The sequence below is a fragment of the Passer montanus genome, unplaced genomic scaffold, assembly GCF_014805655.1.
Source record: "Passer montanus isolate IOZ18808 unplaced genomic scaffold, ASM1480565v1 scaffold136, whole genome shotgun sequence".
Lineage (NCBI taxonomy): Eukaryota > Metazoa > Chordata > Aves > Passeriformes > Passeridae > Passer > Passer montanus.
Window position 1 is genome coordinate 597,628 of NW_024360497.1, and position 71,292 is coordinate 668,919.

General features: G+C 47.3%; 3 protein-coding genes across 4 annotated transcripts in view; 1 reads left to right on the forward strand and 2 right to left on the reverse strand.

Moving 5' to 3' along the window:
- Positions 1-16,513, forward strand: part of TP53INP2 (tumor protein p53 inducible nuclear protein 2) — a 20,489-nt gene extending 3,976 nt beyond the window's left edge. Inside the window, exons 2-5 of the mRNA XM_039699558.1 lie at positions 4,307-4,637; positions 7,117-7,152; positions 7,674-7,947; positions 9,314-16,513. Coding sequence (XP_039555492.1) covers positions 4,514-4,637; positions 7,117-7,152; positions 7,674-7,947; positions 9,314-9,470 — 591 coding nt within the window. The 5' untranslated portion in view covers positions 4,307-4,513 and the 3' untranslated portion in view covers positions 9,471-16,513. The remainder of the gene's footprint in view (positions 1-4,306; positions 4,638-7,116; positions 7,153-7,673; positions 7,948-9,313) is intronic.
- Positions 16,514-19,460: 2,947 nt separating this feature from the next.
- Positions 19,461-57,085, reverse strand: NCOA6 (nuclear receptor coactivator 6). Its single transcript, XM_039699516.1, is given in 16 exon segments — positions 19,461-20,059; positions 22,877-23,025; positions 25,844-25,880; positions 27,769-27,837; positions 29,350-29,430; positions 29,433-32,261; positions 33,592-33,713; positions 39,414-40,533; positions 41,464-41,610; positions 44,292-45,107; positions 45,927-46,055; positions 47,459-47,581; positions 48,140-48,295; positions 51,173-51,447; positions 51,551-51,703; positions 56,979-57,085. Coding segments are annotated over 14 exon segments (6,060 nt in total). The 5' UTR covers positions 51,408-51,447; positions 51,551-51,703; positions 56,979-57,085; the 3' UTR covers positions 19,461-20,012.
- Positions 57,086-69,263: 12,178 nt separating this feature from the next.
- Positions 69,264-71,292, reverse strand: part of GGT7 (gamma-glutamyltransferase 7) — an 18,844-nt gene continuing 16,815 nt past the window's right edge. For both annotated transcript variants that reach the window (XM_039699586.1, XM_039699587.1), the window contains one exon: positions 69,264-70,497. In XM_039699586.1, the coding sequence (XP_039555520.1) occupies positions 70,334-70,497 (164 nt within the window). In that variant the 3' untranslated portion in view covers positions 69,264-70,333. The remainder of the gene's footprint in view (positions 70,498-71,292) is intronic.

Genomic DNA, 71,292 nt, shown 5'->3' on the forward strand with positions numbered 1-71,292 from the left:
ATATTTGCTGCAGGGAAAGCAGAGGCTTTCCAAATACCTGGATAAACCTCAGGGCTTGGTCTGCTGCTGGCTGCTCCAGCCAGAGAAGTGCTTGGTGGAACCTGCAGGGCTGGAGGTGGCACGTGGCCATCTCACTGCACAGGAGCTGGCCAAGGAGTTTCATCTTGTGAAGGGCTGAGCAGGTCACCTGAGCCCTCTCTGATGAGCTCATGGAGGAGCTTGGTGGCTGCCAGGGAGGGCCTGGAGCTCCTAGGCAAGGAGCTGCTCCCTTCTAGGGGGGTGGGAGATTGCAGAATCACAGGCTGGTTGGGGTACAAAGGGACCTTACAGAGCATCTCATCCCACACCCCTGCCCTAGGGAGGGACACCTTCCACTATCCCAGGGTGCTCCAAGCCCCAGCCTGGCCTTGGACACTCCATCTGCTGAACTGACTCTCCACACAGCTCAGTGCCATCCACAAACCTGCTGAGAGTTCTGGAGATCAGAGCTTCATCCTCCTGCTTTAACCTGAGTTTTTCAGAGACAGAGTAAAGTGAGGGGGAGCACTAATGCTCATTTTGGCCCTTGCCTGCATTTTGGCCTCGCTCCTGCCTTCCCACTGCAGATTTGATCCTGAAGGCTTTGCCAGGAGCCTCCTGCAGCTCCCTGGGCACCACCATGGTGCTGGTCCTGCCACTGTAGCTTACCCGTGGCACAGACTCTCTTGCACCAGGAAAGAGGTCAGGGCCACCCCACATTCCCTGGCTTGGGGAGGGTGACAGCTGGAGACCGACTTGAATTCTTTGAGGAATGATCCTTTAAAATGATCCATTTCAAGTTTTGCTCTTCAGGGAGCTTTTAATTCTCTCCCACTTCCTCCAGAGCTATGACAGCTGCCTGTGAGCCCCTGTGCCTTAACTTAAGAAGTTACACTTGTGAGAGGGGACAATCAAAAATAATAGTGTCTATTGTGTCCTCAGAAAAGACAAATTACCTCTGGGTTGGGGTGGACACCTGAGGAATCCAGGTACCTCACTTCCCTTCCTGTGATTTTCTGGGGACTGGTCCCTAAGCAGGCAGGTACTCTGTTCCTGGCGAACAGGAGAGCAAACAGCTTTCCTGCTGCCCTGTGAAAGCTTTTATCCTGATTTAACAAAGGAAAACAAAAAGCTTTTGACCATGGCAGTGGTCATTTGACTTTGAGCTTGCTGGAGGATGAGCCCCTGGCAGGGGGCTCCCAAAGCCAAGGCTGCAGAGCATGGGAAGCACTCGCTGCAGTGAGACATTCCTGGCTGACTTGTCTTAGGCAACAGGGAAAATCCCTGCCTGCCTCAGCCCCTGCCCTGTGGTGGCTGCTTGGGTGCTTTTCTGGGTGACCTTGCCCTGGCAGGCAAACTGGGGCCACTGTGTTCCCCTGTCCCTGTGTGCCAGATCTTGTCCCCAGCTCTGCTGTTGGGTGACATCCATATCTGGGCAGGGACAAAGACTGGCAGTAGCATGAGGTAAGTCAAGAGCATTGCCAGTGTCCTCCTAGTGTGGTGGGCTTGGGGCACAGCACAGGGGACCCTGCTGTCCCCAGCCCCAGGTGTCATCCTGAGGACCTCCCTGCTGACACTGGGGTCAGCTTTGGCTCAGCACTTCTGCCAGCCTGGCAGTGCCCCAGCTCAATAAGCACAGGAACCCACTCCTGGCCTCACAGTGAGCCAGGGCCATGGTGGCCTTGGGGGACTGGCCCCTGTGACCCCTGTGCCTGCCATGAGCTGCCCCAGGCCCTCCTGCCCAGGCACCTGGGGAGCAGCAAACAGCAGGAGACTCTGGGACATCACTCACCAGCAGGAACCTGGGAGCTGTGGAGTTTCTGACACAATTAGATATTTAATAAACATCTTAAATAATTAACATTGATGTCATATTAAAAGGTATTTGCTGCCTAGGCGAGTGCTCAGGCAGGTGCCAGGTTTCCAGGCTGAGCTGGCATGCTGAGGCCACCCCCACCCTCAGGGCTGGCCAGGGTGGCTTTGGCAGCCCGGTGGGATGGAGGCACGTGGGCATCCTGCGGGAGGGAGCTCCCACTGTGCCTGCAGTGGAGCACAGCAGAGTGCATCCAGAGCCCAGCCGGGCACCAGCCCCTCTGTGTGCTGTTTCCCTGACTTACATGAACGTGCTTTAATGGTCCAGGTGAGGGGGGTCTGCCTGATTTCACTGATAGCACTGGAGGGTAGCAGCATGGCCGTGGTGGTTGTGGGCTCAAAGAAACAACTCTGTCACGTCTCTGTGCCCAAACCCTCCCTGCTCAGTGCCTCCAGGAGAGGCCAGGGACCCTCTCAGGACACAGAACAGAGAGTCCTCCCTGACCTCCTGTTCTGCCTGGTGAGAGTCTCCAGAAGCCTCAGCTGAGCCATCCCAGAGTGAGTGGGAAGCTGGGCTGGAGCCCTGAGCACTGCAGTCTGCAGCGGGGCATGCTGTGCCTAATGGTCTGCCTTGTGCCTCTGGGGCACTGCAGTCCCCAGAGACCTGCTCTAGGGGACAGGTGGTGTCACACTGCTGCCCTGACCATGCCAGGGAGGGAGAGCTGGCAGTTGCAGGGCTGCTTCATGCTCCATCACTCCCTTCTGCAGCTGGAAGTGTCTGAGATCAGAGCCCCTGAGCTGCAGGGGATCCCATCCCGGGGGAAGGCTCCTTTGGTTTCTCATTTTCTGCGTTATAGAGCAGATGTTGTTCCTCCCAAGGCACCTGAGAGACTGCAAAAGGCATTTCCATCCCACAGGGGTGAATAAAAGAGTGCCTGAGCCCCAGAACTGCAGTGCCAAGGCCAGCCACCTTTGCAGAGTGCTGGAACTGGGGAAGCCACAGGGCAGCAGGGCTGAGCTAGAACTTGTCCTGCTGAAGGACTGGGGTGGCTGTGGACACATGGTGCCCTTGTACCCTGCCCATTCCCCTCTGTCTGGAGCAGATGGAGTTCCCCTGGGTGGAGCATCACTCCAGCTCCATGGCCCCTTGGTTGACAGGGTCCTGACCTGGGGCTTTGCCGTGAAATGGGGATTCACCCTTTCCATGCACCCACATCAGTGTGCCAAGCACGGCAGCACCCAGCTGTCCCTCTCACTTCATTGAGCTCCTGCTGGCATTTTATGGCCTCTTCATGCCCTTATAATGTCTCTGGACCAAGAGGCACAAAAATAACACACAAATAGTACTCTGCACCTTTTGGCTGCCCCTCCTGTGCCTTGCCATGAGCTTGGCAGACATTAACGAAATTAATGAGTGCTGACCTCCCCCCACACTGGAGGGAATCTGCTTTCCCAGGGATAAAACAGTGGTGAGCTGAGCAGAGGTGAAGCAGAGACCCACAAAGGACTGGGATGAGAGGCTGGATGTGAACAACAGTGTGTGCTGGCAGCCCAGAGAGCCAACAGCATCCTGGAATTGTCCTCACAGGGTGGGCAGCAGGTGGGGGGATTCTGCCCCTCTGCCCACTCAGGTGAGACCCCACCTGCAGAGCTGCCTCCAGCCCTGGGGACCCAACATCAGAAGGATGTGGAGCTGCTGGAGGGAGTCCAGAAGAGGCCACAAAGATGCTCCAAGGGCTGGAGCCTGACTGGGAGCTGGGGGTGCTCACCCAGAGAAGAGGACTCAGGGAGACCTTAGAGCCCCTTCCAGTGCCTAAAGAGGCTCCAAGAGATCTGGAAAGGGACTTTGGAAAAGGGACTGGAGTGCCAGGACAAGGGGGAATGGCTTCCCACTGCCAGAGGGCAGGGTTAGATGGGATATTGGGAAGGATATTCTTGGTTGTGAGGATGGGCAGGCCCTGGCACAGGTTGCCCAGAGAAGCTGTGGCTGCCCCTGGATCCCTGGCAGTGTCCAAGGCCAGGCTGGGGCTTGGAGCACCCTGGGATAGTGGAAGGTGTCCCTGCCCAGGGCAGGGGGTGGAATGAGATCAGACTTCAAGGTCCCTCCCAGTCCAAGCCAGTCTGGGATTCTGTGGCAATGCTGTCCTTGTCCTGCCTGCTGTCAGGAGCTTGGCATGTTTGCCTGACTTGGGGACAGTGTCTGCTCTATCCCTGCCAGCTCCTGGGGATGGGTCTCCTGGACACCCCACCCATGAGGATGGGCCACAGTGAGGGGCTTGATGCAGGTGGAGGCTGCAGGGCACAGGCACCCAGTGCTGCTTCAGGTACAGCACCAGCTGGGACAGCCCATGGCACAGGTCAGTGTCAGAGGCACCTTTTTGCTGTCCCCTTGAGCCCATCTGAGCTCCTGGGATGCAGGAGGGCCACACTGCCAGCCTGTTTTAATGTGCTGTTCCTTTTTCTCTCCCTTTTCCAGGCCTTTGCACTGAAGCCGAGGGAAGCACCTCACAACTGCACTGCACACTGCTCAACTCTGACTCCCCTGGCAGCCAAACCTCTCTGTCACTGACACCTCGAGGGCTCTTTCTCCTCTCCCTGCCCATCTCTCCTGTGTCTGTGCCTGGAAGCTGGTGCCCAGCAGTAGCTCTATCTCCCTGTCCATCCTGCTGGACCTCTCCCCACCATGTTTCAGCGTCTCACCAGCCTCTTCTTCAGTGACAGCAGCACACCAGAGGGCCTGGAGGAGCCCAAACCCTTTGTCGAGGAAGAGGAGGAGGAGGATGGCTGGCTCATAATTGATCTTGCAGGTGAGCAAAGCAACAGAACTGTCTTCCCACAGCCTCTGCTGCACCTTGTCTCTCCAGAGCTGGGCAAACTCTTCTATCAGCAGATGAGCTTACACCACATAGGAGCAGCTCTGCCCTTCATTTTTTCTCCCCTGGTCCCCATGCTCTGCCCGTGGTGCCAGCCCTGTGGTCACTGCAGCAGCCTCTGACCTGCTCCTCCTTTTTCCCTTTCCTCTCCCAGTGATGGTTCTCAACTTTCTGCCAGTGTGGGAGCAGCATCAGCATCTCCAGCTGGGGTTGCTGCTGCCCAGAGGCCTCCAGGAGCCTCCATGCCAGGAGGAGAGCCTGGCAGAATTTTGGGGTGATGCTGCCCACAGGGGCAGAGGGTTGGGCACTGCCATGGCCTGGGCTGAGCTGTGCCATGGACAGCGGCACTGTTCCAGGAGCAGCCTGGCTCAGCTGCTCCCTGCTGAAAGCACACCAGGAGCCTGTTCCCCTGGGAGACCCCGGTCCTGCTGGGGGCAGGGGGCTGTTCCACGGGAGGGCAGGTGGCAGTGGTGCCTGCCTGTTCCAGCTGGGGATGTGCCACCAGGGATTTGGCCATGTTTGGGTCATTTGAGAGGAGTAAATCTCAGCTGCACGGGGGTTATCTTCCCAAATTATTCCCAGTGTTCATGCCAAGCACAAGGGACGTTTGGCACCAGGTGCCTGCACCTAGAGAGCCCACAGGGCTCCCCATTCCCAGAGCCATCCTGAGCCCTGTGTAACACCAACCAGGCAGATTGAATTCCTCCTGTGCAGATCTTCTCCAGCTCTGTTCAGACCTTGGGAGTTTCCATTGTAGATTGATGACTCAGCCAGTTGCAATGATGTTTTTATGACCTTTTCCTTGCAAGTCCAGCAGCAATCAGAGACAAACCCTCCTGCCTGTGCAGGAGCTCCTGATGGCCCTGCTCTGCTTTGGCAGCCCCTGGTTGGTTGTGAGGCCCCAGCTCAGGAGACCACAGGTGTATCCTGCAGGTTTAGGAGGAGGGGTTTGTCCTCCCTCTTGCAGGCAGCAGGACTCTGTGCAGATGTTCCCTGCCTGTTCCCCATGCTTGTTTTTGTTATTCAATTTGTTCATCAGGGTTTTTTTCCCATATGCAGTGACCTGGAGAAGGAACCAGGGCAGGGACAAGACTGGGATGGGGACAGGGCCAGCCCCATGCCTGGTGGGAGCACTGGAGAGCTGCTGGAGGTGCTGGGTGGTGTAGGCATGGGCAGCTGTGGAGGCTTCCCTGTGCTCTGGGCATTCAGGGGACTGTCTAGGGAGGGTCATGGCAGTGCCATGGCAAGGGACTGTTGCACGGAGGTCCCTGGAGCTGTGGGCACGCAGCTGCCACGTGCCAGGGCCAGCTGGCTGCAGCTGCAGCAAGCCCAGGGCATGCCAGGAGGAGCCAGGAGCTTCCCCAGGCAGGGAAACGCTACGCTGTGCCCTGATCCCTGGGCGAGGCTGCAGATGGCTCACAGGGGACCAGCGCTTGACTCTGGCACAAAACATTCCCACGTTTTCCCAGTGAAGTGCCTCGGCTCTCCAGCAGTGTCTGCCTGTGAATGGCACCCTGTGCTAATTCAGCTGCACTCTGTTCCCACAGCAGTGCCTGAACAGTGGGGGACCAGATACTTTCAGCTCTATTTCTGGGGCTTGAGTTATACCAAACACTCTGAGAACCCAGCCCGGAGCCCCATCCTTGCCCTTGGAGCTGTGGTGGCCAGCAGCTGCTCCCAGCCTGGCTCCCTCCCAGCAGCAGAGAGGCAGCCTAGGGAGCCTCTGGATTCAGCCTCTGCCAGCCTGGTCATTGCCCCCTGTGTTGCAAAAGGCACCAGAATTACTCAGACCTTCCTGGAATGTTTCTGGTGCTGCTCCTGCCCCCTTGCTTAGCCTGGGCCTGCTCAGCACCCAGGGAGAGAGCAAAGAGCATTTCCCACGATGTGGCTGCATCACTGAGGTACTTGAGGATCCCAAAATATTGCTTTGTGACATTAAAGCCCACCTTGGTAAAGGGTGGGCACAGTTCCCAGGATGCTCTCCGTGCCCTGTTGTGGGAGTGCTGCTCCAGCCAAGCTCAGAGGCTGTCCCCAGGCTGACAAACTCCAGCCGGGCATGTCAACAGCTATTAATAGGCTGATATCTTCTGACCTGGAGAAAGACATTTTCGTGTTTGGAAGGCCAGCTGTGGCCTGTCCTGGACTCTGGGCTGGGGCATCAGCTGCAGGAGGAGCTGGGGATGCACCGAGCTGGGAATACCCAACCCCGTGCTCTGTTTCTCCACACAAGAACAGTTTCATCTGTGCTTCCTCCTGCTCCCTCATCCAGCTGCAGGGTCCCTGTAGATACTGCACTGCCTCTCCCCTCACCAGTTCCCTCAAATCCCCCTGATGAGTCTGGGAATGGGTGAGGGCATCCCCACATTGGGTGCATGCCCCCTGCCCTTTACAGCACCAGTAATTCCAAGCACAGGCAGCCGAGAAAAGCCCGGCCCAGGTGCTGCTGCCGGGTGGAGGTGAGGAAGGGAAGGCGTGGGAGGCTTGGGGGGTGTCAGCTTCTGGATCAGCCACTCAACATTTGGCCTCTAACAGGCTGGAGTTGAAGGCACAGTGAAACCTTTGCTGAAGATTTTTTTCCCATGATTTCTTCCAGAGAAAAGGTGTGGACTGTTTTTCTGCTGTGTGTGCTTGGTTTCCGTGTTTGCGGAATGCTGGGTGGTGTTTGTGAGCCCTGGCCCGGCCCGGCCCGGCCTGGCCCGCCTCAGGCGCCATCAGAGCGGGGAAAGCAGCGTTTATCACTGCCCGGACTTCTCTCCTTTTGAGAAGGAGAAGCCCCTTGCTGCAGTAAACCCTGCTGTGTCCCACCTCTGTGGCCCGGCCTGTCCGAGCAGAGCCGTGTGCCCGAGCGGGGCTCGGGCCGGGGCGCGGGCCCGCTGTCGCGGCCTGCCGGCGGTGGGTGTCTCTCGCACTAACGATGCCCCTTTCTCTCCCCCTCCCTCCCTCCCTCCCCACTGTACATGGTATGTGTGTGTGCTGGCGGTACCGGGCGCTCGGCGCGGCCCCGCCCGGCGCCCCCCGGTCCGCCACCGCCACCGGCTGCTTCCCCGGTTCCGGCCGGTCCCTGCTTGATGGACGAGAGTTGGTTTGTCACCCCTCCCCCCTGTTTTACTGCAGAGGAGCCCGGCCCCGACGGCGTGGGGAGCAGCCCCATGGAGGACCTGCTCATCGAGCACCCCAGCATGTCCGTCTACGTCACCAGCACCCTCGAGGTGGACGGGGAGAGCCCCGAGGACGATGCTGCAGAGTGAGTGCACTGCCAGCGTGCTGGGGGCCAGCAGCCCCAGCACCCACTGAGGGCCCCGGCGTGGACAGTGGGTCCTGCCACCCCAAACCCCCGCCTGCACCCAGGAATGTTTCACCCATGGACGTAGTGTGGCAGTGGGGGACATGGGTGTCCCCACACCCACCCCAAAGGAACACTGCAAATGTGGCAGGGTGGCACCATGCATGGCTGGCAGCCCCCATGTCCCAAACTGCTCTGCCATGGGGTCTCAGTTAGCATATTCCTGTGGCCATGGCTGCAGGACACGAGCTTGGCACTGGGCTGTGCTGGGAAATGTGCTCATTTCCCCTGCCCTTAGCAGGGTCTCCTGGGCAGGCCACCTCTGCCAAGGCCACCTCTGCCAGTGCCAGTGCCACCTGTCACTCCATCATCCCGGGGTTTTGCCAGGCAGGGCTTACACCAGGGGTTTGCATAGGCAAAACCCTATGCGATGCTAATTTTTAATGCAAATCCCTTCTCTCTTCCTGATGGACTCCTTCTGCCTTCGGAAGAACATGGCCCAAGCAAAGCAAGCCCAGTGGGACAGGGTGGCCTTTGGGCACAGTGGCCTCCTGAAGACCCGTTGGTCCCTCAGGCAGGAGGGTGCTGCAGCCCCCCTCAATCCCCCACCTGTCCCCAGACTGGCCCAGCATGGGGGTGGGTATCTCACAGCTGTGGGGAGTGGAACACTTCTTGCCTCAAATCTCAGTTCAGCAGTGAAATGAAACAGAAATGCCCCAAATAGCCCCTTTGTCCCTCCAGGCCTGTGGGCTGGAGCCCTCCACACCCATTTCTCCAAGGGCCACATCCTGGAGCTCTGCCCTCCCCCTAGGGCTCTTCTCCCCTGCCCTGCCGCCCCCAGGGAAAACCTGGAGTGTGCCCACACTCAGCCCGACTGCTGCCAGGCAAACCCTGGCTGCCACTGTGCCATGGGGTCCCTATGGGGTCCCTGCTCTCCCCCCGGCTCCCAGCCCTCCAACACCTCCGCTGCAGCCCCTCAGTGGGGCAGGGGAGGAGTAAGAATTTGGGGTGAGCTTTGCTCCAGGCCAGGAGACACTGTTCCTGGTTAGGGGACAGCATTCCTAGTTGGGGGTGGGCTATTCTTGGCTGGAGAACACCATTCCTGGTTAGGTTACACTGGTCCGACCTAGTGGACACCATTCCTGTCTAGATGACACCATTCCTTCAGGACTTGTCTCTTTCCAAAGTCTTCCTGAGGGCCAGAGCTTGATGTCCAGAGTGGGCAGAGTGTTCTGGAGCGCCTCAGTGCTGGAGGGGGGCAGAGAAGGGCTGAAGGGAACCTGAGACTAGCCGAGGCTCCAAATGGGTCACAGTGGGATGGAGACAGACCAGGCTCAAGGGACTCAGACACTGCCGAGCGGCACCGCCTGGCCCAGAAGGCGCTGCAGCGGCAGAACCGGGCCCGGCAGCGCCCGCCCCGCCGCGCCAAGCAGCTCCCGGGGGCCTTCGTCCACCAGCCCTGCCAGCGCCACTGCAACTACTGACCTCGCTCCGCCGCCCAGGGGCTCCCCCCGGCCGGCCCCGGCCCCGGGAGCGGCCCCACGGACACCGGGGACACGGCGGCGGCTTCACTCCGCACCCCGCGCCCGCACGCCTGACCCGCACTCCTCATCTTCCTCCCGTGCCCTCGCCGCGCCCCTCGCCCTCGATGCCGCCGGCATGGAGGGCCACGCTACCCCTGCCCGCTGCCTCGGCAGCCTTCACCCGGGAAACCGGAATTCCCAGTGAAATCACCTGTTCCCGAAATCACCTGTTCCCGGTGAAACCTGTTTGTCCTGATAAGCCTGTGACATCAGTGCCTTTCCTCACATCATGACTCCATGTACAGCCTGGCTGGGATGTCACAGAGACATCGAGCAGGAGTGACAAGAGCAATGAAGCCACAAGATTAGGGATTTTTAGGAAAATCTCATCAATGACACTAAATAATGCTTCCGCCCTGCAAAACCAGCAAATACTCCTCTCCCTCCTTGATTTTTTAGCTATGTTTTACCATGACAGATTATGCCCCACTGCCAGTCCTGAAGGGGCTTGTGGTTGAAAGCGCTGGTGGAATCGCCACAGCTGGCTCAGCCAGGCAGCTCCTGGTGCCTCACGGTGCTGTTTTTTTTAACAACGTTAAAGGAAATCTCAGGAATCAAAGCACCGTCCCAGCGCCGCGCCGGAGCGCTTGGCTGCCGTGCCAGGAGGGGTGGCCAGCCTGGGGTGGCATCACCGTGGCTGGTGGTCCCATCCGAGCGAGCCCTTTGGTCCTGGAGCCAGTCACCTGCCCCAGCTGCATCCCCGGGGTACGCCTGTGTCTGTGTGTGTATGGATTTCTGTGTGCCTGGACACTCACAAGAGGCACTGCTAAGCCGAGGGTTGCTGCCTGCTGGTGTTAGTCCCCAGGAGGGGAGAGGAGGCAGGATCTGCACAGCTTCCCTCAGGTGGCCAAAGCACGTCCGTGGTGGTGGTGAAGAGATGCTGAAGAGGCCGGAGGGAAGAGGCTGAAGTAAGGACAAAGATGGGTCTGGGAGCCATGCACTGGGTCAGGATGGGGCAGGTCTGAGTGAGAGGATCGCTGTAACAGGAGCTGTGACAGAGGCATCTTCTTTCCCCACTGAAAATGGCATCCTTTCCCATGAAGGGCCAAATTCACTGCTAGGCGATGCTAATTTTTAATGCAAATCCCTTCTCTCTTCCTGATGGACTCCTTCTGCCTTCGGAAGAACATGGTCCAGGCTTTTCATTGGCTCAAGCACCAGCTGAGACAGCTTCAAATCCAGCAGAAATTTGCTGATCTGCCCCCAGTTCTCTCCTTTTGGGAACTGATTTTTGTACCCTGTGCCCTGGGAAAGCACCCTGCTCATGACCACAGCCTGGATTCCCACCCTCTGAGACAAGAAATATCCCCACAACACTCCAGAAAATTCTGATTTCACCAGAGGTTCTTCCACTCACCATGTTGCATCCCTTAATATCAGCTGGGCTGAAGGAATTGTGGTGAGCCCAAACTGAGACAGCTGATAGATATTCTTTTAATGAGATTAAAGCCAAAATGAACCTTCTTAGTAGCAACAGCCCCTAGCTCTGGGCCAGGGAGCCTGGACCGTGGTAGCCAGCTGCTGCTGCTCCCCTGCAGCATTTCCCCTTCCCTCCACTGCCTCGGCTTTCCCAAAGGCACCGGGCTGGGCAGCTCTGGAGTGGTGCATCCCAAGAGGGGGAAGCCCGTGCCCTGGGCATTGCCCTGCCCTCCTCGGGCCTCACACAGCCTCTGTCCCTCGCCACGCCTGAGACCACACCGAGATCACCCTGTTGGTGAAGAGGCCGACATCTCCTGACTCCGGGGGAGTGTTTACATCCTTTGACTTCCTGGGCTTCACACTCAATGCCTTTTTTTGCCCCTGCAGCGGTGCCTGGGATGGGCTGGGAGCAGGGCAGGGACAGTGGCCCCGGCGCTGTGGCAGCAGGCAGGGGCTGAGCCCGGCTGTGATGGGTGCTGCCCTCCCATCCCCGCTGGACGCGCCGCTCCGTGGCCGCTGGGCAGCAGCCTTGGAGGAACCCCAGCACACATCAAGAAGGGCAGAAGCCAAGCACTGTCCAGCCTTCCAGCTTGGTCTTCGCTGCACATTCTCCTGCTGCCAGTCCCTCTGGAGCACTCCAGAAATCAGAGGCTGGCTGTGAGGCCACTGCGCCCTCGGCAGCTCCCAGAGGAACAGGCTGGGGGAGCAGTGGCCCCGAGGCAGATCCTGCCATGTCTCACCTGCCAGGCTCTCCTGTGCCTGCCCAGCTGCTGGAGATGGCACCCCAGGAGAAATCCCATATGGGAATCCTCCCGTGCACCCTTCTCATCTGCTGTGAGCCCGATGGCCATTCCTGGGGGACTTGTCTCAGCCTGGCACTGCCACCAGCACCCAGTGCCCATTTCAAACAGGTGATCTTCTTTGTCTGTCCTGGTTTTCAGAAGCAAATTCAAACTCTTTCTGTGCCAGTCTGAGATGTCTTTCATCACTCTGTGCCCAGCCAGCACAGGAGATGAAGCAGAACTATTACCACACTTTATACCCAGAGTATGTTTATAAAGGATTAATAAATTATTAATAATGTTTTCATGAAGAGGTTAGTCCAGACCCTGAGCTTCTTGTGGGTCATCGGAGTGCACAAACCACAGCAAATGAGCTCCTGCAAGTCCCCTCTGTTGTTTGCACTCTTGCTGTGTATTAACACCTAACACTCACCTGCCAACCCTTGCCAGGCACCTGTCACCCCCAGTGTGACCCCCCCTCCCCGTGCTCTGGTCAACCTGTGCTTTGCAGAAGACCTGCAGTGTTCTGCTCCTGCCCAGCAGCAAGACCTGACCTAGTCCCAGGCCTCCTGCCCAGTGCTGCCAGAGCAAGAAAACCCCTTTTCACTGAGGTTTTTTGTGTCCTCAAATCTTAAAACAAATGAAAGGTGCTTAAAAACGGAAAACTTCCTGTGTGTGCACCCATTTGCATGTGTAGATATTTCACAGCCCAGTGTAGGTGTTCAGTAGCTTGTTTTGGGGTTGATTTTTTAGGGGTTTGTTGGGGGTTATTTTTGCACCCAGTATTTGTGATGCACTGTGTGGTACTTCCAATGGGAAGGTTCTGGTTTGCAGGGGGCTCTTGAGCTGGTCCTGCTGGGACAGGTGGGGTGAATTTTGATTTGTTTTCTGTACTTGTGTAGGGGGAAACTACAGCATGGACTCAGGGACAAACCTATCTGCTGGGGTCTTTAAAAATGTCTTTTTCCCAGGCTTCTTTATTAGAATGTGGGATTTGGTTCTGGGATGATGCAGGGATGTGGCCTGTGGCAGCACGTGGTGGTGACAGGAGCTGCAGGGTGCTCTGACACTCCTGTGTGAAAAAGAAATTGTGGCCATTTGTAGTGGGATCATTCCTGGGCTGCAGCCCCTCTTCATTTGTTCATGACCTGAAAATTCTCCTTTACAGTCAAATGGCTTGTGAACAACCAGGTATGGATTTTCAGCACTGGGCCTCCTGGGGTTTGGGAGGTGCAGCAGGACTGTGTGTTACAGCCTGTCCCACATCACTGGGATCAGGGCACAACCAGGATGGGGAAGCCATTGAAATGATCACCTGGGGAAATGGTGATGCAGGCAACTGAAAGAAATTGTTGTATTTCTTGCAATGTAAGCATAAAAAAGGTGAGAATTCTCAGTGGAGAGGCCTGGGCAAATCCCTGTTCAGTAAGTGCCAGTTTTGCTGGGCCGTGTGTCAGTGCTGGGCCCAGACACTGAGCTGGCTCCAGCCCCAGCTCAGGTGGGCAGCAGGGCACCTGGGGCAGGCTGGGACAGTGCTCCCAGCAATGCTGGAGCTTGTGAGAGCCCCTGTGGAGGGAGGAATCTTCCCACCATGAAGCCCCCGTGGTGCAGGGATCTTCTCCAAGTGAGATTTGCCTCTGCTTGCCTGGTTCTGCCCTGGCTGCCACGTCCCAGTGCGAGGGATGAACCCTCAAAGCCTGATGGGCCAGGAGGGACCAGGAGGGACAGCCCTGCTGGAGAAGTGCCACTCTTGGGCTGCAGCAGGGCCCCAGTGCCCCCAAGGCTGTGCTTGCTGCCCGGGGCAAGCTGTGGCCATGGCACACTCAGGACCCCTCACCAGCAGCCACAACAAAGTTCTCACAGCAAATTCTGGCTCTTGCTTGGCATCGCAAGGCTGGAGGGATGCCAGGGGAGTAGGGGCAAGAGTCCTCCTCAGCTGTTGCTCTGAAACTTGCACTCACAAATGCTGCTTCTAAGAAACTCTGCTGCAAAAGCTTGGTCTGGAAGGAAAACAATTCTTTCCATGGGAGTCCATGTTTTCTTCTCATTGTGCAGAACATAAATGCATGGTTCATCCCAAAGATCACTGCTGTGGCAATCTTCTCTCTTTAGGTGTGTTCTAATCAATAATTTTTCATTTACATCATACTAGTACTTTTTCTTCTCTTCAGCCCTAATGGGGAGCAAAATACCCACTTAAATGTCTTACCAGACCAGTAAAGAAGAAAAAAGATAAAAAAATACTCCAGTGAGGTTTTAGGCTTGAGCCCCACAGCTTTGCAGTTGCCCCTCTGGATCAGTATCAATTCCATTGCCCTGCATAAAATGGAAATTAAACTTCATGTGAATTTAGTGAAAAACAAGTGAGTCCCCAAAAATCAAACATCTAATAGTTAGGAAGTAGTAAGAAGACATAAGTCACCTCAAGTCAAGAGAAATGGTTCTCAGCATATCTCAGAAGGCAGCACTGGGCCCCACTGCCCTGGGAATGGCTGCTGGCAGTCCTTGAGTCTTCCCTGAGTCTCTGGGTTAGAACAGGAGGCCATCCATGTCCAGCTGGTGCCACAGGGACTCTAGAGCCACCAGGCATTGTCAGCTGCCACCACTCCTGCTCATCTGCCTCCCCTTTGCTGCTCCTCCTTTGCTGCATGCATTCAGCAATAGCTGCTGGTGGCAGGAGGGAAGCATCAGCACCCCAGCGTCCCCCCAGCTTCTCAGACTTCCCCCCAGCCCTTCTCCATCACTGGACTGTGGTGACCTCCTCTGGCAGGGACCAGAGCCTGAGGGGGGACGTGGATGGCACTGGCAGTGCCCCTCTCCCAGGGGACTGCCACAGGCAGACCTGCCAGGGACAGGAATGGGCCTTAAAAGGGGCTGATCCCCTCAGGGCTTGTCTTCTTCAAGGTGGAGCTTCCCACCTCTCAGATCTGCTCCATTCAAAGTCAGTAACCTCTTCTTGTCCTCATGGGCTCCATCCCCATCCCATTCCCATCACTGGAGTGGCTGCCACAAGTTGCCTGAACGTGGCTGTAGGAGCTGGATGCAGCAGTGGGAAGGGCTCTGCAGGATCCCTTCTTTGCTGAGTGTCCTCAGCCCCACTGGAGATGGCACCTTCTCCTTGCTCACCTCCAGGATCTCAGAGCACTCCCCAGCTGTGGGCTCTGGACAGCTGGACAAGGTTGGGCAGGAGATCTCCCTACTCCATCAGCCTTTCTTTTTGCTTCCTGAAAGCATTTGTCATTAACACATAACCCTCCCCTTAGAGGAATGAGGATGATGAGGATGAGCAGCTCCATTTAATAGCAAAAGAGACTTTTATGTGTGATCATTTTTTCAGTTCTTTGCAGAGTGGTGACACCCAAGTGTGTCCCCTGTCACTCATTCTGAGCTGACACCTCCCAGGCTGGCGAGGGGGTTGCTTTTCCATCCCCATATTTTGTACAGGGATGCTGCCCCACACTCCAGAGCACAAAAAGAGCTGCAAAGCTTTGACTGTTGCAGCTAAACCTGAAAATCCTTCTGCCTTCCACTCTGACCCTATTTCATTGCATGGCAGGGAGGAAAATTTTATTCTCTGCAAATGAAGGAGAAAACAGCACAGTAAATTCTAAGTGTATGTTAAAAATGGGTTGCACAGGGGAGCCCAAAGCTCCTCTGCTCTTTCACATTCACCTCAAGTACCCTTGCTGGGGAGCCATGAGCAGCTGTGCCCACGTCTCACTGAATTCTTATCTTCAGCTCTGTGCTTTGGCAAGTCTGGGGATGAGGGAGCAGCACAAGGTGTAGCAGTAAACCAGTGAAATTTCCTCTCGTGTCAGAACTGCACTTGCACAGAGCCACCGAGCACTGCAATATTCTCTCTGTGTGTATCCACCCCTGGTACCTGCTTGTAAAACTCTTGCCCACACATTACCCTCCCCCATGCGGGACTGACTGACCGTACATGTGCCTTCACCCTTTTTCATGGTTTGGCATCTTTTTTTAACACAATTACAGAACTTGAAAAAAAAAATCACTGAACTGCAGTTACAAGTCCTATGCAAGAGGTGACCAGGGAGTCAGTTTTCAGTATTTCTGTGTTTCTGTGTCATTTTCAAAGTCAATGTGGGGTTTTTCAGAGAACCCCAACAGAATGAATGCCCCAAAATCTTTTTTTCTTTTTTTTTTTTTTGCTAAAAAGCATTTAGCATTTTGGATATACTAAATCTCTTAGGCAGCTTTGAAAAGCTCTAAATCCCAGTTGTTCACTGGGCCGTGTTTGGAGAGCGAGCAGGAGCAGGATGCCAGGACAGATGGCTGTTCCGTGGTTGGAAAAGGTTGCCTTAAGCCTTCCCTGCAATGTTCCTGTGCTCGGGGCAGCCCGGGCAGAGCAGCTCCCACCCCGGGCTCTGCCTTACACTGGGGGTCTGGGAGAAGAGGGAGGAACCAGCCCCACGCTGTCCACATCACCTGTGCTGTAGGACTGAGACCTCGTCTGGAACTCGAAGTAACGAAATCCGTCCTTCTTGTGTGTTCTGTGTTCAGTTGGTGTAAGCAGGGTTCGTAGGGAAGGGGTGTCTCCTCCTGTTAGGACATTGTGTAAACATTTGCTGTGTGTCGACTGCCTGGGACACATTGTGTAGTGTGCCTGTGTGTGTGTAACCTGGTTTTGGTTGTTAGGTTGTAATGCTGTCTCTTGAATGAAAAAAATATCTAATATAAAGAAAAATCACAAGAAATAAAACAATATATATTTAAAATCTATTTTGTGTGTATTCTTCTAAAGCCTGCAAAATGCTTTGGTTTTTTAAAAATGCTTTTAAAAGTCAATGGTTTTAGAGACAAATAACAGAAAAACATCCCCGTTGAAGAAAAGGACACACAGGAGAGAGGATGGCACAGGCTGAGGGGTTGGAAGGGATTTTTTCCCCCTCCTCATTACCAAACCTTACAACTTAGCAGATAATGACAGAGCTAAAGCAGATGTCGATTGCCCTGAGAAAATCCCAGATCAGCCAATCTCTGCAGCATCAGCTGTTTCTCCAAGCAGAGCGAGATGTTCTCAGCAGCCACGAGAGGCAGAGATGCCTCCAAGGTAATTAAGGGCTTGGAGACAGGAGAGGCTGAGAGCTGGGGCTGCCCAGCCTGGAGGAGGTTCAGGGAGCTCCCGCCCTGTGTGCAGATTACTGATGGGGGAACTGCAGAAAACAGAACTGGAACATCCTCAGTGCAGGGACAGGCTGAGAGGCACAAATTGAAGTAAAAAGAAATATCACTTAAACATAAGAAAATGCTTTTTCACTGCTAGGGGGGTTGGCCACAGGAGCAGGTTGAGAGGCTGAGGAGTCTTCATCCTTGGAGATACTCAAGATGAGAGGAGACATGGCCACGAGCAGCTTTGGGCAGGGGTGGGATGGGGCTTGCCCAGCCCAGTGGCTGTGCCAGCTCCTCCTGCAGAGCCAAGCCGAGCAGACACCTGTGACCCCTCAGCTGCTGGGAAAAGCACTTCAGAGAAATGTTAGATTAGAAACTGGGAAGGAAAAAAATAGCTGGGAGTGAGCTTTCGTAGCTTTGATAAACTTCTTATGGGAAAACTAAATTGGGCAGCTGGAGACAAAGCCTAGGGTTATCGGGATGGATGGAGCTCAGGAGGTGCAGTCCAACATCCTTCTCACAGTGGAGTAAATACTGAATTCAGACCACAGGGCTTTGTTCAGCCAATGCTTGAAATTCTCCAGAGAGAGAGATCCTGCCACTGCATCCCAAGGGGAATAGTTTCTGCTGCTCAGTCAGAAGCTGCTCTCTTTCCATTTGTTCTGGTGGTGTCCATTCCTGTCTCCCAGCCTACATCTCTGTAAAATCCTGGCTTCTGCAGAGCCAGTGGAGCCCATCTCCCTCAATGGCTCCTTCTGGTCAGGTGTTCCAGCCCCAGGCCATTCTGGTGGCCCTGTCTTGTGTCTCCTCTACATTATCAACATCTTGTGGTTGGGTGGGAGGTGGGAACCAGGTGATATCATTCCAGATCCCCAAATGCCAGGGGATCACTTCCCTGCCCACAGTCTGGCTCAGCTCTCCTTCAGGACTGTGAGCTGCTCCAAAGTCCAGCACTGCTCAGGGGACCAGTACAGGGGCCCTTTGCTCCTTCCAAGGCTCCTTGCCAGTGCTCAGATCTTGCAGTTCTTCTTTCCCAAGGTCCATGTCCCTGTAAATGGTGATCCTGACCTCAAGCCTCTCTGCTTCCCACAGGGTGGTATTTCCCACAAACAGGAGCACATCCCCTCTCTTCCCCTGGTTTATTGGGAGGTGGACCCTTTTCTCTGAAGACTTTCCAGTTTTGTGGCCTTTGTCCTCATTTTCTAAAGCTTCCCACCCAACCTGAGCAGCAAGAGGAGCAGCGAGGCCAAGCACGGAGCAGGGTGAGCCCCAATGGAGAGTGGGGCCCCAGCAAAGACAGGGGGGCTCCTGTACCCACATCAGCTGTGCCTGTGCAGGGACAGGAGCAGCCACACGCTGGCAGGGAGGATGGAGACCCTGAAGGGTGCCTGGAGGCTGCCTGCTGGGAAAGGCCTTGGGAGCATTGGTGACAGCAGCTGAACATGAGCCTGGTGTGGGCAAGAGGCCAATGACACCTGGCCTCTACCAGCCATGGTGTGGCAGCAGGACCAGGGCAGTGACTGTCCCCTGTGCTGGGCACTGCTGAGGCACCTCCAACCCTGGGGACAGTTTCGGGCCCCTCATGGCAAGAAAAGCATTGAGGGGCTGGAGTGTATCCAGAGAAGGGAACAGGGCTGGGAAAGGGGCTGGAGCACCAGGAGCAGCTGAGAGAGCTGCGAGGGCTCAGCCTGGAGAAAAGGAGACTGGGGAAACGTTCACTCTCCACAACTTCCTGACAGGAGGGTGGAGCTGGATGGGGTTGGGCTGTGCTCCAGGGAACAAGGATGACAGGAAATGGCCTCAAGTTGCACCAGGGGAGGTTCACGTTGGATATTGGGGAAAATTTCTTCATGGAAAAGTGCTGTCAAGTCCTGGCATGGCTGCTCAGAACAATGGTGGGGTCCCCATCCCTAGAGGGATTTTAAAAACGTGTGGATGCTGCACTTGGGGACATGGGTTAGTGGTGGCCTTGGCTGTGCTAGGGGAATGGACTTGATGGTTTTACAGGGCTTTTCCAACCCCAATGATCCTATAACATTGGCCTCACTCAGTGCCTGCCACCTTGTGCACAAATAACTAATTTCTGTGATTATAGAAGCTGGCAACTTCTATTTAATAACAATTTATATTTAATCAGCATTTTGAGATACATATTTTTAAATTTCAGCAAGAAAGAGAAGAGGTGCAGTGTGTGTGCACAGAGCTCGGGCTCCGGGCTCTCAGCAGCTCCAGCCAGCCTGACCTGCTTTCCAGGCAGCACGTGCCAGGTGCCAGGGCTGCTGCCAGGCTGCTGCCCTTGCCCCCTGCAGCTGCGCCTTGGCCCTGCCTGCCCTGCTGGGCAGCCTCTGAGGGCAGCCAGGCTGGGAGGCTGCTCTGCTCACAGGGTGCCCTTCCTCGCTTTGCAGGAGCAGCTGCATCAGTTAATTTGTTTGTGGTTAAACAAATTCCTTGCTGAAGCTACATATAAGGAGCTTGCAGGCCCAGAGCTCTAAATAATCCCTCCAATCCTCCTGTTTGGAATGATGCTGCTGTTGTTGCTAATAATAATCCAATGCAATTTATAGGACAATAACATTTATTTGGAGCATGAATGGAACATTATACAAACCCTTAAATTTATTTTTTGTTTCACTGGTCCATTTCTACAACAAATACATCAGGTCTACTATATAATAAAATTATTTACATTTCCAAACAACATGGGATTTGTTTATAAACCCCTTGACTGCTATTCACATACAGTACTTAAACAACAGCACATTACATTATTTTAATACCTAAAAATGACAACCCTGTATTCTAAATTGTTTATGAAAAGTGGAAACAAATAAATTTACAATTGTCTTCCCCTCCCCTTCCATTTCATACAAACACATTACCCTAATGTGCTAACCCTGACTTCACTTTGCAAATCCAGGGGGTTTTAGAAGAACCCAGTTTTTATATCTATTTATCTGTTTTTTAGAAAAAAAAAATCATTTATTGGGAACAGTATAATATTAAAATTACTTACTGTACAGAATTTTATTAAAAAAAGAAAAATCACAGCTCAAAATTGCTATTGGTAAATTCACACTCATTTACAAGTCTCATGTTTCCATGCAGTAATTTACTTGGATTTTCTTCTTTTTGACTGCATTGCACTGGCACTCGTTTCTGAAATCAAGAGAAGAAAACAAGCATGGATACGCAGTCGGTAAGCCATTCCCCAGAGGGGCAGATTGCCCTGCCATTTCTCCAACCTCGCAGCAGAGTGTGTGCTCTGGAGAGCAGGATTTCCCCACACAGGACAGACTCCTGAGCACTGAGGCACCCCGGGCCCGACACGCACGAGGTGCAAAGGGCACAGGGCAGCCTTGGGAAGAAGAGCCACATTTTGTAACCGTCCCCTAGTGCCACAGGGGAGCTGTGTCCCAGGAGGAGATGGTGCTACACAACCACTCTGCCCATGCCAGTCACACCCCAGCTGTCTGAGCTCTCAGAAAGTCATTCAAAACAAGTCTCTGCAGGGTACACTGAGTCACAGGAACACAGCTGATGCAAAAAGACACAGATGTTAACACCTGCAGGGCCATGGTGACAGCAGATGACATGTCCAGTGCACTTACCAAGGCACTAAGTTTCCATTTCAAAACAAAAAAGAGTAAGGACCAAAGGCATTTGCATCTTTAGATCTTTTTAAAAATGTGATTTTAAATGTTGGCAATGTCTCTTTGGCTCTTCATAATGTTTTCCAAAAACTATTGTAGCTGTGTGTATTTTAAGAGTCAAAAGGGAAAAAAATTTCCAAGCCCATCTAAAATTAGAATAGCAGCAGTACAACTCCACAGCTGTTACAATGTGGAATTAGAAAAAACAATCAACATTTCAAAATTTAACAAACTCAAAGGTACAGTAAATGCTAAAAGCAGCCCTTGCTGGAAAAGCACTCCAAAAAGGAAAAACACCAGTACAGTACCAGTTTTCAGAAGTGAAACATCTCCACAGGCTGGACTCCAGCCTGGAGCTCTCCAAGCACCAGGACTGACTCTGAAGTAGCTTCAGCAGCAGCTGCTGCCACCCCTGTTGCTGCCCAAGGCTCCGTGTTTGAGAGGGGGAGTGGGCCAGCAGCACCCAGCCCTTGTCTCAGTCCCCTGGGAGCATGAGCAGCACCTCCCAAACCCTGCACCTGGAGTGTGCTGGACACAGCTGGACAGGGCTGACCCTCCCTGTGTGCTCTCCTCTTCCTCACAGTGACTCCTCTGCCCCCTCCTTCCCCAGGCTTAGCAACCAAGTTCCTACTCCAGCTGGTCTCTCCCTGCTGATTTATTTTTCCTAATGATGACTTTAAACAGCCTCTATCTCAAGAGATAACTCCTCTCAGCCCCATATTCCTTTTACCATGGATTAGGGGGTTTCTCAGGACACAGATAACATGAGGACAGGAGCAACCAAACCAGAATAATTAAGCTCTGATTCCCTAACAAAAATACACAACAGAGCAGACACAGGTGACAAACCAGGTGACACACCTGTGGCCACCCCACTAAGGTGCAGCGTGTCCAGAGCAGCTGGTTTGGCTCATTCTCCACAGCTCAGGAGCAGCTGTGTGCTCACAGTAAGGCAGCACAGCCAGATGTCCCCTGCAGACTGCACCCAAGTGTCCAGCAAAGCCCCTGGACACTGGCAGCTTCACACGCGTGACTTAAAACCACAGGTTCTATTTACAGAGGTAAATGAATTACACAGTCAGCAAACCCCTGTGAGAGTTTTGGTATCATTTAAACTTCAAGCACTTTCCCGTTCCCACATTTTCAGAACTTGAAGTGGCACTGGTTGTCATCTTTAGGTTTACCCAGTACAGCATGTGGGGCAGGACACACGCTCCAGGTCCCCTCAAACGCAGGCAGGGATTTTACACTGGCTTCACATTTTTCAAACTTGTTTTCACAATCATGAAAGAGAATTTATTTTTACAACACAGACTCAGATTCTTCTGCACAGTCCTGCCACAAGAAGTAACTATAATTAAATTCAGCAGTCACAAAAGTGCAGAACATATAGGTCCCCTGTGTAATCTTTGGGAGTCATTGCACAATGCCATAAAGCTGGAATGCTTCTCTGAAACTCTGACAACACACAATTCTTAGCACCACGCCTCAGTACCTCCAGTATAGAAATGGTGGCTGAATTCAACTTGACTTCCTTTTATAATCACTTTATATTAGTACCTCTTTGTTCTGTATATTATCTTTAAAATAGTGGTTGGAAGTTGCCTCTTGACGGTCTCTCTCTACTCTCTTGTACAACTTTGGTCCATCAGCATTTTTCTGACCCTTAAACACAAGAAGCTGACAGAATTAGCTTCAGCCTGGCACTAGGCCGTGCATATCACACAAATGCTGCATAACTGTTAAAGACTGTAACCTGGGTAGGAGTAAGGTACGTCAGCACCTGCTAATGCCATGGGTTAATAACTCCAGGAGTTCAGATGTTGTTGTGGAGCAGAGCTGAGGCTCTGTGCTAGCACACAGCACTCCCTGGGGCTCCTGGCTGCCACCTCAGCAACCTCTGGAGTATGCCTGAACCATGGCATCTGACTTGGCAAGAACTGACCGTGCACTTGGGAAGACTTTCAGGCTTCAGGAAAAGGAAAATGTCACTTTTTGATCTCAGCATGGTCCTTCCAACAGCAACACATTTCTGCAAAGAGAATTCAACTAGGCAAGGTGCTGAACACTATGGTGGTGAGTGCTGCAGAAAACAAGTTCCACAGATGTACCAAAGAGGAATTCATACAGCATTTACTGCCAGTGCAGACGTTGGGAAACGCTTCAACACCAACCTGTGGCCAAATGCTTGAAACTAGAGATAAAGTACCCAAGGTGTGTGAACTGCAAACCAGCGTTACAAGGCAGCTACTGCCAGGGCAAACACGTGGGGAAGCAGGTTAGGAGCTGCCCTCTCCCCAGGAAGGGTGGCTGTGCATGTTACCTTTAGCCGTGCCGGACGCGGACGCGGGTCGCGAGGATCTCTTGCGCTGCCCGTTCTCTACAGTTTCCTGTGAAGCGGCAGAATCCTCTGTTCTTGAATTTCTTCTACTTGGAGTTTTAGACTTTTCACAATTCTCTTTTGTCTCATTACTAATAAAGTGGGACAAAACATTTCTGATGAAGTGTGAGAAGAATTATGTTTTTCTACGCAAGTCAGACAAGCTGGAGGATGGCCCGACACAGGTGCCAGTTCCGGACTATTAGCACTGAAGATATGAAACGCTAGAGATACCAGAAGGTCTATCAGATGAAGAATGACCTGAGTAAGCCAGAGTATAGTCCATTTCTATCAAAAATTATCAGAGGATACAGAATTGAGAAGTCCTCAAAGAGAATATTTTCAACATAAGAAGACCAAGAAATTAGATGCATTATAAATTGTCTGCTCTGTTTTCCACAGGTGCCACCATTACTGAAGTCTAGGAAAAGCAAACAGGTTACATTAGAGACTGCTGCAGTATGGGGGTGCAGAGTTGAAATTGCAGATGAACATCAGGAGGAATTAAGAACTCTCCAGGGAGTATGCCAACTTTTGGGTTTTGCTAAAAAGACTTACTCCATTGATCCAAGTGATTTGTTCACATATTTAAAAAAAAAAAAGTTTTTTTAAAAAAATTTATTTAGGTTTTAAAGCTTGAAGTCAAAATCTGTTTAGGTTTTTTGGGTTTTTTTTGTGGTTTGGTTTTTGTTTTTTGGTTTGTTTTTTGGGTTTTTTTTTGGTAACAAAAAGGTTTTTCTGCTATAAAATGATTTTAGGTACTATGGGAATCTGTTTTGTGCTACTGACACACTAAAGGGAGCGCTACATTTTGTAATTAAATTCTTCTTTTATTTTGTCTCTCTTAGCCCTGTAAACTCTTCTTGAGTTTTGGGTGTTTTCTCCTTAATGCGTTCAGGCCAGACAATTTCTGGTGACTAAGCAGTTTCAGAAGTTTAAACTAAACTTCTCTCATGTGAATTCAAAGGTAAGTAATTAACTAAATAAATTATTCTGATGATAATGAAAAAGAAGAAAGCTCATTTCAGGCCCTTTGGGTGACAACTTGCAGGATTTCAGGAAAGGGCTCCTGAATCAGAAACTGAAGACACAGCACAGGGTGACCTGTGTGTGACAGAGGTCCCACTGCAGTGTCACCCTTCAGACACGTCCTGCTTTGAGGGGAAGGACTAAAACCACACAAACTTTACAGTTAAGTAACAGAAATCTGAAATGAAAGTTTCTCAATGGAAGGAGAGACAAACATTCTCAAGAGAAGACACACAGCAGAGGAGACTATAGATTGTAGATAATCTCAGGTACAAAATACTGAAACCTATTTCCCTATAAGGGAGTATTATGGGCCATCTACAAACTGGATCCCCCAAACAGGTGGGTGCTTCCCTGAGAGAAGCAAAAAGGCATCAGCACCCAAAGTTCAGTTAGTACAGGTCATTTTTACAGATTCTAGTGACTAAATCCAGAGCTGGGATTGTCTCATAGGAACCAGCACATCACTTCCCTCCTTTTATAGGAGGCAATCAAATTACTCCAAGTGAAAATATTTCTAGTGGTTCATAGGTTGCAAGGTTCCCCTAAGGTTTTAAAGGTTTTTAATGGCTTTAAATGAGAATAGGTTTAGATTAGCTGTTAGGGAGAAATTGGCACAGGCTGCCCAGAGAAGCTGTGTCTGCCCCATCCCTGCATGTGTCCAAGGCCAGACTGGACTGAGCTTGGAGCAACCTGGGATACTGGAAGGTGACCCTGCCCATGTCATGAAGGTAAGTTTTAAGGTCCCTTGCCACCCAGACCATCTGTGATTCTATCAAGGTTTGTCCTGTATGGTTCCACTGTATCAGCCATCACCAGACCCAGTTTGCCTGCAAACTTTCCTTCTTTTCCAGTCTTCCTCAGAAGAACATCAATCAGAAAAACCCTGAAAATGCCCTTGTGGTAATCTGATGTGCTGGGTGAATTTGGATATGGTCACACAAGGACACTTCATGTGGAGAATCTGCTCAACTGCCAAGCTGCCAATGTCCCACTTTCAGAAAAATTCTACCCTGAAGAAAACTCACTGTGAAATTTCAGCTTTTCTTTGCCAGTCCAAATGAAGATAAATGGGGTTAAATATTCCATTCAGAGCCATTCCTGAGCTGAGGAAATGTACTGCATTCCCTCCCTTACAAAGGAAGGCACTGCCTCATCTCCTGAGGAACCCCACAAGGGGTTGCCCCACTTGGCCCAGCCTAGGGGGTCACTCCACCCATGAGGGCAGTGTCCAAAACCTGGCCAGCTGTGCCAGCACCATTAGCCAAAAACCTCCCCAGGGGCTCTCCTGTCAACTGAGCGAGAGTCTGGGGTGTTTAGAGTCTTACAAGTAGGTCTTGGAAACTGTATTTTCTTCTGACAGAACACAACCATTTGAAATAATATCTTTTAATTACTGAATGTCTTAACCAGGACAACATGAAGCTTCTACCTGACTTTCTTATCAAGTTTTGGCAGAGTGTTAACAAGCAAATAGAGGAAAACTGTTGAAAGCAATCCTCAAGGCAGAAGAACAAACTTTTGAAAGACTTCCTTTCAGAAAACAAAAATTCACCCAACAGCTAAGCTGCAGGCTTTGGGGGGGGTTAGTTTTGATTTGTTGTGCAACCATCAAGACCCGTCCAGGACATGAAACATCCAGGCCTGAAAGGATGAGAGGAAATGTTGCACAAAGCACAGACTAAGGAGAAGGTTACCTTATACTCACTGCATTTCAGCAATGGTTTGGAATATTCAACTGGCCTGACGTCTTAGCAGGAAAGAAAGGACATGGCCAAGAAAATGAAAAGCAGTAGCAGAGGTTGAGCAATTAAGCAAAGAGAAAGGGACTTCCTCCCACGAAAACTACATCTACTCTGAATCTACAAACTATCTCCTTACCTTTGACCAGCAACTACTGCAGCATTTGTCTCAAGTTCTACAAAAGAAAAAGATAATTTTAATGTCTGCTGTAGAGATACATACCTGCTGACAACGCATGACTAGCTCACATTTTTCTATCATATATTAGATCTCAAGGATAAGCTTCTCTCAAAGCAAAGCAAGCCAAAATACCACGCTGGCCAAGTGCTTGGTCTGATTACAGCCTTCAGGACACTGCAGTCAGCTAAGACAGGGAAAAATTAAAGCCCTGCAGAAGAAAACGATAGAGAACCTCCCTGGCTACACTCTTATCCCTTTTTAAACTTCCATTTTAGACAGCTTATTTCTACTAAACCTTCTAGGTTTCATTAATTTTTAAACCTTAAAAGTACACATCTGGCTCTATTCTGCATGTAAAAATTTGCCTTAACCCAAGTGCCTCTCACAGCAATATCCTCTAATGACAAATTTCTGAAGCCCAATTGCACTTGTACAGAATTGGAAAATATCTCAGTAGAGATGATGCAAAAGAAGTCTGACCTGTTTTTTCTCTCTCTCTCAGTGATTTTGTACATACAGGTCAGGTTTCCTTTGGAGTCTTCACCTCAGCAAACAGCTCTCCTTTTCAGCACATAAAATATCATAAAATATCAATATTTTTACTGTCTGTCTTTTAATTGTCTCCATACCCACTGTATCCTTTGTTGAAAGGGAAAACCTATACCTAAACACAGACCCTCATGAGGAACTGCCAGAGATTTAGGGATTAACATAGCAATGTCAAGGATGAACCCCCTGGGCTTTGTCTCACTGCTCAGCTCAACTGTCCCATCAAACTCAGGGCCAGTGGTACACAAACTGGGGCTTTGCCTTTGACAGCAATTTAGCCCCCAGTTTGCTGGAGTGTGCACAATGAATAGAGGCAGTTTAAAAAGTAAGAGAATGGGCAATGTCTGTCCTTCTAGGATGAATTTGCAGTGCTGGAACATCACCCTCTTCAGTGTAAAGGGATATAGCACTGTCTGAGAAAAACAGATGTCTTGGGGACTAAAGAAGAAGAGACTGAGCAATGAAAGGAATTAACTTTCTTCCCACCCAAAATTTAAACTGGGAGATTATGCAACAGCAAAAAATGGATAGCATCAGTGCTTCCCCCAGCAGGAACCCCCAGTACAGTCACAGCAGCACAGGGCAATAAGTCAGGTGTGAAAAAACAAGGGGTATGACCACCTTTGTCTCAGGGGAAATTGAAAGAAAACAATTTAGTACAATTTTGACTTCCTAAAAACTCTATTTCCAATCAGATTAGAGATGGCAAATAGATGGAGAGTGGCACTTCACATAACTAAGCCCACATCTATTTGTTTTCCCTGCTCAACCTGGGAATTGCTTTTTTAACAGAACCCAGAACTGATGGTGAAACACCATGATGATAAATGGCAACAGCACAAAGTCATCTGCCAGGGCTCCATCCTGAAACACTGCTGGGAGGGCATTAAAAGTTGAACACACACACAATAAAAAGTATTACCATTCTAAAACACAATCCCAGCATGGCATGAACACATTTCTATATTCAGAAGGGTACAATGAAAGAAACACCTTTCTTACTAGCTCGGCACAGAACTTCCAAATTCAAACACAATGTACTGTTACAAATCTAGTCCCTCCAATTTAACACTGAATATCTAAAACCTTTCTTGGGGATTTTTTCATCTTTTACTTGACCCCATCCTGAATCTCCCACAAGGCTTTGGAGACTTCCAAAGCACAACGTAACTAGCAAAGTAAAACAATCCCAAAAGCACAAATAATAATAAAAAACCCTACCCAACCCCCAAAATACCCAGTGTGTTAGTAACCACTGAATATGCATTCAAAAAAATACATTTTCATAAAGGATTTAGTTCACCTCTATTCTGCTTTTCCAAAGGAAGATTTACCTGTTCTTTGAACAGTACTTTCTGATGTTGCAACTGAACTTTTTTTCTGTGTTAAATGTTGAGAGGATGCTAGAATAAAAGTGGAGGGAAAAAACATTATTGTCGAAGGGAGGAAAGGAGTTGCTGTTGTGTGATCAGGCTGGTACAAAATGCTCTCTCTCCCAGCTGACTGCACTTTGCCATTTACAGATGCAATATTTTTAATCTACCCTCCACTTCCCTCCCACCATACACACCTCCCCTCTTTAAAATAAACTTCAGCAAAACTATCCTAAGCAAGTTTTCTCAAACTAGAATGAATAATGAAATGAAGTATCATAAACAACATTTTTAAAGGTAACAGTTTTTCAGCAGACTGTGACAGTGAAGGAAATCCTAAAATTTTAACAGTATTAACAGTTAATGTTAATTTCAACAGAGATTCTGGAGGAAAATAGTATATTTTCAACGAATCAGTGCCCTCACTCTTTAAATTAAAGTGCACAATATGCTGCAGAGTTGCCCTTGAAGGCCTTTGGCAATAAGATGATGACTTAACCTTTCTTAGGTTGCCAAGTAAAAAAATCAGGCGGAAAACCAATTTTTGCTGGGCTAATGCTTTCTAGTCTTCAATGTGATAGTGAACTTACAGAGAACAGGAAGAAAAAAAGTGTAACATTCCTGCTTAAATAAAGGCTATCACTTCCTAGAAAGCCAGAATTCTTTCTGTGAAGCTCCAAGGAAGCTTCCATCTTCCAGTGGCAGCTATGACATCCAACAGCCGTGGGGAAAATCACAGAGGCTGAAGTTTTCAGTTCCCCTGACTTCTGTGGATTTTATCATCCACAGTTTTATCTTCTGTGTCCAATTCATGCTGTAAAGCACAACACTCACTCAGCTCACTTCAAGAGTGATAGGTTCATATCCACACCAGAGTCAATAAATTAAAAATAGCATCAAGAAATAGCATCAATGTAATGTATAAAGTCTGCCAAATACACAAATTAAAATAGCAAAGCTCAGATGTAAAGTTATTTTATGTTTTCAAACTGAATGCAGCTAACTTTTTCATTAATTTCTCCAAAATGAGCATTTAAGTTTTTCCCTAGACAAACAGGGATTTGGTGTGGGTTGTTTTTTTCTTCTGTTCTGGAGGTTATTCAGAAATTTCCCTAGAGGATGAAGGTTATTCAGAGAAGAAAATAGTATTATTAGGATTAATTAATCATAATTAATTCAATAAATTGAAATAATTTACAAAATCAAAAGTCTGTGACAAGACTAAAGCAGAATACCAGTGTATCTACCAGGATAAAAAGGACCCTAAGTATTTGTCATTACTGATACACCCACTTTTCCTCCTTGCTTCCAACAGCTACATGAAGATACAGAATCATATGTTCATGACAAGTACCCCACTGAAGCAGTACACGGAAAGTGAAATAAAACATCTGGAAGTGGAATCTCGGCGAATACAGCCTGTGTATCACTCAGCTGTCAGAAACAAAGAGAGCCGTCAGCCCTGGCTGCAGAGCCGGGAGAGCAGCCCCGGGATGCCCCGCAGCCCCGGCTCCCTGCGTGCCCCGGCAGCCCCGCACTCACCTGCGCTCTGCAGCAGCTCCGGGGGTGCCGCGGGCTCCTCCTGCGCCGCGCCGCTGCCGCTGGGCTCCGGGCCCGCGCCGGCGGGAACGCGCCGGGGCCGGGAGCGCTCGGGGCCGCGCCCGGGGACGCGCAGGAGGCAGCGCCCGCCGCGGGGCTGAGGCTCGAGCTGCTGGGCCCAGAAGTGCTCTGTTTCGTGACACCGGGTGCTGGAGGGGTCCCGCTTTTGTTATCGAGTTCTGCCGGGGGTTGCTCTGTTCCCAAACTATTTGGGACCGACGTTTCTAGTCCCTGACCTTCTGTTTCTCCATCCAAAGCGTACTGCTCCTCCCCTTTATCCAGGGAGCCTGTGACCTTCTTGCACGCTTTAGTCAGCAGGAGCTGGCCAATCTTGTCTACCTTTCCCTTTCCCTTGCTGGATGAAACAGGACTGCGCCTATTCCCAGAGCCCGGGCTGCTTGTAAGCAGAGAGGAAACGACAGGTCCCGACTGTGCTGCTGGCACAGGGCACTGCTCACCCGAGCCTGCCCCTTGGCAAGTCTCCTCTGGGCTGAAGTCCTTGGCTTGCTGAGCAGGGAGCTGTGAAGGAACACTGGAAGGAGCTGGAGTGGAAGGCAGCTGGACAGGAGATGCCAAGGGATTCAGAACGAGTGACCTGCTGGTGGGAATACTGGACACAGGACTGGTGGATGAGGTGCTGGGAGGAGTGGGCCCAGAGGAAAACTTGATATTCTGTGGGATATGCAAAGGACCAACAACCGCAACCGACTGAGGCATCAGACTTGAGTTAGAAGTCATGGGGGCTGCTGGAATCGTGCTGGACTGAGAGCCCTTCATCACTTGGATGATGGAGGATGAGTTTATAAACACAGGTGTGATGAACTGCGGCCGGGTGTTGGACTGGGCCCCTGACTGTCCCTCGGACACCATCACTTTGCTCCCCACGTTGGGCATGGTGACAACAGTGGACACTAATGCAGATTGCAAGTGGGATGGCAACGGAGCTGATGTATTAGCAGCAGATGTAATAGGGTTGGAAGTCACAAAAACTGTTATCTGGTTGGGAGGTAAAGGACCTGAAATAGAAGAGCTAACAGGCCTCTGCATTACCGGAGCAACACTCTGTGCCACACTTGCATTTACTTCTCCCAGTTCCTGGTGCCCTGGATTTGGACAGGGCTCGTTATTTTGAATCAGGCTAAGTGAATTCGAGGGCTCCTTGTTCAAGGATGAATCCTGCAGTGGAGGAATGACAGCTATCTTCTTTAGCTCCTCACCACTGGAGACTATTGGTGCCATTTCAAGACCACTCAGCCCAGGGGGCTTAATGGTCACATTAGGAGCTCCAGAATTGTCAAGAAGTTGACTTAGAGAAGTTGGTGCCTCCCTCATGGCTGGAGATACCATGGCTTTACTTTCCTCCATGGCTGGGAGCTTACTGCTGTCTGGTGCTTGCCCATCTTTTTTTGCCTGCTCCTCAGGAACCAGCACTTTCATTTCTGGAGTAGGGACACTTTTCAGTTCCATACTGGGCTGGTCCTTGCTACCTAGGGCACCTTGTGCACTTTGACTCTCAGTATCTTGAGGCACACTAAGGCTCTCCTTATTGTCTTCAGGAATGCCAGTCACAGCAGGTACAGAAACTGCAGGATTCTGGTTACTTAGCATGGAGTTATTTTGAAAACTTGTGGTCACAGGTGTCGGCAAAGAAGAGGGACTAGCCACCATATTTCTCTGTAATTCCATGTTCTGCAAGAGAGATGGATTCTGCTGAGTTGTCAATGATAATTTAGCTGCTTTTGAATTCTGTCTGCCAGGGCTTGGTGTAGTTTTCCTACTGGATCCAGGACTGGACCTTCGACTATTGCTTGGGCTTGCTCTCTTTGTTCCTCCAGCATTGGTTTGTTTGCCTGAATTAATGACCACACCTTCCAACTTGTGTGACTGTGAGGCAGTAAAACTGGACTGATTGTTAATTGTGAGATTCGATGGGGCTTGTCCAATGGCCTTTAAAGTGGTGGGATTCAGACCCTGCTGATCAAATCCTCTATTGAGGTTAGGCCTGGGAGGTAAAGGAATATTGATCTGAGGAGGGAACAGCCCAGCAATAGAGGCATTAAGCCTCTCTGGAGACAGGCTGATTTCTGAGGGTTCTGTGCTGGGTGGACGGTTGTTAGGAGTCTGAGGGTAATATGGCCTTGGGCTAGCTCTGTTTGGGGTTTTAGGCCTTGATGTTTGTGATGGGGCAGCAACATTTGGAAAATGGTGTGTAAGAGCACTAGACAGAGAACTAGACTGCTGCTGGGGACTTGCACCTTGGGCAGCCGAAAGTGGGGATGGTCCAGGCTTGGGCCCTGTCATCATTAACTGGTTCTGTGAAACTACTAAATGAGATGTCACGTTATTCTGAGCTGCTGATGTTGGAGGGCCCTCAGCTCCACCTCCTTCTGGAAGAGAGGCTACTGATGACACCTCTGTGAGGGGCGAGCTGGAAGGATTCTGTACGTTATCTGGATAAACCATTTTTCTTGCATTATTTCCCAGAGGAAGGTTGCCTGGTAGGGCCATCCTCTGCTTGTCAGGAGAGGGAGGCACGGGTCCAGGCCCCTGGAGGTTCACCATCACTGGCATGTTCCCGCTCTGCTGCATTGGCATCCGCTGGGCATCTGGGTTCAGGGGGCCCCTGGGGGTGTGAACCCCCTGCGGCACAGGCAGCCTGACTGACTTGGGATCCTGCTGCATCATCAGCATCATCATCATCTGCTGCTGCTGCGGTGTCTGGGGGGGTGCCTGGCCTTGCTGCGGGGCTGCCTGGGGCTGCTGCTGCTGCTGGGGCTGGGGCTGCTGCGCGTGTGGCATGAGCTGAGGCGGCATCTGCTGAAGGGGCCTTTGCTCCACGGGCTGAGATGGATAACCTAAGGCAGCAGATGACACAGGGTTAAAGCCAACCAAAGATCAGAGGAAGCAGAATTTCTGTAACAAACAGGATTGGACTGAATGTACAGCCTGGAGCCTGCTTATCTTGGATGAGAGCCACATTAAAAAAAACAGGCTTTACAAACAAAGCCAAAGATTTTATTCAATTCACAAAAATAGTTTTACTTAATGTAAGACTTGCATGAGATTTAACTGGAGATCTTTTAGTGTGTTGTATCAGATACTAACCCAAGTTCACACCACCTGACAAGTCTCTGTAACTGCCCATGGGCTTTCTTTCACTGGCAAATGCAGAGTTGGGCCTTCACTAATTATTACTCCTTAAAACTAACTTTAGATTTTGACAGCCCCCAAGTGATATATGAGTCTCCTCAAGTCAGGTCTTAAAAGCTCTTGGAGATTTATATCACACCCGAGATAGCTCGGCCACCTCAGATGCCATAAAATCAGCAGGATGACTTCTGTGGCAGTGTTGGAAACAGAAAAGTTTTAATAAAAGGCAAAATTACAAAGCTCTTTACAAAGAAAAAACCGAGCCAGGGCAAGAGGTTCTTGTTCCTGCTAAAACACCTCACAAAAGCCATTAGTTCCTTTGTTCTCTTCTTTTTCTAATGAATTGCTTAGGCAGGACTTTTTGACTTCTGTCCAATTATTCTTAAGTTTGAGGTGAAGTCCCCAAGGTCCTGTGAGGTGTCTTTTTGCCTAACTGAGGAGAGGCTTTTTTTCTTTTTAAGGAGGCAAAGGATAATTTTGTCACTCGGTCAACAGGGGGCATTCCTACACCCAGGAGTCATGGACCAGCACACCTGCCACAGACCTGACACTTTCTTGAGTATAAAATAGAATCTGCCACATGTTACTTGGCCAAAAACGTGCTAAGAATTCCCTGTGTGGTTTATAATATAAATCCTATTGCAGACTTTAGATATAATCCTCTTTACACACAAAGAATTATTCCAACTACAACCACTGCTTCTTCTCAAAAATCAGTTATTGGTCAATGCTAAATTTTTAAGACATCAGTCTGTGCTACAGCTAGAAATACATTTTTTTATCAGTTATGTTACTGCTGAATAACGCTGTAGTACTCAGTATGACACCTGCAGGATGATAAATGAGAATGGGGCCACCTCTTAATTTTGAGCTAAGCCAAAGAAAACACTTAAACAATGGTACCAATTACTTACTAGGAAAAAAAAAGTTTGAACTTGAATTTCTGATAGCATAAATAAAAACAACTGTTGCAAAGATCATTAAAACTTTCCTATAGTTATTACATTCAGATAATCACAGAAAAATCCTACTAACCTGGTGGCCTACTTGCAAAATCAGAGAGTTTAGGGCCGGACTTCTCTAAACCCATTCCTTGGTCTCCAGACATTGATGACTGATCACTCTCCTCCAGGCCAGCTGGACGTGATTCTGAAGAACTGAAAGAAAAATAATCACAATTAAGAGCCAGCCTTGGTGTTTGACTTCTGCTTCTATAACTAAGTACTCAAGTAATTAATTCCCAGCACTCTCCACAGACCTGGAATAACCCACTGAAATGCCTCTGCTGTAACTTGCCAGCCTGGAACACACACACCAGGTCTGTGTGTAGTCACTGCCTTAGGTACTACTGAAAAGGAAACAAGTTGCCTGGTGCTCTGTTGATCTTAAACATTTATTTCTGCTGTGAATCTGAGCTTTAGAACTAAGAGAATGCCAATGGTGATTTCAAATGATAAAGCTACATATATTTCAACTAAACTAAACATGCTTTTCTATGACATCTGTATGGATAAGCAAGTGCCACGGGTAGATCCATTTTTAATTTATTTTAATGGTAGCACCTTTTCTTCTAGTGCTACACCCAGAAGTGACTTACTGAGGGTATCCAAGCCCTTTGATAACATCACAGCACGAGTGCACTGACATGTCAGGCATTGCAGCCACCCTCCAGAGCCCAGACCTGTGTGATACTGGGGCTTTGTAAGTGATCACATGCTGGTCTGGGTTGGAAAGGACCTTAAAGCCCATCTCATTCCACCCCCTTCCACTATCCCAGGGTGCTTCAAGCCCCAGTGTCTAACCTGGCCTTGGACACTGCCAGGGATCCAGGGGCAGCCACAGCTGCTCTGGGCACCCTGTGCCAGGGCCTGCCCACCCTCACAGGGAAGAATTCCCTCCCACTATCCCTCCCATCCATCCCTGCCCCCTCGCAGTGGGAGCCATTCCCTGTGCTCTGTCCCTCCATCCCTTGTTCCCAGTCCCTCTCCAGCTTTCTTGGAACCCCTTTAAGTACGGGAAGGGGCTCTGAGCTCTCCTGGGAGCCTTGTCCAGGTGAGCACCCTCAACTCTGCCAGCCTGGCTCCAGAGCAGAGGGACTCCAGCCCTCAGAGCACCTCTGTGATCTCCTCTGGACTCTCTCCAAAGGAGTGTCCTCCCTGTGCCCCAGGGCTGGAGGCAGCTCTGCAGGTGGGGCAGAGGGGCAGAGTCCCCCCAGCCCTGCTGCCCACACTGGGGATCAGCCCAGGACTCAGAGGGGTTCTGGGCTGCGAGTGCACATTGCTAGGTCACATTCAGTTTCTCATCCATCAGCACCTGATGGTCCTCCTGAGGAATCTGATGCTCCAGGAGACTCTCCAGGACGATTTTAAATTGTCCAGACTCACTGCCCAATACTTGGACTAAATCAAGACAGCTTTTGCAGACTTAGAAAAACCCCAAGTTTCTACAGTGAACAATATATATGGCCAGAGGATGTAAAACAAAGAGGGATGAGAGCAGAAGAACTGAACTGCTTATGACCTTCATGAATATATGAAGGTTACAGGAAGTTCTGTGTAGGAAAAGTTCTAAGACGAAGTTAAAGACATCCCAAAAAGTACAATGCCAATAGAGGCAGAATAATGCAGAAATACCATGGGCAGAAGTAACACTTTCAGCAAAATATGAATTTGAAATACATAATGGTGGGGAGATATATCCTACTCCAATTTACTTGACAATAAGTTTCTGGCATCTTGTGCAGCTGACACTAAGCTGTAGACATCCATGGAGACACCCTGGCCTGTCCTAATGTTCTATCAGCTACTTAATCAACATTCAAAAAGCAGCATGTGACTGGAAATCCCTGAATTGTTGTAGGTCAAAACTGGAAATAACATACACCAAGAGAGAAGAAAGGTGAAAATAGGGCAAACAGAACTCTTCCAGCCACTGCTGCTGAGAGCAAGGACTGCAAAGGAAAGCACCTGGAGTGCAGGGCTGTGTCTTATCCAGTACACCACCAATTTTGGTGATACAGGGTGTGTAGCCTTACATGCTTCCACCAATAAATGTGATGAAAACTGGCAAAATGGAGATATACCTAGAGCATTATATTAACAGCCACAAGTGAACAAAAATTCTGGCAGCAAAATCATCCAGAAGAGCTGCAGCCTTTAGTGCAGGTGCCAGCCATGTGAACTGAAATAATACCTAAAATTGTGAATGTAATCTCAAATTCATCAATTTTGCTATTTATTTACAATGGTGGGAAATTAAAAATGCTACAATTAAAGTTCAGCTCAAAGCTGATAGATAGCATCACTGCACAGAAAGGTTTAACCCAGAAAACAAAACTAGTGCACAGTGGATCCTTAGCAAACACCTCCTGCCAGGCAGATCTGTGCAAATCTGGCAGAACAGACCTGAGCTTGGTTTGCCAGCAAAGAGCATCTATGGTAAGAAAGTCTGCTTCTGGCATTGCTGGAAAATTTAAACATCAACTGAATCTCAAATGAGGCTGAAATTCACTGGGAATGTTTAGCAACAACCACTCGTGGAAAGAAAAGTAAACAACCCAGGATATGAATAGCAAGATGCTTGTGTGAGGGACAAAATATTCCATATTTATTCATCTTTTCAATTCTCTAGATGTGAAAAAATAAATGAGTAACTGCACACCTGGTACAGTCTGGACTGTCATTAGCAGTACCTCTGCTCTACCAGCTGCACTCTGAAGTACAACCTTCAGATACAAATCCCTCATCAGAGCAGAGAGAACTGCAGGAAAACCCAAACCAGCCAAACCACAGAAGGTGGCAGCTGGTTTCTAAGGAGAGCAAAGCTAAAATGACAGGTGTGGCAGCCCCAGCCGTGCCCAGGAGCAGCAGCTCTGGGGGTAGAGAGGCTCCTCCCCTGCTGCTGGGCATTTCCCAGCTCTGACAGGGGCTTGGCATCCCCAGAGCTGCAGTGAAACCCTCTGAGTCTGCCTGGGAAAAGCCTCTTTGTCCTGCAGTGCTGTCACCACCTGCACTGGACACTGCACAATGCCACAGTGGATTACTCCTGTTCCACCAGTGCACAGGATGCTCATGGTCTGTACACAGGGGAACATGAAACAGCTGCTGCTTTGTGCATGGATTTAATAGAATTAACCAACCTGCTTTATCCACAATCCCACTGCATCTAGCATCTTGTTCCTCAGGTTATATCCCATTACCCACAGTCTCCAGGTTCAGCACACAGGTGCAAACACTTTTAAACAACCAACTGTCCTGGGTTTCATTCCAATGCAAAGCTGCTCAATTAAGCAAACCCTTGAAACTATTTTAGACTCAGCTGAATAAACTCTTTCAATAGCTCGCTTATCCTATTTACATTCCAACATGACTGCAATCCATATTCCTAATTGTACTTTTGTTACTATGTTATTATTCTCAGAAATTATTTATTTTTAGTGTCATTATCAAATTAGCTGCACTTCCACAAAAGGTTTGTTGTTCTGAATTCTAAAATTTCTGAGGAAGAATGACAGAGAGGAAGCTGAGATGAAAAGCATCCTATTTGCTTCTGATGCAAGAGAAAATGATCCAAAGCAGATTTCATTCCTGCCAATTCCAAGGCAAGAAAATGCTGAGCTTGCCCAACGATGTGAGGGAAGCTGAGAGTGAGGGAGGCAGGAAGGTGTTACAGCCAGCTTTCACTGCACTCTCCCTCTTTTTGTTGGAGAATAAACTCAGGAACTTTTGTAAGAACAGCCCCCTTCTTAGTGCTTCTGCAAGGATCAAGTATTGATTTAGTCCACGTAGAACCAAAATGCTCATCCATATCAGAACATTCTGGTTCCTTTGTTAATTACACCAAAATCTGATTCAAAACCTTATTTAGGAGCTGGAATTGAGCTGTCATAGCTCATTAGAAAAGCTGTAATTGAAACTTCTTCTATTGTGAAAACTTTTTAATAAGCAAATAGTCTTGTGAGGCTTTGCAAGCTCAGAGGAAGAGCTTTGTAGACACTTTTATTGATATTCCCAGGCCACACTGAGGCTGGGTGCTCATCAGAATGACCAATGAAAACAAAATCATAAGAAGAGTTTAATTATTAACGGATTTTTTTTCAGAAGGTGGTGCCAACTCATCTGCTCCCTTCTGAATGCTCTGTCACTTCCACAGCAAGGCACTTGCTACAGCAGTGGTTACCATTGTTTTATTGTAAACTGTTTGGAGTGGAGAAGGTGGTGTCTGTGTTAGGTTTCTAAGCCACCCCAAAGCTGCAGACTGGCCACACACTTGGTGCTGGCCAAGTTACTTTACCCAGGTTTCCACATCTGGCCACAGAGTGTGTCCTCCTCCAGCTGTAACCTGAGATCACCCAGCAGCACTGGGGATCTGACAAGCCATACCACGACTGTATACAGCTATACAGGAGAGGCTTGAAAACCTTTGTTCCCAGGCCTATTCAATTAGCATGGTTTGCTTTACCTTACAGAATTTCTTCATTCTCTTTTTGTATTAGTTAAGCCAATTAATGATTGCCACAAAAGATCACTTGCTATATATGATGTGAGTTTTTCAGTCCACAATTAAAATGTCCATGAGATTATTAATTCCATCTTCACAAAGGAATCTTGACACTGCAGAAAATGCAGGCTGGAGCTGTTATAAATGAGCACAGGCTACACACTGAATAACCAAGGGAAAAGTTAAAATATTGAACAGTTGCTTAGTACTTGATGACAGCTTCTCTTTGCACTGAACTGAACACGTGTCCCTAAGAAAGGCAGCATAAACTTCAGGTGAAAAACACGATTTTTCAAAGGGGCTAGACTGGTGGAACCAGAGCCACACCAGGATCTTCACGTGCTATTGCCACCCTTTTGTTTGGTTCTAAGAATTTGATTTTGATATTTGAATATTTCTGTGTTACAATTTTCTGTGCAAATTTTTTTTTCATTTTTTCCCTGATTGAAAACGATCCCCCCAAGTACCATCAGGTGGATTGCTGTTAATGTCCCATGGGCTCACCAGGTTAAATGAGCATCACTGCAGCATCAGGACAATTAAGTAAAGCACATCTGCCTTCACCATTTGAGCTGAATAATGCCACAGCAGCAGCAGCTACCACTCTTTGCTGGGTGACAGTGAACTGTCAATGGCAAATGTTTACAGGACAGCTGGCCAAGAAAGAATATGCTGGCCAAAGAAGGAAGAGATTCTGCAATCTTGTATTTTCACTAAAAAGACACATTCATTCATGATCTTTCAATCTTTTCCATTGGCCTCCTCCCTCTCAAGAGCTGTAGGGTCTTTTTTTTTACTTCCTAATATTTGCTAGGCCAGAAAGACCAGCACTGCTTGGATTTGTTAATCTCATACCCAGAAAGTACCACATTCTTCCCTCTAAATTCTAGCTGCAGCTTCAACTAAGAGAGAAGTCCAGCTCAATTCCAGGCAAAAATGTGTCAGGATATGCAGATGATTCAGGAAACAACCCCCCAAAATCTGTCCTGCACATGTTTTATAGAGGCTTCTAGTTCTTGTGAACATACTTCCCACCCTTTGATCGTGGCTGTCAGACTGCTTTCAAAAGGCAGCCTCCTCTTCCAAGGACTGTGGCACCATGGGCCACATGCTAAACTTCCTTCACCCAGTAAAGGTAAGGAACAGCGCTGGTAGAATTGGGTTTATAACTGAATTTGGATATTTGCACGTTATTTTTAATCTTGAACATTCCAGTGACTGACTCTTGAGAGAAACTGCTACAATATGAATAAAATACAAGTCCTTTCTCACCCATTACTTGCTGATAAAACATTGACAAGATGCCTGTGGCAGTTTCTTCATGCCCCTTATAAAAAACACTGTAATATTAAACCTACGTTGTTTGTTCTAGCTGCTGATTATTTTTCTTCTTCCTTGGAGGCTTCTTCTTCTTTGGCTTGTTGGCATTCTGGTTATTCTGTTTGTTGTTCACACCGAAGTGCCCTGCTGAGATATCGCTCTGGAGGAGGTTAACCAAGAGCGGACTTGTGAGCGTCACATCTTTATTGACAGGAAACACAGGGTTCTGCCCACAGGAAACCTGATTCCCATTGGGAGTTCCACTAAACCCTGTGTTGAAGGGCAGCCCATGGCCAGAGAAATGACTGCCTGAAGCATTGCTGTTTCCTTGCATTCCTTGCATATGAGAAGGCACCATGTTTGGCTGCTGCACAGGAACCTCAGGTAACATCTGTGTCAAGTTGCCATCGTTGTTTGTTGTGGTTGCAGTATCCCCAAGTTGCTGAGAGATGTGAGGACCCGGTCCTGTGGGTCGTAAAACTTGCCCCTGAATTCCCATCACCTGAGAAGGATTCCCATTCACGGGGCCCTGCTGTGCCATCATCTGCCCAGTGAACTGAACCATGTTTCCTTGCATGTTTGGGGTTGGTCCTCTCATCATTTGAGCTGGCCCCGTCATAACATTGGACTGGTTTTGAGAATTAAAAGGCTGTTTATTTCCTTGCATCTGAGTGCTCATCATCTGCTCCATCATTGAGTTTTGCTGTAGCAAGACCTGGCCCTGAGGTCCCATCATCTGATTATGTGTGGACATCATCTGCTGTCCCTGCTGGGGAATCATCTGTTTGGGTGGGGTCATCCTCTGGGGAGAGGGACCAAGATTTTGGTTTTGGGGTGTCACCATCATTTGGCCTTGTGACATGAGCTGAGTTCGAGAAAGTATCATCTGGTTTTGAGGGTTCAGCGATCCCTGAGCCTGAATGTTCACCATCTGTCCTTGAGAGGACACGATCTGCTGATGCATCCCCATAAGCTGGGACTGTGGTCCTTGCTGAGGCTGTCCCTGCATGTTGCCCATGTTAACTTGTGGCACCCCACTAGCACCAGCCTGCTGGTTGTTCATATTTCCATGAAGTCCCATTAGATTGGTCTGCATCATATTTGGTGGGCCATGTGCTGGTTGCATCTGAGTTTGAGGAGGTCCAGATCCTTGGCCACCTTAATAAAAAGAAAATACCAGTAAGAAACTAATTGGAGTGGTGCAAGAGTTTTGACACCTTTAAATGTTGAGTACTCCAAAATTGCTTTCCTCCCTTTTCCAATAAACTGGCATATCTCACATATTTGCAGTCCTGGGATGCAAAGTTTGATGCTATAGATACATGTCAGTTGTCAAAACAGAACATCATACATCTCAAAATAAACACTTGGACTGGTACTTCCCCTGTATCCCACTGCAGAAGACAGAACAGAAACTTAATTTCAATTGTTATCTGCACCTAAGTTTGAAAATCTTCCCTTAATGTCACCTAACTCAGCAGAGTAATTTCTAACCAAAATGAGCTTCAAACCCTGAAGATACTTTATAATGGGTTAAAGAACAAATGCACACAGAGTACTGATGAAATTACATCATCAGGGTATCCATAATCCAGCCAAAAGACTAATAATTGAGTTGTGAAACTGGGGGAGACATTTATGAATTAAAGATTTCATTTTCACACTTTAAGAAGACGTCATAAAGTTTTGAAGGAAGTAATAAATAATATTTTCAAAGCAGAACAAGATTATTTTGCTATTCTGCTTCTAAGATAATTACTCTTTTTTTCCCCTGGACAATAAGTTCCTTTTGTGTTGTATCTTTATCACTCCTTGCCTCCAAATTTCAGTGCTACTTTCCATTCAATTTCTCAACAGCTGCTTCTGAAGCCCAGACGCCCAGCACCCAGTCCTCATCAATAATAGTTGGATTTTGAGAAACACGAGCAGCCTTATGCTTTTCTTTTCCCTATCCAGCACTACACCCAGAGTGCTGCTGCAGCCCCAGCCCCAGTTTAATGGTTTGGGAGCCGTGTGACACAGGAAAAGGCACCAGGTGCTACAAATGGAAAATGGCAGAAGCAGAGGAGGGCCCCCCTGCAGTCAGACCTGGGTGCTGCCCGGGCTGGCCGGCTGGCAGCGGCGCCGCTCCGCTGTTCCCCGGCGCTCCTGGGGCCGTGGAGGGCACCTGGCCTTGCAGGAAGCTCTGGTTAGCCTGGCCTGCAGGGAAGCCCGGGGGGAGCCGCTTGGCCATTCCTGAACACGAGAATTGTCTGGTTAGTATGGAAAATGGAAAGGAAAAAATAGACAAAATCTGTAACTGGAGAATACCTTTGAGTCTGTGCTGTCATCTGAGAGGTTTAGGCAGAAATTGTTTTTTGCCAATATACAAAATCCACTGAAGAGATTTATAGTTTTTACCTGTACAACAATTCTGTCTAACAAATTACTATGACTAATTTCAGACTATAAATTAAGTACAAAACTTACTACCCAGAGAAGGTGAAAAGTCCACGTTTGACCTTATAGAAACTAGAAATTCAAGTAACATGGTTTGCTGCTTTCTGCTCTACTACATCTTTTAGCATGCCCTAAACTTATTCAATGTACACAAAGAGAAATAACTGGTATTCTTGTTAGTGATGTGCTCCTCTCAACAACTCTGACACACCAGGCACACATTTCTGGTCAGTGCTGCTTTGTGCACACACTCAAAGGGTCTTTTCACCCCAGAGTGGGCTGAGGAACCCCACAGTTCAGTACATCCAGACCTGCTGCTCATTCAAATAACTCTGCTATTCCTGCTGCAAGAGCAAGGAATTCTTTGAGGCTCTTAGGTGGCACAACACCCACGCTCTGGCACATCCCAACATCACTGCTGCCCTGGGACACAGAAAAACCTCCCCTCTGCCTGCCAGCATGAGCAGCAGCGTGGATGAATTTAAGAGAAGCCACTTTTTAACTCACTGTCTACACAATGCCTCAGACTTCGAAGCAACCCTGCCCACCACCCCCTTTATTTTCCTGACCCAGTGCCAGAAGGTGACTTCAATTCCTTCTGCAGTTACAGCTTTCTTGCACATCTAATTTTACTGCTTGTGCTAATTATCTGGTTGTAATTAATATTTTAAGGTAATCAAGTCTATAGGCCAAACACCAAATATATCTGCAAATACAGAAACAGACCTATTGAAACACCACATCACTGGACTCCAGCTTTGGTTCTGCTAAACTTTTAGGGATGTTTTTCACCTAGGAATGCTTGAACTGAGAAAAAAATAAAGTGTTAGCTTTGCCTATTCCAAATGTGTTATAAATTCCAATTTGCTAAATTGGCTGTGTGAAATGCAAAGCGTTTGAATGCATTCATTTACATCAAAACTTTAAATGCAAGGTAGTTTAAAAATGGAAAGACCTATAATGACAAATTAACATATAAATTGCAGCAAAGAATGAGCATGCACAGAAGTCAGGCAAAAATCTCAGCAGTGGGATCAACACAGCTTTGCTGAAACCAAGGAATTCTGTCTTTTAAAATTACCTGAGGATACAGCTCACAGCAGGATTGTTGATATAGCAATAAGGTCTAAAATAAGACCAAATAACATATTTTGATAGTTTATTTCTGGTGTGACTTTAAACTCAAAAAAATTGAGGTTTGTTTGTAGTAGGTTTAGTTAGGAAGTAGAACATGGAGATTATTCTGGCTAAAGGTCATGGCTAAGATTTCTGATGGGGACATATGGCTGGCGAGGCAAGACTGTAGGGAAATGTGACTATAATAAATAATGAATAACTGCTTCCAGATGGAGACAAAATGAGATACACCAGGTGTAGGGCACTGGCAGATCCCAAGAGAACCTTGAAACACAGAAAATTCATTTGAATTCAAACAAGACCCATAGTACAAACAGTGAAAACAAGAAGCTTGTCCAGATCAGTAGATCAAGAAACAGGAATTCCTTTCAGTGTTTGGACAGATTTTGGATGTACAACATGAGAATGAAAGATACTAGAATGTACTTATGTGTGTGTAGGTGGACAAAGAATATGGGCCATAAGTACATAAAGAAATTATTTCAAAAGCTTAAGCAGAACTTGTGTATGGGACCTGAGAACAGTCATCCAAGAGGACGATGAACAAACGGGTGAGCAAAGAGAAGCATGGAAAATCTGCATGGAAATACAAAGGCCTCAAGGGGAAAAAAACACCAAGGACACAAAAGAGATCCTGGGACTAACAAAAGAAATGCCTTCATTGTTAGAGAAGAACTCTAGGAGTAGTAAGGAAAAGAAGTGAGTGCATTGGTCCAAGGAGAAAACTAAAGACAACACAGCCAAATGAGAAATTAAAACATCCCTTAACATCTTAATTTTAGGACAGGGAGTACAACAGCATGGCAACAATAGATTTTTCCTCTTCATATAGGAAGAAATTGGTGACAAAGACAGTGTGAAGAAGAAACATCCACAGCTTAGAAAGGAAGACACAAAACAATGCCTCACTTCTGTAATAGAAAATGTAAATACTGACAGAGGAAGGTGAAGAGAGAAAAAAAAGTGTTTTCATCACACTCTTGCAAAAAAATCCTCCCCTTTCCCCCCACAAAAAGAACAACCCCAAACCTAAACAAAATCCCCATACCATCTCTGAACACCCTAAGCTTGCTTAAAGGCAACAGAAGAGTTGTCAACAGGATGACTGGCAGTAATAAGTGCACACAGCAACTCCTCCCTGACCCTTTGGGCATCTCTGTGACACTGCAGGACAGAGACAGAGTGATGTGGATGCTCACTCACCAATACCCACCTCATACTCCACCTATCTGTTGATTCTGTCTCCTAAAGGATCTTTTCAGAACTAGCAGCAATATTAGTTCTAGAAAATTTATGTTTCTTTTCCTTTTAAAATAAAAGAAGGTCTCAGCACTTCTTACCTCCTAAACCAGGGTGTAAACCTTGTGGACCTTGGTTTTGCTGCTGCATCACCATGAAGTTGGGGGGTACATTCCCCTGTTGCACCATAGGATTACGACTAGGAGAACTGACAGGCTGCTGGAATCCCTGGGGAAGAGTGCTACTCTGGGGAGGCCTTGGTCCCAGCTGCTGCTGCGTCTGGTTAACGGTGGGAGATGAGGCAGGAGAGCCCTGCTGGAAGGAGGAGGGAGAAGAAGCAGGAGACTTATTGGTCAGATGGGGTTGTTGTAGTGGTGTAGGAACCCGTGAGGGCCCTCCCTGAAGGCTTTTCATTTGAGGAGCAGTAAACTGGCCAGGATTGCTCATCTGGGGAAAGTTTGAGTGAGCCTGAGAAGCTTGCTGGCTTCCAAAAGGATATGGAGGTGGAGGATGAGTAGGAGTTTGTACTGTTGCTAGAGATGGTCTTGCTTGAAGCTGCTGCTGCATTTGTCCAGGCAATGGGGCCTTTTTCCAGCCCTGGTTTACTGTCAATGTACCCAGTGCTCCCTGGGTTGGAGGAGGCTGAAGTGCTCCAGAAGGAAGCTGGTTCCAGCCAGGGGGAACTGGAACCTGTGCTGGTGAAGTGAATGAAGGTCGAATACCCTGCTGTGGCTGCTGATGTGGCTGGGGAGGCCGATTCTGCAACTGCTGCTGCTGCTGGAGCTGCTGAAAGCTGGCTGAGTTCATCTGCCTGTTTACAGGAACTGACTGCATTGAATGGAGCTGAGGAGCTAAAGATCCAGATGGATGATTTTGTTGCTGCATATTTAGCCCAGATAAGAGTGGGTCCATTGCATCTAATAAAACAGCAAACAAAAATAATTTTAAAAAAACCCTACCACAGAAAAAATCCATCCCAAAATGGCAAAGGCTAAATTGCTTGCTTGCATTTTCTTATTCTGCCTAAAAAATTCATACTCCAGAGAAGCCAGGTCTTATAAATTTATATCCTCTAAAACAAAGCACAACAGCCCCACAATTCCACAGACTGATGTGAGCCTTCTACACACCCAGAACTGCAGAATCACAGAGTATCTCAGCTCTAAGGACCATTGAGTCCAAATCCCTGCTCCTGGCAGGATCACCTAAAATTAACCCCCAGGACAAAGAGCATTATTCAGACACTCCCTGAACTCTGTCAGTCTTGGTGCCATGACCACTTCCCTAGGGAACCTGTGAAGAATAACCCCCTAAACATTCACACCCAACAAACCCCCAACCCTTAACTTACCAGCCTATCTACCCTTCCTGAAAAGAAGGGAAAAAAGAGCACCAGAAATATTCCTGCCTCATTGAACTAATCCTTCTCTTACCTTCAGATAAACATAAAGCCCAGTCATGACAGTTCAAGTGCAAAAATACAATTGCCATTGCTCAACATATTTGAACAGAACACCAAGCAAGCTGGTGACTTATTAGGCACCCAAATTATTTGAAAAAATTGAACAGATTAAGGAGGAAGGAAGGTTTGCACAGAAAGAGTAGCTCCCAGAAAGGCAGGGAAAATGCTCCAGAACAATTCTGGATACTCTCATGAATACACACTCAAGCCTATGTACTGAAGAATCAAAGTTTAAGAACTTTTTCAGATCAGTATTATGGCTAAATTTTACCACCTGGCTGTGAGGAAGGCCGAGGTGTTCGTGGCTGCAGCTCAGCACTAGCACCACTTGCCACCATAGAGGAGGGCACATTTCCACCCTGGGACATCATGACAGCTGCAGCATTGCTCATTCTTATTAAACCTTAAAAAATAAAAATAGAAATTATCAAGTCTTACAGTTACATAAAGAATTTTATAATTTTTCTTTTAACAAGAAAAAATATATTTGCCAGTAAAACACTTCTTTAGACTTCAAGAATTGTTTGTCCAAAATAACCTGAGGATACACCTCTCTGTCTGAAATCTCAGATTTCCTGGTATCAAACAAACAAGTTCAGGTCATGCTGTAGGTCTTTCCTTAACACCAAATTTTTTAAAAAAGAGTATAAATAGAAACACTGCTGACTCATGAATTAATGTGAGCCTGACCTACCACTCAAAGCACCAAGTGATAAGATTGTATCAAAGCTGTACAAGTAACTCAGGATTTTGCAAAATCTGAAACTAAAAAGTAACTGAAGTGTTGCAAGGGGGAAAAAAAATTCAATGTTTCACTTCCAAAGGCTGTAATTTTCTAAAATGATTGCTACTGTTGCCCTGTTGGTTCTATTGCTGCTGTGTTGCTGACCCGCAGACAAGAAATGAAGGAGCTGATCAGTACCTTGGAGAGAAGAGCCCTTCTTAAAAATGCTTTAGTCTTTGTTAAGGACAAACATTTCACTGCTGTTTAATTAGGTTTCTACAAAGCTGAAATGTTCTTTCCATTCCTTCTCCTCAATGCATCTTAGATAAACTGACCAAAAATGCTCCTGGTTTAATTGTTTTAAATTCTATTTACTAAAATATTACTTATTTATTCTGCTTTATGATTCAGCCATTTTAATAAATTAGATAGTAGCTTTCTCTGTAAAAACTCTTTGTCAAATCTGAGTTTTGTAGTTAAAAATTCCTTATGAGTATGCAATACTCTAAAATATAGTTTAAAAACTTCACATTTCCACAAAAATCCCTTCTTTATGATCAGATCTCAGAAGTTCATCAGAAAATAAGAAGACAGTAAGAATAACAGTGTCCTGTCCTTCCTATAATTCCAATGGATTTAATCAAAGTCAGTTTATTGCATACTGAATCAAGACTTATGCACATTCCCATAAAGGGAACCAAGCAGAACACTGTGAAAATCTGTGCATATTTCAAAGTGAATTCACTACACTCAACTCATCTGCTTCACTAGACTAAATGTAAAAACCCCAAACAAATACTGAACAAACCAACAAAACCCCAAACCACCACACTCTCAAAATACCTGAAAACAAACCAATGGGCCCTGCCAAAATCACTGCAATGTTTGTGGGACACAATGCACCCAACGATCCATTTACATAACACAGGACATGGTTTGACAGCACGGAACAAGACCAGACATTAATTTAAATGGCAATTAGAATTCCGCAAACAAGAGTTGCTGTAAGCAGTGGAGTTTCATTAGCCCAGCAGTGAATTTTGAGTGTGTGAAGCACCAGGAGAAGCCCTGAGGGGAGTTACCTTGCCCCCCCTGCATGGGGAATCCCGTGTCCATGCGCATGGCGGTGCTGGCTCCCAGGGGCCCGTTGATCCGCACATCCTGGCTCCTGCTCTGGGCTAAAGCCAAGTTGATAGCACCTTCCCCTAAAGCAAGGCACAGGTTGGGTGAACAGGAGAGACAGAAAATCAGAACACAGACTTTTGCAAAAGGACATTTAAGAGATGCTGAGGAAGGAAGAACAGGCTTCACCTCCAGTGCGCACTTTAGAAGGACATTTACACATCAAAGCTTCTGGCTTTCAGTTTTAAGAAGAACAAACCTCATGACAAGCACTACCTGCCCTTGATTTCAGGGTGCTCCTGGACAACTGTCCAGAATGGATATGGTAACTGTGAAAGCCACTGAAAACTTGTCTTAAAGAAAGCCTCATATGAAACAACAGGGAAAGATGATCAGCCAACCCTTTCCTAGTCAACACACAGAAAACATTTTTCAGGAGGGTTCCTGGTGCCCGAAGCATTTCCAGCTTTCATTTTTATTAATAGTAAATGTCATTCTTGAAAGAATAAAAGTCCTGAGCTATCTTTTTTTACTAAAGCCAAAGGAGTAACTTACAAGTTTTGCAGCACTAACCAAGTACACAAAACTGCTTTTGAGTCTACCTAAATCTGAGCTTTGGAAGCAGGTTTGGTGTGAAATACCTTCAATCTGAACTGACAGAATGCCCAGGTCTCGGAGCTGCTGGTTGTTGTTCTGAGCCAGGATTCGCAGCCGCTCGGCAGCTTCCCGGGGGATGTTGAAGGTGACACGAACGCTGTTCCAAGGCTCTATCTTCTGCACTTTTAACTTGTTGGACTCTTAAAAGAAAAACAATCAAGATCAGTGCAAAGGCAGTTTTTAAGCACATCTGATAAACAACTTGGTTAAAAGATTGAAAAAAATGAAACCCCGTTTGGCTTTGAAAATTGCCAGTGCTTAGTCTCAGGTACAGGAGATTTTTCCCCAGACAGGTGTACAGCAACCAATGCTGCCAAACCACATCAGGGATTTTCAAAAAAGTTAGCAGTAAAAAAACTACTCGAATGACAACCAATGCAACAGACAACAGAATCACTTGATAGTATTACTTAAAAATTGAAATATTCTGTGGATAAACTACTTTGGAAAGATTAAGAAAATATCTAATAAAACAGATTTCATACAATTGTAGGTATTAGGTTTGGATTGGAAGGGACCTTAAAGTCCATCTCATCCCATCCCCTGCCATGGACAGGGACACCTTTCATTATCCCAGGGTACTCCAAGCCCTTCCAGCCTGGCTTTGGACACTCCCCAGGGACCTGGGGCAGCCACAGCTGTTCTGGGCACCCTGTGCCAGGGCCTGCCCACCCTCACAGGGAACAATTTCCTCCTAATATCCCATTTAAAATCTAGACTCCTTCATCTTAAGGTCATTGCCCCTTGTCCTGGCATTCCACCCTTGTCCCAAGTCCCCCTCCAGCTTTCCTGCAGTCCCTTTAGGGGGGACTCCAAGGAGACCTTGGAGCCTCCTCTTCTCCAGGTGAACACCCCCAGCTCTCAGCCTGGCTCCAGAGCAGAGGGGCTCCAGCTCTGTGATACAGCACATTAGTTTGTGAGCCAATGAATGTGGGAAAAAACTGACTACAGGAATGAAATGCTTGAATATATTAAATATTTGCTCTACAAATGCTTGTGAAACCATCTTTTTTTTTGTTTTGTTTTTTTAACGAGACCAGTGCCAACAGACTCCTAGCAATATTTCACTAATTCCTACCTTATTATCTAGTTTTCTGGGTAAGCATTTCAAATCCGCTGCCAAAAAGCATCTCAAAGTCATGCAAAATATTCACTTGCAGGTTTTCTGAACACCTGTTCTACAAATGAGTGTTTCTACATAGATAAGTGGTTTTCAAAGTAACTGCAGAAAGGTTGAGCACTTATGTCGGATACATTATCCAAAGTGATATTCACCTAAATGATTGCTACAAAATGCAGTTAAGGATAATTTTAAAAATATTCCAAATAAGTTTGCAGTTTCTATCTTTCTGTAAAGAAAGTTCCTCTCAACACAGAAAGCATTGACCCAAATTTTCATCAGCTCCTCCACTGTAACCTCAGATTTACTAAACATTTGCTAACTTTTCAGGTCTGAAAAACACGTTAGTTGAGAATGCCAACACTCAGTCCTATTTAGGAAGCTCTTGTTCACCACTAATTCACCAAGCCCCTTTTGCTGCTGCAGTAATGGAATTGTTAAATTCATCATCATTCCACCTATAATCCTGGTTTTGGCTGGAAACATGGCAGGAGGAGTTTAAAAATCCCCTTATGTGGAGGTTTGAACAATCCCATATTTTCTGTTATCAATGTTCCAATATTTTGCATAGAAAAATTGTATCATCAGTTTCAGTATTTCTATGTATTTGTACCCAAGTTTCTAATTTTTCAAGCACTGCACCTACCAAGATAACTCCATATTATTTACTAACTCTGCATTCAGCATATCTTGTTTTGCTCTGAATCAGTTTAAATAACTTTGCACATGGATAATTTCCAAATTAACTTGACATTGATTTTTAAAATTTGCTTTCTCAGCTGAGGTCTGAATCATGTTTATTAATCCTGGCAGTAATATTTATGACAGACTCAGCATGCAGATGCTTCTACATAACAAAGATGACCACATGCAGTTACAGACTGAATTTATTTAATATCAAAAATTACATAACTGATCTGTGGTATTACACACATCCCTTCACACCAGTAATGGTCTGTTTGTTTACATCTCCTTTCAGCTGTTTGTAAGACACAGATCAAAACTGGTATTTCTTTATAGTATTTTTGTCTTATCCCATTTTTTTCTCTCTCTGACCAACAGCAAGAACCCAACAAACTGATGTCAGCTGACTAGATGGACAAAACTGAAAGAAAGGAATAAAGTGACAAAGAAATTCAGTTTGGTTATTGAGAAGTAATGTGCTATTTTCCTGGAAAGGTGTTTGACACTACTGAAGAAAACAATCAAGGCTACCTAACTGAGCAGCCATCAGTAATCAGCACAGGACCTTTTGCAACGTGCTCAGACAGCAGACAAATGTCTTTTTCCAGATCTAAACATGCTGGTAAAAGATGTCTCAAAAAGGCTGTTATCACTGACTTGCCATGGAGCTGTTCCCAGAGCTGGATGAGCATTCAGGGGTATATCAGGGCACCACCCATTCCCCAACACAAATCAATCTATCAATCAATCAATCAATCAGGTTGGGTAGGTCAGAAAAGGGCAGTAATGTCACAGGTACTGGGAAATGAACCCATTCTCAGATGAACTGCAATAGTTTAAATTGGACAGTTTGGGCAGTAAAACATCTCCTGTGTGAACAAGCCTGGTTTCACTTTTTTATAACATAGCCATGTGTAATAGAGGGACATGAAAGAGAATAAAACCAGGTGAAATGTGGAAACAGAAGAGAAATTAATGAACTTGCTAAACAAATCAGTTTTAAACAAGAAAACAACTGCAGACACTTGTAATCTGCATTTCTGAGAAGAACAGCTTGCAAATTCACTATTAGAATAACCCAAACAAATTACCATTACAAACTAAGTTGCTCAAACCCAATATAATCTGGTTTTTGTGCAAGTGCCCTGACTACCTAAATAAGCATTTTAAGGACAAGCATTTTAAGCTGGAAAGTGACAAGAAGGTACATTACCCATGTGTAAAAGGCCAGGCACATTCTCCAGTATGGTATCCAGCTTCTGCTCAAAATCTCTGTCACTTATATTTCCTTTAAAAGCTACAAAGATTGTGGAATCCCCAGAAGCAGCCTCCTGTTTCAGTTCATCTTCCTCCAGTCCTGAATCAAAATCCACCTCTAAGTCTTCCATAGCTGAGGAGTACAAGGAGGCATATGTATCTTTTAAGTTAGGTAGATCATCCAAAACCATTGTTTCCAACAATGGGAGCCTATCAGACGTCAAGGTGATGCTTGGAAAGGAAAAAGAGAATTATAACACATATAACAATGATTGTGTAAGGACATCAACAGCTGCTTTCAATGGCACATTTGGTCATTGACAGAAACACCTACCTGGTGACCCAGTATTGGGCTCTGTGAGACCAACTGTGTGAGGCTGGAAATGGTGGCCATGGCAGAGCCCAAGCTGTTCCTCCACTAGGACAAACAGAAGGGGGCTCCTGGCAGAATCATGCTGCACATGACTTGAGAAGTATTCCACTTGATCTGAAAGATGGGTAGAAAGGAAGGTAGAGGATAAAAAAAATCAGAGGAAAATGAATTTTATTCATTTCTGTATCATAGAGGGGAAAAGCAAGCACCTGGTACCAAAGCTGTCAGTGCCTGACTATCAGGAGACTAAAACTCCCAGCAACAGCTGGATTACAGAATGATAGGAAGAACCACCAAACTTAATTTTAGAGACTGCAGATGCAATAGGTCCAAAGCAGTAGGAAAGCCACAGCATATTTTTACCAGGAGAAATGTAGCATTTGAAAAATATTTTACTCACACCCAGCTAAATCTCAGGCATACTGTGCCTACTTTCCTAAAGTTTGTAAAGATTTAGGTGTTTTCAGCTTCTTATGCATGTAACAACCTGAATTCTGCTCCCCTGTCACAGCCCACAACTCCCACTATGCCCCCACATCACACTCAGATAAGAATCAATTCAGAAAGTCAAGTCCCACACCTGATGGATCTTGCTTAATGAAATGTCTAAACTTTGAAATAAACTTTAACATTATGACATTAATCTAAGATGTTACAGAAGTATAATCTGTGATAAAAGTATCCCTAAACTTGTAGTGGACACCACCTATGTTAGGATACACATTTTCCCACTCCATCACGAGGGCAATGGCACTGTCCTTTCCAGGTGAGACATCTGCTCTAACACTTAGCACTTTGCAAATACTGCTAAAAGATTCAAACCACCTGTAGAAACAGCCAAAAAAGGGACCTGTTCCTGACCACCACAGTCAAAATCAAATCCATTCACCAGTACTGTCAAGATTTCATAACTCCAAAGCTGTGTGCATTTGGCACAACCCACCCAGAAGGTTTAGCTCAGGACAACATACCCTTGAACAGGATACAGACTGGGGTTTTGGCAGAGGTTCAGGTTCCCAACACAAAACCACAACTTTGAGATGAAACGTGAGCTGCAGATTACTGGCCAGAAAACAGCCTTTTCTAATAAAAAAATCTAACAATGTTAGAAAAGCACAGATTCAGCTCTGCACTGTCTGCACACTCACACAAGGCTGCTGAAGGGACAATATTCCAAAGGAAAGATCAGGGGCTTGAAGTCACAAATTCCCCAGAGCTTTTGGTCAGATCTCTACACATACACTCACTACATTTACAAAATACTGTGATTTTTTCTCCCTTACAATCCTACCCCACACCAGGCAATCCAACAGCACTAAGGAATAATCCCCTATTTTACATGGAGTCACTCTCTCATCCTGCAGCACCAGCCTTCATCCTCAAATCTCAGAACAAAAACTAAGTGAATTTTGTCTCACAAGCTCTTCTGCAGTCCTGCATCAGAAAATAAGTTCAATGTTTCACAGGTGCTGATCTATTTCCATAGTGCTTTCATATATTTACTATTGCCATGGAAACTTTAAAGATGGGCAATAGAGAAATAAATTTTAAAAATTCATTACCAGGTGAACACAGAGACAAATCTTTTTTCTTTCCCTTGTTGCTTGGGTTTATATCTAAATTAGTGCTCTGAGTGTTGGCACCTCCATTAAGGCAAACTTCTCAGTTTCATGTCAGGTGCCCAGATAATGAGAATCACAACTAACAGGTGTCTGTGAAAAAAATGTTTTAACTGATTTTCACACAATTTCTTGGACAGGTGACTTCCTTACCCAAGCTGGCTTTACACTAACCAGGAGAAGAGTCCTTCTCCTTCTGCATTCCTACATATTTTATTCCACATCCACTGACTTCAGGGAGAGAAAAGCTGAGGGTCTTGCACAAATGGCTTTTTTTAATGGCCAAACACAGCCATTCTGTGCAAGGAATGAGGCAAGCATCCTGTGAAATATAAACACGATATTTTGAGGAAAATTACACAGAATGTTATTTTTCAGAAAATAGTGAGTAAAATTTTTAGGGAGAGAAATCTCAGCTCAAAATACAGGCTCCTACATGTTGAAAAGGTACAACTACTTGGAGGTGATGGGGTGTTGCAGTGAGAAACATGAATATGCCTGACAACCCCTAACACCAAAAAATAAGAATTTATCTACAAGAACACAAACATTTCAGATCTTTTTTAAATAGAGGTGACTGAAGCCTCCATCTTCTCTGTGAAAGAGCAGAAGACCCCCAGATTGCTTAAATCATGTTTTTTAAACAATTCACGAAAATGCTGCAGCTTAGACCAAATTTCATCAACCTTATCTGAATGTGCTAATATCTGACAGGATTTGTTGAAGTTATGGCCCTTTGTAAACACTATAAAAATTGAGTTTTCTAAATCCAAAGGATCACAGGCCTTGTTTCACTTCACTCAGAGAATCACAGAACCACAGGGATAGCGTGAGGGAAGGAAACAAACCAAATCAAGGTTTAAATTTTACCTCCCAGATGAGCACATACAGCTACAGCTCCCTTTGCATTTTTTTTTCTTCACATCATGCTCCTCAAGGATCTCTGCTACATTCATCTGCACCCCTTCCCTCCACAGCACATGAACTTGTGGCTGTTCCTATACTCAGGTATCATTTATTTCAAGTATGACATGAGAAAGTTATGATTTGCAAAATTTTCCTTTTCAGGCAGTGCACAGCACACCATCCATGTCAGAGCAAATGAATCTCAGCTGCAGTGTCCTAACAACTTCTGTAATCTCATAGTTTTAGGGTTGGCTTCCATAAATCCTGAGCAAGCACTTCACCATAATTAGCAGGTACCTTCCCTCACACTCTTCCACACAAACACAAAAAGCCTTCAGCAGAAGCACACACAGGTAAAACACTGCTCATTCAACAATCCCTTAAACCAAAACTCCCAGCAGGTTCTGGAGGGTCTCTGTTAAGTAAGAGCCACACCTGAACTGATCTGCACAACCACAACACGCTTCAGGAACTCAAGCACAAATGCTCACCTGGCAGCACAAGAAGGTCTCTGACCATCATCCTTCCTTCAAAAAGCACACGTGGCCTCCTTCCTGTCCCTGCCCCTGCTCCTTTAGAGTTTCCAAATTAGTATTTCCCATTATACAATTGTTTCTGGTAAGTCAGAGCAAGTCCAGTGCTACCACATGGCAACCATTTACCCTCAAACCTGGCCTGGAACTGGCTACAGCAACAAACCAGTGCTATGCCTCTTTATAATAAAGTTGGTCTTATTCAGTACAGTCTAATTATTAAAAATATCTAAATGAAGTAAGAGAGGTGGGGATGAACAGCCAAATAACAGACAAATGGTCAAAATGCACCTGCATTGTTGTAGGGGACAGGGGGGAGAAGAGCTCAATGGCCACAAAGACCAGAGTGTCAAACCCAAAGGGTGCAGGACACAGCCTGGGCTGCTGGAGCCAGGAGTTCCCAGGCACACTCAGCTATGGATAAAACAAGTGAGCCACAAAATTGTGCAAAACAGGCTCTTTAGAGGGAGAATTCCCACAGGATAGAGGATGTCACAGCTGAGACCTGGGCTGATGGACAGCTGGGTCACACACACACCACCAGGAGCCCCAAGGCATTTTGTTGTGCCCTGCGCTGTCCCCACCAGCCTGACAGGCAGCCTGCACAACACACCCAACACCATGTGGCTGGGCAAGGCTTGGAAAATCCCATCCAGACCCCAGGACAGATGGGATTAGAGCAAAATCTGAAACAGCCAGTTGTCACTAACCAGGGAGCAGCTGAACATGGGAAAGCTGGCAGGCTCTGGAGAACCTGGAATTGCTGGTCTCTGGAGTGAAAAAAAAACAACACAAAAGAAAAAAAACCCAAATGATACCTTGGAATTTTTGTCCCAAGGTTCACTCAACTGATCCAAACTTATGCCAATTTGTCTCTTAAACAGAACTTGAGATCTCTTGTCCTGCTTTCCCCTATCTACTGCACTACACAGAGCACACAGTCAAACCAAGGCTTTGTCTGGACACCTGTTCCAGGTTTTCTGCCAGTCTGTTGATTTCCAACCTTTTAAATGCATTCAAAATAAACACTTTTACAACTAAAGTCACATCAGAACCTGCACTCTTGCAAAACAAATAAAAAGTACTAAAACCGTGCTCAACATCTCAACAAGTACTCTTCCAAATTACACAAAAGATTGGGAAGGATGAGAGCAGAAGGAAGGAAGGATTGATGCCCTTCACTGGCAGATGGCACAAGCTGGCACTAAGCAGGGTCCTCATCTTCACAATGACCATTATTTAAAGCTGCAACAGGGAAAGGAAAGACAAAGTTACAGCAAAACCCCTTGGGAAAACCAGAATTGAGAGTGAGGAGGAAACTGACCATTATTTAAAGCTGCAACAGGGAAGGGAAAGACATAAAGTTACAGCAAAACCCCTTGGGAAAACCAGAATTGAGAGTGAGGAGGAAAAGTCTGGGATAGCAGTAGCAACATAACTTCTTGTGCAATTTAGATTGCATTTGCTGTCACTGGAAAATGGTTTGCAAGTGACTTAATAGAAAAAAATATCAGGAATAAAGGATGTCTTGGAAAATACACTTTAATGTTTTCTGATTCCCTTGTTTTAGGTGCCAGTGAGAAAAATATGTAGAGATTTTCATGATGGGACAGAGGAGGTTCAGCATCGCCAGAACAGTCCTGAGGATGGCTTTCTTTTAACCTGTAACATGGCACACAGTCACACAGGCTGTGTTTAAAGTGTAACACCCATAAACCCCTGAAACACTGATCACAGCACTGTCTCTCCTGGAGATTTGTTAACAGTGTATTATCCTCCTACAACTGTTTCCTTTGCTGCCCAGCATAGCACTTGCCCATCTTAGAGCTTGTTAAACCTGAGCAATGAATAAACTTAGACACCCACATCCATTCTATGATACAAGATTAAAACAATATGGTTTTGGGGGAAAAAACCCAAAAACCCACAAAACAAAAACCTAACAAAACTTTTAAACAAATTCTAGGCAAATGTATATAACAATATAACACAAGGAGATTAAATAAGGCTAAGAATCATGGTTATAATATGAAAGAATACCTAAAAATAAACATGCACTAAAATTTCCTCTAAAACAACTTAGCCAGGGTTCCAGTAATTGTGAACTTCAAACATTGGTGTTAGATGAATGACACCCCTAAAGCATCTCATCTGCTCTCCTTGGGAGGAGCAGCCACAAACCTGATGGCAAACACCCCTAACCCTGTATGGCCAAGTGGGAACTCAGCTCTGGAGTCAGCCCAGCTCTGCAAGCACAGCAGTGAGGAGAAGCAGGGGACAATTTATAAAAACAACAGATATTCAGATACATCATATGCTTAGTTTACCTACCAAAACAAATTTCACAACTTCAGTATTGTGGGATGTGCAACAGGACTTCAGGTAATTCCAGATTGGCAAACATGGTTAAACAGCAACTCCCAAATATGGAATCCTGAAAGAAAACCATCACACTTCATCAGACAGTGATGCAAAATAACAGAAATACTGAACATACTGATGGATAGCTCCATTTTTAATATGCAGTTTTGCATCAAGTCAAATGCTCTCCTCAGCCATGTAAAAAGCATATATTACTATATTCAGATTTGAACAGCAAAGCCTGAGGAGCTTGAAAAATCAACCTTTCATTACAGGCAGAAAACTGAACACTTCCTTTAGCTGGAAATGACATTCTATTCTTCTAAACAGGGCAAGTTTTATCTAGAATAATGTATTTATTCAAGTCTTAGGACAAACTCATCTTGATTAAACTAATCTTCAGAACAGCGAAACCAGCACAGGCAGATGTCCCTCTGCTCCTCCTGAGTAGGTGCCTAAACCAGCTCAGGTTAAGCTCATTTCAGAAGCACATTCCAAGCCCACAGGACCACCCCAGACAGACATTGTTGCTGCAGGTAGCCAGCATGGAGAGGAGAATCCATTCCTAGCCCCTGCTCCTGGTCACGGGCTCACCAAGCTGCACTCCAGCTCCTGGGATCATAAAAACACAGCAGTAAAGCTAAATGGCTTCGGGACAACAAAATACCACTCCTCAAATCAACGGGGTTTATAGGCACAGCCCACAGGTGCTTCTCAAGGAGATATTCTGCTTACATGCTTGCCTGCTCATCAGTGGGGAAGGGAACTGCCCAAAAACAACCAGGGGAAGCAGAAAATGGAAGAACACTCAGAAAGAAAAAGCAGAGATTTGTTGTCTTCTATCTAAACAAAGTTGTTTTAAAAGCCATATTGTGCTGTAGCCCGTGCACTTTGCACCAACCCAGCAACTCAGAGAGAAGGAAAGAGGTTTTACATTAAATCACATCATAGATGCTTTGCAGCAGTTTTAATGGTCATCTAACACTTTTCAACCTCTAGTATTTTCTTGTATTTCTAAGTAATTGTAACTCAAGAAGTGTAGCACCAAGTCGAATGCCCGATGGATAAACCACAAGCAGTGACCTGTTTCCAGCCATATGCACCTGCCAAAACACCATGACCAAACACCAAGCTGAGCAGCAAAATCAACATTTGAAACAGGAAATTTTAGTATTGTTGTATAAGCCAAAACTAAAAAAGGTTTTCACATTCTACAGCAGACACTGCATTTGTTCTATTTTTTCACCCTTTTCATAAAAGGATGTTCCACAGCCTAAAGCTGAGTCCTGTAACAAATTGGCTGGTTACCTCCAAAGCCAGGCCAAGACTTCACAGGAAAGGCCAGGCCATTGTGGAAAAGCTGTTTTAAAGGAAGTCTCCAAGATGCAGCAGCCAGTCCCCATGCTGAGGGCCTGTGCCTTAGCCCAGCAGGGTGAGGGTGATGTTGGCTAAAGCATGGGAAAGTGGAGGGAAGAAAAAAATCTTCTGAACTCCTTGGTGCAAGGAACCAAAGGGGTTTTGTCCTTCAGTTCTCCCTTCTGAGTGTCCCTCACAATGACACCCAACTGCTCCAGAGAAGGACTGGGAAAGACAGGCTGCCCTATAGCAAGATCCAGTGAGAAACTGAGGAGGGTCAGCATGGGCTATGGGAAGAAGAAAAAATAACTGTTTCTGTCTCCATTCCCAGTGTGCACATGGGATGAGACCAAACTTGGTTAAGGAAAATAAGCAATCTACATTGGTTCATTAACTCCAACTTCCACTACAGTAAGTTATCTGACAGACCTGGACCCTGAGCACACATCTTAGCACACCCCAAGGAATCACAGAAACAGCCTTGCGAAGTGTTCCAGCTACAGGAAGAGTTCCGTTTAGAGTTTATGCTTTCCCAAACACAAAGAAAACAAACCAAGCACGTCTCGAGCAAGGCAGGCTTCGTTCACTCACACTGACACAGAACTGGTCACTGCTCCTCACACTGGTCTGCTGCACTCCCATAAGCCCTCAAGCTAAAACACTGAAACCCAAATGTTTCTGACAGAGAGAAAATTACAGCTGGTTATAACACACACGACTCTTTGCAGTGATGTTCTGATGTAGTCTGACAGCAGGTTTAATGAAACATCAGTTTATTAAAGGTTCAAGAAGTTTGCTGAAAACCAACAACTCATGCCAAGCTGCAATGGACACACCTCAACTGAGCCATTTGGTTTTATTCCAACAGAATTTGACTGCTGAGGTGCTCAGGACTGCTCCTAAAAGCAGAATGGTAACTTCAGAATAAGCAGCTACGTTAGCCATGTAGAAATTACCCCTTTCAGCAGCTGAGATACAAACCAAGGCAGCTACCAGGCACAAGGGAAATGGGAATCAGCAATTTTCTTGGGAGCTGCAGTCCACCCAGCACAATATTTGGTCAATCAGTTCCCGTTAGCTGAGTTACTAATTTCCCATGGTAAGGATATTTTCATTTGGAAGAAGCACACAGTGAATACTGACAGAGCTTTGCAGTACATAACTTTCCACAAGGATCCACCAACGCAATCAGCAAACAAAATGAGATGCTATTTAAAATCAGGAGCATCTTGACTGTATTTGATCTTGTCTTCAAAAGTTATGAAAAATGTCTTTTTAAGTAGCAATCTGTGCTCTGTGTTACAACAAGCTTTTTATTTAAACCAGAATTTAACCACTACCAGACCTTTCTAGGCTTACACACCCCACAGGTGCTCCTTTATCACCAAATTCTCACAGGGCTTCCTAAACATCAATATAACCAGCCCAGAAATCCATGTGATCATCAGCACTGAATTAAGGTTTGACTGAAAACTGCACCTCCTCCAATATTATTCCTTCTTACATCTAATAAACATCCAGCAAATCTCAGCAAAGCTTTTAAAATTCTGAAATTACATAAAGGATGAAAAAAAAAATTGAAGCTAAAACAAACAGCTTTAAAGTAATTATTTGATAGGAGACACTCAGTATCAAGGAGACTGTTATCCCTGACCAAAAAACTATTCTTCATGTAACAGAAGTAGGTACACCTTTGGTTAAAATCAAGATTATTCTGAGAGTTTCCTGACTGTATAAAAACTTGCAGCTTATCTTGGACTGCTCTGGGCTTTTAGAAAAATTGAATTTCAAGTGTTATTTGTTGTCACTACTGCCTTTAAGAACCATGAAAGCAGCTTAGGACCTTCTGTTAAAATGTGGATGGAACAGAATTGGAGAGCAATGCATTCTTGCAGGGATGAGAAGAGCACTCCCAAAAAACCCTTCAAAGAAACATTTTGCCATGCATACAAGGGGTTGAAATGAGGCAGTCTTTAAGGTCTCCCCCCAACCCAAACCATTCTGGGATTCTGTAAATGCAGACCAGAGGCTTAACTCAGTCTCTGTGAGCACCACACAGAAACCACAATGAAAAACACAATCTTACACCAGCTGCATGGTCCTGGCAGGTAGCTTTTTTCAAAACTATAAAAATTACAAAATTCAAATGATTTGCATAGGACTTGGAGAATTCAATAGCATGCATCTTTTGGTGGAATAACTAGACCCCTTTTGTCCACCAGACCTAAAGCTTCGGGTCCCATATATGCAACTGAGCATAAGCAACTTCCTGTCCCAAATTATTGGTTTACATAAATTAATTTAGACAATGTACCATCCATCTCCTGTACAATCAAATCCAAGGCCCTGTGTAGGGCTATGTTTCAGAGCACTCATGCCAGCTGGAGAAGCAGGCAAGAGGTCTCGGGTCCAAGAAGATGATGGCATTCATGAGCTGTGGAGTCCCACATGTGTCTCCATCCCTCACCCAGCTCCCAAACCATCAGCACTGTCACACACTGGTTGCCTTTCTTTTTCCCCAAATGCATAAAAAAGAGTTATTTACTGAGTTACAGCCTCAGGGCTCTCACATATACATGACCAATTCAGTACTTATTCCTAATTTTGACTACTGCAGCAACAATTTTTGATGTGCCATTCAGTGTGCAGGTGGGATGCTGTTCCACTGGATGGAAAATGATGAAAAGATTTCTCAATTGACTGAGAAAAATCCCCAGCTCCTGGACCTCTGGAAAACTTCCACTACCAACCAGCCTGTGTAATCCAAAGCTTAGAATAACTTTAAACTCTAGCAGCATCACTCTAATTAGCCAGGGCACAAGACAATCTCAGTTATCTTCATCCTCTTGAGCTCAACCTCCAGCTCTCCATGCAGGAACATGCTGACACCATGGCTGAAATGCTCAGTTATCTGCAATTAATGGGTGGCTCCAGCTGAAGAACATCAGTGACCTGCTCTGGAGGGGACAGCAGAGTCTGTAACAGTGACAAGACAAAACACAAAATACCCACGGCTCCAGTAAAGCAAAGGTGTCTTGCTTGTCTGGCTGGTGGAAATGGAAAGACTCGCCTGGAGATGGAAAACACCTCACCTGATGAAGCATCTTCCCTTCTGCCTCAGCTTGGTATCATCTGGGGTTATTTCTCCTTCCACTGCTGGCCCTCACCTTTTCTGAGCCCTACACATTCTTTCTCACTCCTTCTGTGCCAGCTGTGCATTAAGGAAAAAGCTTATGCTTGAAGGCAGTTTTTGCAGCACCAAGGGTCAAGTCCTGCTGCTCAGTGCCATACACCAGCAGGCCTCCTGTTCTCTCACACCATCCCTGCACCACAGCTTTGCATTTCTCAACAGAGACCACAGGATTTTGAAAGACACCCTCATCACGCCTTCTGCCCGTCAGAGGTTCTCTATTGACCCATAAAATGTCACCATTCTCAATGCAAACTCTTACGGCCACATTAACTCTTCAACCCCTTCAGCAGCAAAGCCTTTGCCACTGCAAATCTATTAAATTTAGTGAGTCTGTGTAATTGGGTTGTAACTCCAGCTTCCATCCAAAAGCAATTGCTGTTGTACTAGAAAATCAAAATATACTGCCAGTTTAAGGTTTAGTTATCATGTTGAACATTTAACATCTCCCACAAAGGCAGGAATCTTTGTTGTGCTCAGGCAGCATAAAGAATGGCATTGCAGCTGTTCAGCAGAATTTACCTCCACAACCTGTACTTTCAAATATTTAAGCCACTGAAAAATGGAAACACCAACACTTCCAGATGCACAAGAACCTGGAATTCTTTGGCTTCTCCACTCACAGTACTTTCTTATGTTAGAGAAGCATCTATTTTTTTTACTAGAAAAATGTAAAATTATTCCATCACCTGGAAGACTTTTGTAAAGAACCCCTTCCTCCAAGTCCTACAGAAGGACAGGCCTTCCAGAGGGAATGGCTGGAGAGAGCTGCTGGGAGATTTCCAGCCCAAATCCAATGCCTAAGAGGAGACCCTTCCTTGGGTTCAAAATACTAAGAAATGTTATTTCTCAACTGAAGGTCAGACATGTGTGCAGCCCCCCATGTTCTGATCTTCCCTCTCCTAGGAGAGTCCGGACACAGTGTTGCTGTACAACATTTCCTCCTGGAGCGGGGTAAGTTTCCGAGGAAGCCACACGGATCAGTAGATACTTAGAATCTCTGGCAAGCACCTCGCAGCCACACTGTGCGCAGCCCGGCCTGGCCACACGCCCTGAAACCTTTGTTTCTCACTCCACAAGATACATAGAAAAGCTGAGACCATCTGCTATAACTTGAAAAGAGCCGCCAAATCCAAAAGTTGTGGTCATTATGCTTGGTAACCTTTATGGAAAATGCCAGATTTGTTCTTTGTGGTTGTTTTCACATATAGGAAATACTGAAAGGTGCCTTAGCGAAAGATCCGGTCAGAACAACACACAATCATTACAAAACCAACAACAGGCACGGCCTTGAGGCATGGCCTTTCTTCTAAGAGAGGTTTTACTACAATAAAACCTCTGAGAAAGGTTTCCCGACAGTTCCCAGCGAGGGGAATGAGCAAAAATGTGTCTACGAGGAGGCTGAGGGATTATGGAGAGACAAAGCTAACGAAGCTCCAACCTGCTGCCAGGATGCAGAGGCACAGAAGAGCCCTGTCCTTCCATTCCCCAAAGCAGCGACGGAATCAGAGCCCTGAGCTTCCTGAGACGGTTTTAAAGCAGCTGAAATTCAGAGAAACGCAGAAATCACACGGGGAGGACGAGTGAAGAGCCTTTTTCCGACTGGTTCAAGAGTCACCGAGGACTCGAACAAAAGCGAAACGTCAACGCGGCCCGGCTGACACGGCACAAAGCGTCACCGCCCGCATGAGGTCAGGGCTGAGGGACCGGCTCACACAGCGGCCGGAGCGCGGGCAGCTCCCGCGTCTGACAGCGCTGCCGGCCCGGCCGCGCTCCCTCCCTGCCTCCCTGCCTCCCGGGCCGGGCCGTGCCGTGCCGGGCCGGGCCGTGCCGTGCCGCTGAGGGCCCTGCCGGGACAGCGCCACACGGCACCCCCGCCGCGCCCCCGCCACCGGAGAGCTGTCCCGAGGGCACCCGCGGTGGCGGCTGCTTCTGGGAGTGGGGACAAAGTGTCTGCCGGATGAAGCTGAAGAAATAAAATAATAATTGGCGCCTTTATAGGAAATTTCTGGGAAATTAGGTTTTTAATTCGGATGAGTTTTGATTTAGAACATTTCACCCGAAGGTTTCTGGCTCTTTGAACATCACTGAATCGTACTTTCATTTTACCAGTGGGGAGATGGGGAAGAAGCCAGGGAGGGACGTGGTATGGACTCAGCAAAGGCCACAGTGCTGAATTTCAATGAAAAGTCCATTAATGTGATTAACGAACAGGCCCATGGGCCCAAAATCCCCACGGGGCAATGCTAGATCCCTTAAATCCCTAAATCCCCTCAGGACAGAGGGGTTCCACAGCTGAAGGGACCCTCACGGGGCACACAGCCCTTTGGCTTGTCTCTTCCTGCATCCTTTATGAATATGAGAAATTGTTCATACAAAACCTCCGATATGTCTGGTTTCTTGCCCATCATTGCTGTGGCCAAAAGCTCTTGCCTGGCACTGGGGAAGAAATTACACATGTGGCAATTCCTGTTTCAGGGCAGAAAAACAATCAACAGTCCTTTATGGGAAAAATAAAGACTTTGTTCCTGCAGAAGCACGTATGATTCAGTAGCTTAAGCAGGTTCAGTGGCCTGAGGAAGGGTTTCAGGAGAGTGTGTGCAGCTGGAGCCAGCCCCCACAGCCACCCTTGGCTTCATATGGAATGCTGCTGGAAAAACAAAGTGAAAAAAGGAATTTTTTTTTTTCATTTTTTATTTTGTAAAACCTTTTACAAACCCACATTTCATCGGGCATTACTGCTTGCAATGTAGAGAAAAACACTATTTATAAGTCCACATATAACTGCATTCCACAAAGCCCACCAAAACAAACAATTAGTGTCATGGTCAGCACAGGACTTTTCTGGAGTGTTAGCTGTCCTGCTGTGTCAGAGCTGCGAGCAGAGTGCATCTCCTGGGCTGGCAGGGGCTGAGGAATCCTTCAGCCTGTTCTGTTCTGCTCCTGCCTTTTTGTGTCTTCCACAGCCTCTGGGGAGCAATTCCAGCACTTCTCCAGTGTGCTGAGACAAGGGCAAAGGCCCCTAAGCCCCCGAGACCCTCTGAGATGTCAGGCCCAAAGAGACAGGGATCAGTGACAGCGAGGAACATGAAGAACATTCCATTGGTCTGATATCTCCAGGAGTTTCCATTTGCCTTCATGCAGATGATTCCCAGGCTTTGCCTAGCCCTGCTCCTGGATTTTGGGATTGGCTGGAAACACAGAGAAGCTGAGTGGAAATTTCTTTGGTACCAAGAATTCACCCTTTTTTCCCAAGTGACTTCATGTTTTCCTTGTTTCATGAGACCCTTCTTAAACCAGCTGCACTGAACTTCCTTCTCCAGCCTCATCTTCCCCAAAAGCAACCCCCAACACAGAGACACCATAGCACTGCTTCCTAAAAACTTCCAAAACTTCCCACTCCTGTTGCTGTTCTTGTCATGCCAGATTGTCCCTCAGGATTCTTGGCTTGTTTGGTTTGATCTGTATTGTGCACATTAGTACCAGGCAGGTCTCAAATCCCTCAGCAAACAAGAACGAGCCAAATGCTGTTTTCCAAAACCCAACTTTGCTGGAAGCACAATACTGAGGTGTCCCACCAAGATCTGCTCAAGCCATCCAAGCTGTGACTTTCTGCTCTGGGATTGAGAGATCCCACAGGGACAGCTTCCCTGTGCCTAACCACAAAGGGAGTTTGCCAACCAGCCCTCCCTTCCTCAGCAGCTGAGGCCTGCACATCCACTTCACTCTGCAGAGCACACTGCTTCCCATGGCTTCTGGTGCTTCTGCTCACTGCTGAGGAAAGACCAGAACTGCTTCAGTCTCCACATTATTAAAATTAACCCTAATTCTCTTAGAATAACCTTGTCATAAGTGTAAGGAAGAAAAAGGAAAGGGGAGCTGAAGGGACACCAGGGTGACAGGACACAACCAAAGACCTTTTTGAGGCATCTCTGCTGGAGACCAGCAGTTGAAGGACCCCCAGGTGGCCTTGGCATCCATTTTCAGAGGGGAAGAGGGAATAATGTGATGTGGAGGGGTGACAAACACAGGGCAGCTCCGGACCTGCCACATCACATCCCTGCAGCAGTGTGCTGCAGGCTGACCTCCAGAGCTGAGCTTACTGCGCAGCCTGGGTGCTCCTGGGTCTTGCCCAGGCTCTGTACAGCATAAACAACACAGGAGAAGCTGTGGCTGCCCCATCCCTGGAGGTGCCTAAGGTTGGACAGGCCTGGAGCAACCTGGGATACGGGAATGTGTCCCTGCCCAGAGCAGAGGCTGGAACTGGATAGTCTCTAAGGTCCCCTCCAACCCAAACCATCCTGTAATTGTCTTGTCTTTCTGTTTGTGGAACTCATCCAAGAGCAGACCCTCAGTTTGTTTGGGATGCTGAAGCTTTGCTGCAAAGCAATGACGTAGACTGATACCGGAGCGCCTGCAGGGAAGGAGGGCTGCCTGCAGCAGAAACAGGTGTTTAAGCTGCCTCACTGTCCACAACAGAGCACAAAGGCATTTGATATCACGACAATCAAAATGGTAGGTTTATTTACATGCATTTTCATATGGCAGTATTTTCAAATTACAGGTATTACACAGAAAAATGACTCGAACAAAATAATTTCCCCTCTAACATTGGTATAATGCTCACTTGGAGAGAAGGAAAGGAGATCTGTTGGACTGCAGTCACTCTCACTTTGGATGAGGTGTTTTGTTAAACTGTGACTGTGGTGAGAAAGAGAGGTGGGCAGTTTGCCACAGATGTGGCAGCTGAGGCAGGGCTGCACAGGAGTTCATCTCTCCTCCTCCACTCCGAGGACATGGAAAGGTGGCACCTGCTGGCTGGGGAGTCCTGGCTGGGCCAGGAACACTCCTGGTGGGCAAAGGTCCGTGGCTGCCCAGGAGCTGCTGTAACACGGGATGCTCCCCACAGGCAGCCAGGGTCAGCTCTGCCAGGACAATCTGCACCTAAAAGTGCTGTGAGCACTGCTGAGCCCTTCGAGGGCAGCAGGTGTCAGTGCTTTGGTGCTCCTGCTCTACCTGCCCTCACACAAGTGTGCTTCATTTCTAATGGTGCCTGCCTCTCTGGAAGCAGCTCTGCCTGTCAGAGCTTTCCTTTCCCTGGCCAGGGGCCAGTTTCCATCACTGAGGTATGAAAAAGCTTTCCAAAAGCACTGGAAACACCTGGGTGCTACAGGAGCTCTTCCTGCCCCATCTGAGTCTTTGCAAAACTTTACCAACCCCTCCGTGGTTTTGATGTTGGTAAAAGAGCTGCAGGTTTCCTCGCAGGGTGTTTGCCGAGGCCTGACTCCCCTTTCTGCCCCGGACCAGCCCTGTCGAGCCGGGCAGCAGCGGAAGGGGGCTCTGAGATGATCGGGGCGGAGTCCCAGCGGGTACCCGGGAGGTGACACTCAATGGCACTTCCCGACTTGCTGCCCCAGCTGAGGGACTCCTCCGGTGACGCTGGTAGAGCTGCAGGACGGTGGTCCGGACCTACGGGCCCAGCAGCGGCCGCTCCGTGCCCTCCGTGCCCCGGCAGTGCCCGCTCCCCCGGGCACGGGCAGGACGCGCTGCTGGGGCTGCCGCAGTGCGGGGACAAGCGCCGTGCCCAGGGCTGCTCTTCAGCCGTGCCCAGGGCTCCCTCGGCCTGTGCCCAGCCACGCCAGCGGTGAGTGGCCACCCTGGCACCCAGCAGCCCTGCCCCGCCCGGAGCGCTGGCAGCAGGGCAGGCTCCAGCCCCGCTCCGTGCCCGGGCACACACGGGACAGTGACGGGAACAGAACAACCCAAAGCCCTGAGCATCCCCGTCCCCGCGCTGCAGGAGGGCAGTGCTGGCTCCTGCTCGTCCCCCTCTGGCTGCTCGCTGTGCCCGGGTGAGCAGCAGCGCCCAGAGCCAGCAGGCAGTTTGTCACCTGTGCCTGAGAGGGCGTTCAGCCCTTGGGAAAAACATGGATAAACTGCTGAAAGTCAACGGCAGAGCCTGGCTCCAGTTTATCCTCGTGTGAAACCAGCACACATTGACGGGGAGTATTGCAAACCTGGGCAGAAACAAGTTGGCCACATTCCAGGTCATAATTTATCACGTTTTGTAAAGGCATCGTTTAAACATTTATTTACTTTGTGTTTATTTTGTTCCCTTTTAAATAGTTTTTTTCTCAGCCCCTTTGTATTTTGTGTTCTGTGCTCCTCACTGACACTTTCATGACAAAGTTTCAGGACAAATTCTGCTTTAGAGCTGTCAGATGCCTGCAAGGGCCAGGCTGAAATCAGCACAGGTACTCTGTACACACACATTTCTGCAATACACCCCTTTATTTCACAATGCCCATGTCACCTGTACCAAGGGAAACATCAGGTATTTCTTTGTACCTCACGTTAAATTTATCAGATCTTAAATTCATTAGATGTTAAATTCATCAGATCACAACAGATGGGCTGAAAATACCAGAGACACCAGGCCAATCAGCAGATTAAAGGTGTCCATGTTTGATACATCTGTGCTATACTGATGCTGCTTTTAAACAGAAAAAAAAGAAAAGGGAAACAATTTGGAATACCTTTACTTCTCTTAGCTGAAACCCAGAGGCATAGGTCTCATCTTCCAATGATTTTCAATTTTCTCTTTTTTTTCAATGCAGGCCATGATCAAGCAGAACACTTCAGAACGTGCTTTATTTTAAGATTCTGGATAACTGCTATGAAATTATAATTTGGGATATAGGAGTGCCCTCTTGAATCAAGACCAAAATCTTTTATTCCCAAACATATACACGGTACCCAGATCAGAAGCTGGTGAATTCAGGAGCATTTTAATCTTTCAAAGTGTTTTGTGACATTTCATGCAAAGTTCTGCACTGACAATGACTCATCCACATGTTTTGCAGCTGTTCATAGAGAGCCTCCATGCCCAAGGGAGAGATCTGGGCTGGGACAGACCAGAAACCCCCAGCCCATTTCCAGAGAGGTTCAACCCACCAAACTGCCTCCTTCCCTTCCCACGGAGCCTGGAGAGGTCTGCTCCAGGATACCTTTACAAACTCTCCATCCGAGGTCCGTGACCAGCTCTAGTGCTGATGACAGAGAATAAGCAGATTTGGTGTCCCTGTGGTGAAGTCTCCTCCCGGTGGCACAGAACAGGCACAGATGTACCATTGTGCTTGCCCTGTCCCAGCTGAGGGCACGGATGCCCTTGGAACAGGAAATGCTGCTGAGGGTCCTGTCAGTGGGAGTGCTGTGCTCCTCTCACGGGTGGCTGCACTTCAGCAGAGCACGAAAACACCTCTGTCCTCACTCAGCCCACCATACTTCACTGGGCTGCTCTGGGATCCACAGAGCTCTCAGGAACAATTAGTCCAATTATCTGCCCTGTGGCCCTGACCACCCCACGATCAGCCCATGCCATCGAGTGCCAGAGGGTGGCACAAACAGTGGCACAGGGTGCCTGGGGAGCAAGGTCGGGGTGAGTGGTGTGATCACCAAATCAAAGAGCCAGACAACCATAAACAGACATACATATATAATATGTACAGTGGCCATGGGTGCATGTGCACCATGAAGGAAATCATCACATTTTAGACTGCAGAAAATGATCAAACTCTGAATTTTTTTAGTGCCAAGTGTATCTAACTAGCCAGCAAAAAGAACAGGAAATGTCCAGATGTGGGCTGAATGACCTGGTGCAGATGTCAGCTGGGGTATTCTTCCCTTCTCAATTTCAGACACAAAGTGCAAGAGCATTCTTTTATTTTTCACTACATGCTGTGGACAGAAATTTATCTCAGTAGTGTTTGGTTTGGTTTCTACTTTTTCTCTCACTCTCTTCAGCTTTTCCAATAGATTCACTGGGACTAAAACACAGAGCTAAGGTACAGCCATTAATTCAATCAGCAGAAATTTCCAAGCCTCTCAGTAGGAATGAGCCAGGCTTTTGGAACAGACTGAGATAATGCAGTGGAAGGAGAGCTCTGAACCCATCCAAATGTGGTCTTCAGTCCATGATCTGTGTTTTTTCACTGTGGAGTACTGCTAAGATATCTCCAAAAAGTGTCTAAGAAAGTTAAACCTGCTACCATTAATCAGAAATTCACCACTGAGGAGGTTGAACCTCTGTAGGAAAACTACTGGGGGTGCACAAGTTGTTAAGAGGAAGAAGTTATTAGACCTGTTGAAAACCTGTGGTTACAAAATCAAACTGCCAATGAGTCTGCACAACAACTGGATTCAAAATATTTACTGCCAAAATTCAAGGTATGTAGTGATGTGGACACAGGAACTTCCCTGGGACGCTGCACGCTGGCAAAAATCAGCTGGCCTGGAAGGAATATTAGAGGACTCCCCAGTATTCCAGCTGCAGGCACCTACAAACACTACATCAGGCTGTATTAATTACTGGCTTGCACTGGAAGCAAATAAGGAGCTTGGGAAAGACAGGGAGAGGAGGATAATTATCATCAATAATAATATCAGTGGCAGCAGCTGTTTTCTCCCTTGCTCATGTTCCTGATCCCTAAAAGTAAGATGCTGGCTAGAACTGGGTTTTGGAAAGATTGAACTATTAGCAAGACTGCCAAAAGAAAAGTGCTCCTGCCACTCCTGTAACAAGGATGGGGCTGCTTGCAATCCAAATGATGGAAAAATAAAAGGAGAGCTGGATGTTGCTGCTGCCAACTCCTCTGGTGCTGTCGGGGTGGGGGCTGCAGAACACCTTCCCAGCAGTATGAGGGCTGGAGAAGGGGCCACTTCAGGACATGCACATCACAGGGTTGTGTGACAGCCTGGCCACAGCACACGGCCCTGGCAGCTGCTACAAGATGGTGGCTCCAGCAGCATCTGCACTCCTGGGGTCCTTCAGGCCAATGATGAAACTGTTGGTTCTCCTGGCCCCGTGAACCAGGGATACCACTGGGACTTTATTCACCTGGTGGCCCCTGGCCACAAGAAATTCAATATCTTCTTCAGGAAACTCACCTGCAGGGATTTGAAAAGAAGAGTTGGTAAGTGAAAGCAGTGCTGCCTGTGATGCAAAGGTCTGTCTAACACTGCTGGGGCCTGCAGTGGGGGGAACCTGCCTGCTGCCCCTTCAGAATGTCCAAACTCAAAAATTAGGACCTTGTGAAGTTTTAGATTTAATTCCATTTTAGTTTCAAAGTCTACAGGGCACACTGCAGGACAGATCCTATTTAGATTTTCCTCTGAAATGGGGAAGATCAGAAACTTTGGCTATTTGGTGTGGAATGAGAACCAAATTTCACTTATGGTTGGCTCTGGTGAAGTTTGGGGCAGTGTGAAAAACACCAAATAGACCAAGACTTAGAGTAACAAGGACAAGAGCTGACAGTACAGACTGCAGAGTGTCAGCACTGATACTGTGTTTTCAGCACTAGCAAGCTACAGGCTTTTCCACAAACCTTGCCTTTTTTCAAAGTGATGGAATTAAGGGACATGGACTGAAAAGTGAAGGGATGTTATTTATATCAGTGGGAATAAAGTGCAGGAAGATTTGAGCACATGTTTGGGTCAAGTTGAGGCTGCAGTCTTGCTGAGTTGGATATTGTTCATGGCACCTGATCTCCAGAAGGATTTAAGGACAGGACAAGGCCAGATGAGCTGGGACAGAGGGAAGGCTGCGGAGAAGCACCTGAAAGAGCTTGGAGAGGTAGTGCCAGAGGGGTCAGGAAGCATTTCCAGGACAAGAGGGAAAGGACATGGCTCAGCAAAGGCTCCAAGCTTTGAAGAAGTTGAAATCTGATTTTTGTGTTCCCC